The 66967-nt window shown below is 52.3% G+C and overlaps 2 protein-coding genes and 1 pseudogene across 4 annotated transcripts; 1 reads left to right on the plus strand and 2 right to left on the minus strand.

The window, feature by feature from the left end:
- Window positions 1-3030, plus strand: part of LOC128835295 (glycine N-acyltransferase-like protein 3) — a 3365-nt pseudogene extending 335 nt beyond the window's left edge.
- Window positions 3031-10329: 7299 nt separating this feature from the next.
- Window positions 10330-14665, minus strand: LOC128836090 (glycine N-acyltransferase-like protein 3). The gene is given in 5 exon segments (XM_054026111.1): window positions 10330-10867; window positions 10963-10974; window positions 11818-11929; window positions 13223-13343; window positions 14651-14665. Coding segments are annotated over 5 exon segments (798 nt in total).
- Window positions 14666-17978: 3313 nt separating this feature from the next.
- On the minus strand, window positions 17979-55426 carry CLCF1 (cardiotrophin like cytokine factor 1). 3 transcript variants are annotated; one of them, XM_054027290.1, is made up of 3 exons: window positions 55190-55426; window positions 26058-26224; window positions 17979-20044 (listed from the first exon to the last, which is right to left on the minus strand). In XM_054027290.1, the coding sequence occupies exons 1-3, from the start codon at window positions 55215-55217 to the stop codon at window positions 19541-19543; spliced, it is 699 nt and encodes a 232-aa protein (XP_053883265.1). In that variant the 5' UTR covers window positions 55218-55426; the 3' UTR covers window positions 17979-19540. The 3 variants fall into 3 exon arrangements, with proteins under 3 accessions (XP_053883265.1, XP_053883266.1, XP_053883267.1); XM_054027291.1 differs by lacking the exon at window positions 55190-55426 and adding an exon at window positions 52845-52949; XM_054027292.1 differs by lacking the exon at window positions 55190-55426 and adding an exon at window positions 26684-26826 and having other exon boundaries at window positions 26098-26224.
- Window positions 55427-66967: the final 11541 nt, after the last annotated feature.

Raw genomic sequence — 66967 nt, forward strand, 5'->3', positions numbered from 1 at the left:
CAGCGTAGCCGGTGGGACCTTCCCAGCCAATCACAGGGAAAGTTGGCTTCATATCAGCCAATCACACCACGGGCGGGCACCGTGCCAGCCAATCACTCCGTGGGCAGACTCCGTGACAGCAAATCAGAGAGCTAGATAGCTCTGGCTCCCTCCATGGCTCCATGCCCACCACATGGCTCAAGTGTGTGTGTGTGGGGGGGTCACCAGCCTCTTTGACCCCTGTCCCCCACACTCAGGAACTCCCCTGTGAAACCAGCTCAGGGGCCACAAAACAACTCAGGGGTCAGACCCCAAAATTAGGACAATAAACCGGGGAGGGGGGGGAGAGACAAGCCCCCCAGCCCTCACGCCCCATAGGCCCTGCCCCATATTGCCTCCCAACACTCATGCCCTCCACATCCCAACTCCCTCCCTCTCACCCCCAACCCTAGTGTCACCCCACATCCCCCAATCTCTTCTCCTTGCTGCTCCCCAGAGCCTGGGGCAGCCATCTTCCTGGCCTAGGCCCATGAAATCATTGTGAGGTGGTGGCCATCTTGGCTAAGGGCAGCTTGTGGTGTCAGCCACATTGGCAGGGCCAGGAGAGGGCAGACATTTTGGAGAAGGGCAAAAAACACCCTAAGAAGGCGCTGAAAACCACGAGATGCTGAAACCACACAATAAACATGTGGAGGCTCCTGACATAGTTGTGCGAGTAGGAATTGCTGTCCCTCCTCCAGTTCTGATCCCTAACACCCTTGTATCTCTGGCAGGTTCACGGCATTGTGATGAACATAAACCGCGGGAACCCGGCTGGACATGAGGTGCTGGTGGATACATGGCCCAAGTTCAAAGCTGTCCTCACCTGGCCACGCAGAGAGGTGCCGTCCCTTAGCCATTGCGTTGCACCTGGGGGACTGGCTGGCTCGGGGGGGGAGGGGGAGATTGGGATTTGGGGCCTTTCCAGGCTGGCTTGGGGGTGGGGGGGTGGGAAGGCAGATCGGTCATTCCATTGGGAGTTCCCCACTCTGCTTCATGTCTCCCCTGGCAGGTGGCATCGGACGACTCTGATTTCTACACCAACAAGTACACAGCGTTCTACCGGGACCCGGGCGCCTACCAGGCCCTGCTGGGCAGCACCATCAACTGGGGCCAGGCCTTCTCTATCCACAGTAACATGGGAGTCCAGCTGGAAGCGTCCCGCTACTTCACTTACCTCCACCCAGATCCCAGCACCATGCCCGAGGTCCGGTCAGTGTCTGCCTGCGTCACAGGGCCCAACAGGGGGTGTGGTAGGGAAGGGGACAGCCTGAGAGGCTGGGGTATTGGCCAGCATGGCACTGGGATACCCACACTCTGGCTGGCTATTCCCCATGGAGGGCCTGGGGCACTGGGGTCCTGTTTCCACCAACAGAAACCCAGTGAAATTGGCACTGTGCCCAACCTCCCTCAGGGACCCTGCCAGCACTGGGGAGCGTAGCCATTGGGTGGAGCCAGCCATGGAGAGGGCCCTGTTCAGTTGCTGCAAAGGGCCCCAGCCTCTGCCAGAAAACCCTGATGCAAATGGTTTCTGTGCCACCAATGCAGCCCCATCCACAGTGCCTGGGGAAGGGCACTCCTGCAAATAGCTATCAGCCCTGGCAGGGCTTTGGCAGTGAGCGACTCTGCTCATCCTGTCCCTTCACCACATCTCTCCTGGCCCAGGATGGAGAGGAACCTTCCCCATCCACAGCCTGTTCACACTTCAGCTCCTCACCCAGAACCCTGGAAGGGGCAGATAACCCGGGGGCGCTTTGTAGAAGGGGCATCTCTACCGGGAAGGGAAATGAGACATTAGGCAAAGCTGCCACTGTGTGGGTTAGTGTCCCATTCCCCACCCCGAGCAAGCCAACTCCCCACTCCACTTGGCTACAGCATCCCCTTTTCCTGAGTCCCATGAGTTTGGCTGGGTCTCACAATGACCTTCATGGGAATTTCCCTCTGCCGGTGGGAGCAGCCCCCTCTGATTGGCTGCCTCTCAGAGCTGCTGCAGTAAGAGTTCCCTGCCCCTGCCCCTCCCTGCAGTAATGTGACACCCATGTCTTGGGGCGGGGATGGGGAAGGGAGAGGCAGCAGGAATTGCTCAGCATCTCAGGGTGACATCGCTTCCACTCCCCATCCCTTGCTGTGAGCAATGGGGACAGGACAGTGCCTGGGCTTCCTCCTTCCCTGGGACACCTGGCCTGGGAGAGGGGAGCTCGCTGCAGCCCCCACAGGTCTGGGAGGGGTGGAACAACACCACAAGGTGCGGGGGGGGCTGCGTGGGCTGGGGACAGAGTTGATGGGTGACTGGAGGACAGAACTGATGGGGCAGAATGAGTTGCTGTAAGGGAGATGGAGAGATGTGGGGCTAGGAGCTTCTACAGTGGGGCCCATATCACCATAATAAATCTGGGAGTGCTGGCAACACCCCGGGGTGGGAGGAGTTCAACTATCAAGGGACACCAGCAATCACAGTGTAATCTTTTAAAAAGCCTCATGATCTTAGAGCTAACCTCATGATTCTGGGTTCTGACTCCTAATCACTGACCCTTGGAGCTTGGCCCTGCTGCTCTCTGCCCGGCCAGACTGGACCCGGCTATGAGGCTATCATCCCTGGATGTCTCCCACGCCGTCCTGCTGAATGAGACGTGGACCTTTGTGGGGGAACGAGAAGAGCAGGAGGTACCTGGCCAACCTGATCTGCCACTTCCCCAATATCTGCCACCTGGACGCTGCTGGACGCCCCATCAGTTGGGCCATTTCAGACCCGTTTGGCCTTGTGAGGCATGGCTACACCCTGCCCCAGCACCGGTGCTACATATAGGTGCTGATGAATGTCATGGCCAAGCAGATGCATGCACGGGGCTATCCCAGCTACAGCTACGTGGCCGTGGAGAACTACCCCATGCAGAGGCTGCAGGAGAGGCAGGGCTTCCAGCGCCAGCCCAGCTGTGCCACTTCATCCTCCACAACACAGCACTGCATAGAACCCCCACCCCCAGAGCAGCACCGAGCACGACCCCCGCATGAGACCCCAGCCCAGTCACCCGGGGGGACCTGTCAGGCTGGAACTAAGGGAAGCCAAGGGAAGGGGGTGTAGGAGTCTGGGGATTAGTGTTACACCCAGTGGAACCAGTAACATCTCCCAGCACCAGCCTCACATGGGGCCTGCTATGCCCAGCCCCATACCCAGGAAGCCAGTCTGTCCTACTCTCCTGAGCACCATAACCTGCCCTCCTTGGTGGACTCTATGCCACCAGACCCATACACACAGCACCCCCGTCCCACTTCCCCTACACTACCCCATTCCAATTCCTCTTCCAGACACTCCATCAACGGCTCAATGATCTTCCACCCAATCAAGTTACATGCTCACTGGTCTCCTGCATCTACTCTGCTCTGTCTCCCCTATTTTCCCTGGGAGATCCTGCTCAGCATATTGCATCTCTAACTTCTCCATAGTCAGTGTGTCACCCAGGGGTGAAACTAACTTAAAGGACTTACCCGTATGCCGGAGTCCTCAGCGGGGGCGTGGCCTCAACCAGAAGAGGTGTGGCCTTTCAAAATTTAAAGGCCCTGGGGCTCCAGTTGTGGCTGGGAGCCCCAGGGCCTTTAAATCACCCCGGAGCTACCAGCTGCAGGAAGGCCCGGGGCTCAGGGGCTAATTAAAAGACCTGGGGTTCCAGCCGCCATGGAGCTCCAGGCTCTTTAAATCACCGCGGGAGCCCTGCTGCCGCTACTCTGGGGCAGCAGGGGTCCAGCGGGGATTTAAAGGGCCCGGTGCTCCTGCCACTGCGAGGTAGCGGCGGCAGGGCTCCAGAGGCAATTTAAAGGGTCCGGGGCTCCCCACAGTGGCAGGAGCACCAGGCCCTTTAAATCCGGTAGCCGGGCTGAGTTGCAGGAGACCCGGGGCTCCGGCAGTGATTTAAAAGTCCAGAGGCTCTGGCCACTGCAGGGAGCATGGGCCCTTTAAAGTGCCGCTGGAGCTCCGGCAGAGGGGCTTGGGCGGCACTTTAAAGGGCCCGGGCTCCCCGCAGTGGCTGGAGCCCTGGGCCCTTTAAATCACCGCTGGAGAAGCCGGTCCAGTCCGGCACGGCGTACCGGCTCTTGCCAGTACACCGTACCGTACCGGCGTACTTTCACTTCTGGTGTCATCCTCCCCATACCCTGCCAGAGACATCTCCCCCGGATCTCCCTCTCCCCCACTTCCCTGGGGCTTGTCACGTTTCTCACCATTGCAGTCTGCGCTCATCAGCTCTTTTCCTCTCTCCTGGACAATACAAACCACAGCAGCTGTAAATGGGGCAGGAGGGGCTGTGCCATAGATCCCCATTCAGCAACATCTCCTTGAGCACAAAGTGCCGGGCATGATGTTTCTAACACACAATGCATCTGGCTGTTCCACGTTGATACTAACCAGCCCGAAGGTGTTCCCATGCCAAGGGCTCCCTCAAGAGCCAGTCTGTCTCAGTAACTCAAGGGTTAAATACCTCCCGGGGATGTTGATTATCCTCAAACCAAACTTCACTATCCCCAAAGATTCCCAGCCTGAGGTCACACTCAAAAGCAATCCAGATGTGTTAAATTGAGCACTACACAGCCACGACACCCAAATCCCCTTAACTCTGCCCACCAACATGGACCAATATCAGGAAGCGTTTTGGGCTTTGTGATCCCAGATGCGATTAAACTGATTGTTGAAGACACCTTTGAGTATTTCCCCTTTGCGGTGCCACTCCCTGGCACGGCTGGGACCATGCAGGTGAGGGGAATGGCAGAATTACAGCTAGGGCCACACAGCAGTTTCCCATTTTTCAACCAGATTTTCAAATGAAATTTTCCTAAAAAAGCTTCTGCTTGTTCCCAGAAAATGTTGGCTTTGTGTCAAAATACCGAGGGTCTGAAAACCAGCATTCTGGGTGCATAACCCAGTCTGCAGGGTGGTGTCTGCAACAATTACAGTCAGGGTCAAATATCAAGGACTTCCTTTTGAAAAGTAACCAATACCATCGGTTGGAGCCACCCCACAACTTTCTGAGACCACTAAATATCTTCCCTGGGGGAACTTTAAGAGCAAACACTTCCTCGCTTACAAGTGCGGAATGTGTGTGAAACAAGAAGAGATTTGTTAGTGGGGATGGGGAAACCAGCACCCAACTGGGGAGAGTACAGCAATAACAACTCACCTCTTTGTAGTTGTTAATAATAAGTAAACACCCAGTCCTGCCCCTTAGTGTCTCCTCTTTGGCAAAAGGCCACTTTGGTGCAGCCTCCCAATGAAGAGTTTTCTGACTTTGCAAAATCTTTATCAGACTCACTCCGCGCTGCGGCAGACAAACCCAGAGCACACCCCTGCTGGAAAAGACAAATTCCCCCTTCTCTCTTCCATGCTCCACTACCTACTGGCTGCAGCTTTGCTTAGGGTGACCCCTCGTCCAGGGCACAGTCAGTACAGTTGGTGTGCTCCACTGCCACACAAGGCAGCTAACAACATTTCACTGCTCCAACAGCCAAAACTGACATGAACTTTAACTACAACAACCCAACGTTGATGGTGAGGGGTCCCAGAGCTTCCCCTGCCTCCATCCAGAGCCCAGCATCATGCCAGAGATCAGGTCAGCGTCTGCCCACACCACACAGCTCCTGTAGGGTGGGAGCCCAGGGCAGCCTGAGGGTCACTCAAGATCTAGCCAGCTGTCTCTGTCCTTCACCCCATGCCAGGGCCTACGCACAGAGGTCTTTATGGCATCAACAGAATCCCAGCAGGATTAGCACTTAGCCCTGCCTCCTTCAGGGAGCATAACCATGGGGCAGAATCATGGGGTGCAAGATCCCTGCTTCAGCACCTGCACAGGAGCCCCCCATCCTCAGCCAGGAAAAAGCTGATTCAAATGGATTCAGTGCCACTGAAGGGGCCCCACCCACAGCCCCTGGTGGACCGGGCACTCCTGCCATCAGCCATGGTAGGTCTTAGGCAGGGAGTGGCCATATTCTCCCCATCCCTGCACCACGTCTCACCTGGCCCAGGATGGAGAGGAACCTTCCGTCTAGACCCCATGGAGAACAGGTGGGCACATGGAGAGGGGGCAGATGTGGGGGTAGGAGCTCTAACAGTGGGAGCCCAAATCACCGTAATACATTTTGGAGTGTTGGGAGCCCTAGAAATCTCACCCACACTTGTGGGGGCTGGGCAGCTGGGGATTTGACACTCCTCAGACAGACTGGAGCACACAGTGTCATCGGCTTTGTAAAGAATCTCAAGATTTTGAGGCCTGACAGCCAACTGCTGACCATGGGAACAGGGCCCTGCTTCCTGAGGCTGTACCCAGCCGTGAGGTTCTTGTCCCTGGACATCTCCCATGCCGACCTGCTGAACGAGATGTGGGCCTATAGGCATAATGAGCAGAGTTAGTGGTTCCTCTCTGTCCTGATCCACCACTTTCCCTGCTCCTTCCTCCTGGATGGTGCCAGCTCATCAGCTAGAACCTCACGGACCTATTCCTGTCCCAGAACAGGGGCCAAGGGAGAGAGTTCACATAGTCCTGAGGTCAGCGTTGGGCCCAGTGGGATGCATAATATCTTCCAGCTTCATCACCATGGGGCCTGCCCTTCCCCTAACCCCATAACCGGCGTTACAGGGTCTGTCCTACTCTCCCAAAGAGTTCTGGGTGTGTCATTCCTTCTGAAGGTGTTGTCTGTGGCAATAAGGGCAGGTTCAACTATCTAGCCCTTCCTTTAGAAAATTAGTGAATACCACAGGCTCGAGCCCCAACCCAGAATTTTTGGGGTCACTAATTATCTTCCCTGGGAGCCTTTAAGAGGCAAATATTTCTCCACTCCCAAGCCCTGAATCTACGTATGAAACAAGGAGGGCTTCCATGGTGGGAAAGGGAACCCAGCATCATCTTGGGAAAGCACAGCAACAGTATGTATCCATGCTGTGAATAATAAGTAAACACCCGCTCCCACCGTATGGTATCTTCAGCTGTGTCCCCCAACTCATTCCTCCCCCACTAGTGTGAATGACCAAATACAAGCATCCCTTCAAAAGTTCCTTTCCCTCTCCCTCCTCTGCTATACCCCACTCACAGTTTGGGATAGCTAGTAGTATTACCCCAAAGTTTTTGAGCGCACTCTATAAGTTCCACCTCCAAAACCACCTATGGTGATTCTAGCTTGTTAGCACTGGTATTAGGGCATCATTAGACTTCACTCTGCCCTGGTGTTACTTCCTGCAACTACAGCAAACAATCACCACCTTGTCATTGCCTCACAACAAAGAAGTAGCCCACCTCTTCGCAAAATCTCCCAGAAAAAAAAGATCCACAGTACACCATGCATTTGAGCAAAGTCCTTACCACAAAGCATGTGGCCATAACAAAAAAAGCACCTTTCTTTTTCTCCTTAGATTAAATACTCCTGCTCCCCACAACGCCAAAACCAGTGATGCATGATTGTGTTTCTCGTTAGGGTGACCCCCTCCCCCAGGGTATACTCAGCACAGCTCTGTTAACCAGCTGTCGCACAATAAGGAAAATAACAGTTTATCGAGCCCAAACCTAAAACTTAAAAGAATTTTAAGCAAAATGACCCAAACGTTCATGCTGGTACAATGGATAATAAAATGCAAATAAGTTTAGGCTCACTCTATCTCTTCCCCCAGACACCAAAAGACAGCAGCAGAGAGCCCCATGGAGCACCTGTCCCTCTGGTGTTCTCAAGCAGCTCTGGGCTGCTCTTCCCCATGCTCACCAACAGGTGGCAGTGGTGAGCTCCCCCTTTAGAGCATCAGGCCACAGGCCTAACAGGTTGATTGGCCAAACACTGTAAAAGATTGAGTCAAAATGATGCCACAATGCATCATGGAAGTTGTAGTTGGGTTGCCTTATGCTCCCATTCTCTTCTATGGGCTCTCTGGCTAGACTACATTTCCCATGAAGCACCATGGCCAGGGATATTTATTATAGGTTGTTCACACCAGTGGGTGGCAAACTGAGTCAGAGCTGCCTATAGCATGAGATGGGGTAGTGGGTGTTTACTTAGCATGTGTATGGCTATATAAAGTCGAGTTGGTATTCCCATGCCTTCCCATTCTGATACTGGAATCCCCGTCTCTCTACAAAGCTCTCCTTGTTTCATACACAGACTCAGTGCTCATGGGGGGTGCCTATTAAGGATGCCTAAGAGATGTTTAGTGATCCCAGAAATTCTGGGTGGGGGGCTCGAGCTGGGAGTATATGTTACTTTTCAGAAGAAGTCTCTAGATCAGGGATCTGCAACCTTTGGCACGCGGCTCACCAGGGTAAGCCCCCTGGCTGGCTGGGCCTGTTTGTTTACCTGCCGCATCTGCAGGTTCAGCCGATCGCGGCTCCCACTGGCCAATGGGGGCTGCAGGAAGCGGCATGGGCTGAGGGATGTGCTGGCTGCCCTTCCCGCAGCCCCCATTGGCCTGGAACGGTGAACCGCAGCCAGTGGGAGCCGCGATCGGCCGAACTTGCAGAAGCGGCAGGTAATCAAACCAGCCCGGCCCGCCAGGGTGCTTACCCTGGCGAGCTGCGTGCCAAAGGTTGCCAATCCCTGCTCTAGATAATTGAATTTCCACTAATTGCTTCAGCTAACACCCAGGAGCTGGGGTTATAAACTCTGGTTTTTCAGGGCTCCGGTATTCTGATCAAATTTCGACGCAGACCCTTTATGCGGCAAAATTCATATGTAACCCCAATTTTCTTGCCAAAACCAGAGCACTTCTGAGCAGCCCTGATTGGACAGCTGCCATCCCCCTCACCCATGTGGTCCCAGCCATGCCAGGAGCGATGCCACAAAGGAAGAAAACTCGAAGGTGTCCTCAACAATTAGTTTAATCACAGATGGGATCACAAACCCCAAAATGCTTCCAGCAATCTGCTGATGACGGCAAGCACAGTTAAGGAGATATGAGTGCTTTAGCAACACGTCTGGGTTGCTTTTGATTCTAACCTCAGTTTGGGATTCCCTGTGGCTCCCACAGCAAAGAAAACTAAGTGAAAAGACTTAATGAAGGCAGGATGCAGTGAGGAGAGAAGTGTAAGTCCCAGGGCAGCAGTGGGGTAACAGGGAGTGTGATAAATGAAAAGGGGGGTAAGCTCCCTTTTATGGACCCAGCCAGTTAGCTATAAAATCCCCCTTAGTAGCTGTTCCCTACGTGCTTCACCTGTAAATGGTTAAATTGTGTCCCTGCATAGGTAAAAGGAAGGAAGTGGGCACCTGACCAAAAGAGCCAATGGGAAGGCTAGAACTTTTTAAAATTGGGAAAAAACTTCCCTTTTGTCTGTCTGTGTTGTTCTTGAGGTGAAGCAAATACAGGGCTGGAACTATGCTGTAAGAAGCTTGGGGCCAGGTATGAAAAATCACCTGAATCATACCTAGAAACTACTCATTTGAAACCCCCAGGTATGTAAGTAGATCAGGAAATGTCTAGAAAGACACGGTTAGGTTTATTTCTTTTTATTTCTTTATGGCTTATGGACTCTTCTGTGCTAACCCCAAATGCTTTTGTTTTGCTTGTAACTTTTAAGCTGGACCTCAAGAAGGCTATTCTTGATGCTGAATTTTTGTAAGTGGGTTTTTTAAATCTAGCAATAGCCCAAGTTTTCAAATGTATTTCTTTCTTTTTATTTTTAATAAAATTTACCTTTTTAAGAACAGGATTGGATTTTGTGTCTTAAGAGATTTGCACACATGTTGTTTAATTAGCTGGTGGCAACCGCTGATTTCCTTTGTTTTCTTTCTCAGCTTTTCCCTGGAGGGGGGTGAAAGGGCTTGAGGGTGTCCCACAGGAAGGAATTCCCAAGTGCACCTTCCTGGGTTCTCAAAGGGGTTTTTGCACTTGGGTGGTGGCAGCATCTACCCATCCAAGGTCAGAGAAAAGCTGTAACCTTGGGAGTTTAATACAAGCCTGGAGAGGCCAGTTTTAATTTTTAGAATCCTTGCAGGCCTCCACCCTCTGCACTTGAAGTGCCAGAATGGGGAATCAGCTTTCTCAGGGAGTGTATGGGGGTGCTTCTCTATGGGGGAAGCCGAGAACATGGCAATTGTGAAGGACTTGGACACAACACACTGAGTTGGCTATTCCAGAGGAAAGGGGCAGAGGAGGAGCAGAACAAATGCAAGAGGCAGGTGTGTGTAGCTTTACTGGGTGGAAGATCATTGAACTGTTGCTGGGGTGTCTGGAAGCCAGGGGCAGCGAAGGGGAGCTGGGATGAGGAATGTGCTACAAAACCAAGGGGTAGGGTCCACTCAGGAAGGCAGGTTATGGGTTTCAGGAGAGTAGGACAGACCCAATCAGGCTGGCTATGGGTCTGGGAGAAGGGCAGACCCTGTGGGACGGGAACTGGGGGATGTTATTGGTCCAACTGGGCCCAACACTGATCCCTGGAGAAGCCCAACACTCTCCCTTGGGCTGGGGGCTCCAGCAGGGGCCATGCCCAGGGCTGGGTTGTGGAGGATGAAGTGGCACAGGCTGGGCTGGCGCTGGAAGCCCTGCCTCTCCTGCAGCCTCTTTGTGGGGTGGTAGTCCAGGGCCACATGGCAGTAGCTGGGATAGCTCCGTGCATGCATCTGCTTGACCATGACATTCATCAGCACCTGCATGTAGCCGTGCCCACAGTGCTGGGGCAGGGTGTAGCTATGCACCATGGTACCAAAGGGGTCCATGAGGCGCCAGCTGATGGGGTGGCCGATGGCATCCAGGAGGCAGAAACTGGGGAAGTGTTGGATCAGGTTGGCCAAGTACCACCAGCTCTACTCAGTCCCCTGATAGGGTCACATCTCGTTCAGCAGGGCAGAGTGGGAGATGTCCAGGGATGAGAGCCGCATGGCAGAGTCCAGCCTCGAGGAGCAGAGAGCAGCAGGAACCAGGTCCCAAGGTCCGTGATCTGGAGTCAGACCCCAGAATCCTGATATTCTTTACAAAATAGATGACACTGACACTCTGGTCTGTCGCGGGTGTGTTGAACTCCCCCTGCCCTGTGTGTGTGACAAGCATTGTGGCCAACACGTCCAAACGTAAGACTGTGATTTTGGTTCCCACTGGAGGGGCACAGGGCTTTTCCCTCTAGGGTGTGCCAGCTCAGATCCAGCCTCAGGGCAGGGGACTGGCTAGCTTGGAGGCGGGGAAGGGAGGGAATGGGACATGGGGCCTTTCCCCACTAACCCACATGGTAGCAGCGCTGCCTAATGTCCTTTCTCATTACAACTGAGTGTCTTATTTCCCTTCCTGATAGAGACCCCCCATCCCCAAAATGCCCCAGGGTATCTGCCCCTCCCTGAGTCCTCCATGAGGAGCTGAGGTCTGAACAGACTGTGGACAGGGAAGGTTCCTCTCCATCCTGGGTCAGGTGTGACATGGTGCAGAGATGGGGGGAGCAGGGCCTCTCACTGCCCAAGCCCTGCCAGGGCTGATGGCTGATTGAAGGAGTGCCTGGTCCTGGGGGGGCGCAGGTGGGGCCCCATTGGTGGCACAGAAGCCATTTGCATCTGGGTTTCCTGGCAGAGGCTGGGGGCCCTGTGCTGGGAGCTGAAGAAGGATCTCCCTCCCGATGGCTGGCCCCACCCGATGGCTATGCTCCCCAGTCCCTGCAGGATCCCTGAGGAGGTTGGGCTTAGCGCCAATCCCACTGAGATTCTGCTGGTGGCAACAGGACCCCACTGCCCCAGGCCCTGCTTGGGGAATAGCCGGCCAAACCTTGGGCATCCCAATGCCATGCTGGCCAATGTCCCCACCTCTCAGGCTGGCCCTTTCCCTGCCACACCCCCCATGGGGCCACTTGGCACAGGCACACACTGACCAGATCTCGGGGATGGAGGTAGGTGAAGTAGCGGGATGCTTCCAGCTGGACCTCCTTAGCCTCCATGATGTTCCTAGAGGCCTCATACACCCCATTCTGGAGCCCTGGAGGGGGCAGCGACGGGCCGTGAGCAGTGGGGAAAGGAACTGAACGGTGATGAGAAAAGGGCATATATATGTAGGAGTCCAGCCGGGCACAGGGGATGGGAGGGGCAAGAGTCTGAGCTTCCAACCCCCGCATCCCCAGCCCTCAGGGAAGAGAGGGTTGTCAATTTTCTAAGCGCACAAAACCAAAACACTCTAGCCCGCCCCTTCCCAGAGGCCCCACCTATGCTCTGCCCCTTCCCAAAGACCCTGCCCCCAAAGAATCACTACATTCCCACTCCCTCGGTGGCTCACTTTCACTGGGCTGGGGCAGCAGGTTGGAGTGCGGGAGGAGGTGAGGGCTCTAACTGGGGGTGTGGGCTCCAGTAGGAGGGGTTTGGGGTGCAGGAGGGGGCTCCAGGCTTGGGCTGAGAGATTTGGAGCGTGGAAGGGGGCTGTGGGTGAGGCAGGGGGTTGGGGTGCAGGACAGGGTGAGTGCTCTGGGGTGGGACCAGGGATGAGGGGTTCAGGAGGTGGGAGGAGGCTCTGGCCTGGGGCAGGGAGTTTTGGTGCAGGGGTGTGAGGTCTCTGGGCTGGGGGTGCAAGCTCTGGGGTGGGGCCAGAGATGAGGGGTTTGGGGTGCAGGAGGTGGCTCCAGGTTTGGGGGGGCTCAGGGTTGGGGCACTGGCTTACCTCTGGCAGCTCCTGGTCAGCAGCGCAGCAGGGCTAAGGCAGGCTCTCTGCCTGTCCTGGCTCTGTGCTGTGCCCCGGAAGCGACCAGCAGGTCTGGGTCCTAGGCGAGGAGGCCAGGAGGCTCTGCGCGCTGCTCTTGCCCACAGGCACTGACCCCATGCTCCCAGTGGGCGGTTCCAAGCCAATGGGAGTGTGGAGCTAGTGGTCGGGGCAGGGGCAGTGCGTGGAGCCCCGTGGCCCACCACCTAGGACCCAGACATGCTGGCCACTTCTGGGGTACAGAGCGGTGCCAGGACAGGTAGGCACTAGCCTGCCTTCACTCCACAGCACCTGGTCAGCGGTGCTGACCGGAGCCGCCAGAGTCCCTTTTTGACCAGGTGTTCGAAAACTGGACACCTGGTCACCCTAAGGGAAGAGGATGTGGTCAGGTGAGCTGACTCCAGCCCAGCCCTGGTAAGGGTCTACCCCATATGTTCCTGTTCCCCATAGAGCTGGCAGCCTGAGGGGAGATGAGGGCTTTGGGGCTGGCACTGTAGGGTGGAATCCTAGGGTTGGGCCCAGACAGGACATATATGCTCAGTCACTGTGGGGGTCTCCCCAGTGCTGTGGGGCCCATGTTACCGTAAATGCAGAAGGCTTGGCCCCAGTTGACAGCAGTGCTCTGCAGGGCCCGGTAGGCGCCCAGATCCCAGTAGAACGATGCGTATGTGGTGGTATAGAAATCAGAGTCGTCGATGCCTCGCTCCCCACAGCACAACACCCCCTACTGAGCCCCTGCCCCGCTCCCCGCAGCACAGCATCCCCCACTGAGCCCCTGCCCCACTCCCCACAGCACAGTGCCACCTATTGAGCCCCTGCCCCACTCCCCGCAGCACAACACCCCCTACTGAGACCCCTGCCCCGCTCCCCACAGCACAGCGCCCCCCACTGAGCCCCTGCTCCGGTCCCCGCAGCACAGTGCCCCCTCACTGAGCCCCCTGCCCCCCACAGCACAGCACCCCCCACTGAGCCTTTCCAACCCACCCCCTGCAGAGTGAAGTGTGTGTGAAGTGGACAGTTTAGCATCAGTTCTTTACAGTGCCGTCTACTGACCTGGTGCTGCTTCTCCTTCTGCCCCAGAGGGCGCCCCTTGCATCCCACCCCTGCAGTGGGGCAGGGGCTCAGCTACACACCCGAGACTGTAAAGTCAGTGCTGGAATGAAGGAGCAACATGGTTCCCACTGCCCCTGGGCAGGTGAGTGGGGGGAAGGGTCAGAGCAGGTGCTACTGGATGGGGGGCACACGGCAGGGCCTGGGGACAGCCTGGGAGTGTGCTGGGCTCCCACTGTGCTGGGGAATACCCTCCCCAGAGAATGGGGCACGGGCAGAGCTGTGGGGGGGGGGGAACCCAGGGCTGGGTTAGCGGGGGACGGAGGGAGGGGCTGCAGGGCCGGATTGAGGGGCACGGGCAGAGCTGGGGTGGGGGGAACCCAGGGCTGGGTTAGCGGGGGACGGAGGGAGGGGCTGCAGGGCCGGATTGAGGGGCACGGGCAGAGCTGTGGGCAGAGCCCACGGCTGGGCTAGCGGGGGACGGAGGGAGGGGCTGCAGCAGGGCGGGACTGAGGGGCATCGGTAGAGTTTGGGGATAGCCCAGGGCTGGGCTAGCAGGAGTCTGCAGGTCGGGGACACAGAGCTGGGGGTTTCCTGGGGATATCTGCTCTGGCGAGGCGCGTTATCCCGTCTGGCCACTGGGTGTCACTGTTACTTCCAGGATTCGTAGCTCCTTGGCTGGGAGGAAGCGGAGGGCTCAGAGTTAACCCCCTCCCCGCCGAGGGCCTTTCTGCCGCCTTCATACTGGGCCCCCCGGGGTGAGGTGGGCGGGGCGCTAGTGGCTGATTAGCTGGACTGGGTTCTGGGGCGCTGCTTTCTGCGACTCCTTGCCGGCACGTCATTCCAAGGCCTGCTGCAAATACATGTCCACACAAGAGCCCCTCACCCCCATAGCACAGGGGAAACTGAGGCACGGGGCTGGCAGTGATGCCCCAGGATCACATGGGGGCCGTCCCAAACCTGGTCACCAGTCATGGGTTCCCCCCTTGGCCCATGTAGTCTTCCCCCCTTCTCCATATCATTAGTCAAGTACCAGGGGGTAGCCGTGTTAGTTGGTATCTGCATCTGAAGAAGTGGGTTTTTACCCACAAAAGCTTATGCCCATATCGTCAGAGTTATTCTGGCTCCATGCCCCATTCTTTCACAGCTCTAGACTTTGCTGCATTGTTAACTCCGAAGCCTAGTGATTCCAGATTAAATACCTGTATTGTTAACACTTTCATGGCTGATCACTTACAAATCTAGCTGATGTGCTCCACATCCTCCCCTCCATCACCAAACTGCCCCCCATCTTGGGTGCTGAGATCCCCAACTTCCCCCACCCCAATTTCTGCAAAGTCCTGTGCTCATTACAAAGCTCTTTTACATGAGCAGTTTAGGGATTTCAATATAAAGAGGATGGCATATTAGGGCATCCCCCAGAGTCCCCAGTCAGGAGCAGGGCCCAGCACTGCACAAACACACACACAGAGGCCCTGCCCTGAAAAACCAGATTTCACTGTGTGGAACTATCCCAGTTCTAATCTCTCTGCTGCTCCCACCCAGTGCTGAGATGCAGCCCCCTCTGGGGAAGAGGTGCAAGAACTGTTTATACAGGGATCTTTTGCCAACCACTATGGTGCAGTCCTCTGTGGGTTGGGGCACAGAGGCTGTTTATATAGGTATCCCTCACCCAGTGCTGAGATGCAGCTACCTCTGGGGAGGGGCCCAGCATCTGTTCTACACCTGCAGATTATTTTAGGACCAGAAGCGATGGTGAATAAGCGCAGCCAATTGAGGAAAGCAGGGTCACTGAAGGAGGCAGAATGGATGAACCAGAAGGGGTAGGGGAATGGAGCCCTGGGTCTGATACCACAGAAGCTGGGTGGTCTCCCTTCCTAGGGTTAACCTATCCTGAGCCTGCTTAGCTTCAGGACTGTGCAGAGCTCATGGTCTGGGGGGTAGAGAGTGACTCACTTTGGATCTCCCCCACATCCCTGACCCAGGGCAGCCTCAGCTTTGTCCCCTGCCAGGAACGGGGAGGGAATCAGGGCTGAGTCAGTCAGATTCCGGGAGCCCTGGCTCCAGGGAGACAAAGGGAGGCAGCAGGGGCCACCGACCTCAGCCCCAGCCTGCCTCTGTTGGGGGTGAGGCATCCAACATGGCACTGAGTCACCACTAGCCCCCAGGGACTCCTCGCCCCCCCCCCCCCCATCGGCTCTGCTGGTGCCCCTCAATCCCAACCTGCAGCCCCCTGCCCCGCATCCGACATGGGGTGGGGAGGGGCTGGGACAGAGAGACAGAAACTCCCAGGGGGAGCCATGTGCAGGTCACCCAGCTCAGCCAGGACTCCCCACTCTCCCCAGCCTTCACAGGGGTCTGAGAACCCAGTGCCCCTCCCCCTTCTCCCCTTTCAGGGGCATGCCCAGAGCGCCAGGCTGGAGGCCCCACTCTGAGCCCATTGCTGACCAAGAGATGTATGTCAGACACAGACAAGGGGGCAGTAGGCATAAACAGCAAACATACACACACCCAGCTGTGCCGGCCCCTCAACCCTGACCCACAGGCCCTGCTAGCCCAGCCCTGGACTCCCTGCACCAGGTGTGGATTATGCCAGGCTGCAGTGTGTGTATGTGCTGCATTCCCCCCCTCCCCAGCTATATTTAGGGGCTTCCCCTCCCCATTGATTAGCTGCAGTTGCTGGGTGAATTTACAAGGCATGAAGGCAGTTCTGGGGTTCCACATACAGAGCGAACCCAGCCAGCAAGAAGGGGAGAGGCTGGGGACCTGCCCCAGACACTAACTAAAGTGAAAATGAGCAAGAGCCACGATTCTGTACGTCAACCTCATGGGACGTGTCGGGGGTGTGTGTGGATGGATGGGTGTATTGGGGATAGGTGGATGGAGAGGTGTATTAGTGGATGGATGGAGGGAGTGTGTATGGGGATGGGTGGCAGAGTGTATTGGGGGATGGATGGATGGAGGGATGTATTGGGGGATGGATGGGTGGAGGGGTGTGTATGGGGATGGATGGAGGGGTGTATATGGGGATGGATGGAGAGGTGTATTGGGGGATGGATGGTGGAGGGGTGTGTATAGGGATGGATGGAGGGGTATATTGAGGGATGGATGGAGGGATGTATTGGAGGATGGATGGATGGAGGGGTGTGTATGGGGATGGATGGAGAGGTGTATTGGGCGATGGATGGCTGGAGGGATGTGTATGGGGACAGGTGGCGGGATGTGTACATGGGTGGGTAGATGGGTAGATGGATGGATGTGTAGGGGCTGGGTAGATTAGGTCCAGAAGCAGGTGGTTAGGGGGCTAGCAGGTGTTTTGTCCCCATAATGCCTGCCATATTGAACTCTTTGGTGAGCTCTACACTGATAGGAGAGGCCCGATGGGCCTGAACCTCCCATTTAGTCTCAGAGCAGGTGCAGCAGTGTTGGCTCCCCCAACCATGACATTTTAATTATGAAGCAGAGGAGTGGGGTCTAGTGGGTAGAGCCGCAAAGAGGGTGGGGTGGGAGCCAACATGCCTGGGTTCCATTCTCAGCTTTGCTTTTAACTGGCTGTGACAGAGCCCTATGCCCTCCCTGTTCCTCAGTTTCCCCCTTGGACATAAGGAGCCTGCTGTCAGACACAAGTGGGGAGGGCTCGTTCCCTATCAGATATGTCATGTTGTACAGGTAGGAGCTGCCAGGATGGGCAAAGGGGCCTGGGACTCGCCTCCTCATCCAGCCCCGCCCCTGCATCCATCTCAGGGCCACTTCCCACATTACTGTTCCATGCTGATGAGCCGTCTCCCCACCCCCACCCTCTCACATTCTCTTTCCCAACCCCTAGTGCTCCAGCTATGTTGTTGCTCTTCCCCCCCCCACACACACATGTTCTCCTTCCTGCCTAATTCTCCGTGACCCTACAGATAAAACCCCTCAGGTCCCTATTTCTTTCCCTTCCTGCCAGGAAACCCCCGTCTTAACCCCAAAGCCTCAGGATGGCCAACCTTCCAGGAGAACATGTGTGACATAGCACATGGTGCCGGTGTGGGGGGCAGATCAGGCTCTGGATCAGGGGCAGGGACCTGGGGGACAGATGGGTGGGGGTGGATTGGGGTTGTATTAAATGGGTTAGGGATCTGGGGTGGCTGCTCAGTTTGTGGTAGAATCTGGGGCAGCTGATTGGGGTGTGGTGAACTCTAGCAGCCCAGTGAGCTCTCAGCCAGTCCCAACCCAAGATGCCAGTGAGCCAAGCTCATGGAGGAAGCCTTTTATTTGTTAATACAAGAATAGAAATTCTGCAATAAATACCATCTAATAAATAACATTTCCAAATAAATAAATATTAATATAGACAAACCAAGAAAAACACAACCCGATAGGGGGAATGTGGGGGGGGGGAAGAAGGGTGGGGTCACAGGCCCTTAACCCTGATCCCACACCTGAAGCATGGGGCTGGGCAGCAGGGCCTATGCCAGGTAAAGAGCCCCCACAACTGCCCAAATGCTACGTTGGCAACAATGTAAACTTTAAGGAAATTCTCCATGTGTCATGGCACGAAAGGGCGGAGGGATATTGCCCCACCCCTTCCTGGTTTAGCTCCCCTGCTTTCCTGGCCCTCATGGGTGTTTTGTCAGGAGGTGGGGCCAAAAGATGCAGCAGCATTGTAATTGGAGAAATGCTGGAGGTCTGCTTTCAAGCCCTGCCCCTATTTTGGACCCCAACCTTTCCTCTTCCAAATCCCGCCCCTTCCTGGTTTGGACCCCAACCTTTCCTCCTCCAAACCCCGCCCCTTCCTGGTTTGGACCCCAACCTTTCCTCTTCCAAACCCTGCCCCTTCCTGGTTTGGACCCCAACCTTTTCCATTCCAAATCCTACCCCTTTCTGTTTTGGACCCCAATTTTTTCTGTTTCATTCCCCCTCCCCCTTTCTGTTTTGGATCTCCAGACTTTCCTGTTTCACACCCTGATCCTTCCTATTTCTAGTCCCTCTTGCCCTATGATGCTGCAGTGTCATGGGGTGAGATTGCCTCATTCATAGGTGGGACCGGAGGGCTGGCGCTGATGGCATTGCTCACCTCAGCCATGAGGGAAGTGATGCATGGAGGGCAGAACTGGAAGCACCCAAGGAGACATGGAGGCCAGGCTGCAAGACAGTGTCAGGGGCTCTGAACCGGAGGAAAGGCTAGATGAGTCCAGGTCTCTGTGCATGAGAGGAGGGGTGGGGGATTGCAGCAGGGGAGGGGGATGCAGAGGAAGAATTGGATCAAACCAGAGGTACAGAGTATGATGCAGCAAGAGACAAAGCCAGACAAGGCTTAGGGCTGCCCATGGTAAATAGACAGTGCTGGCTGCTGCCAAGAGCACATGGTGGTGGGGCTTATTGTTGCTCTGGGTGAAAGGGAAGGAGCTTATTGCTGTCCAGATCTGGGGATGGGGCTTATTGCAGCTCTGGATGAAATGGGAGGGGCTTATTGCTGTCAAGATCTGGAGGTGGGGCTTAGTGCTGCTCTGGGCTGTATTGGGAGAATGAGGGTCATTTCCCTGTTTTGGAAAACAAATAGGTCCCTTGCTGGAGAATAAAGAAAAAGCGGGGGCAGGGAGGGCGCAGAGAGGGAGGGAGAAGGATGGGGACGTGCTGCATGGCATCACGGATGGGGAGGAGGCTGGAAACCATGGAAGGGAGGGAGAGGGGTAAGGGGTGGGAGGTACAGTGGAGCCTGGGTTTGAGGGTGTGGAAGATCTGGTGGGAGGTGGAAGTCAGAAGCCCCTTATCTCGAGGCACAGCATGACGAGTAGGGTGGGAGTGGGCAGATGGCCTGCACCTTGAGGCACAGCATGGTGATGGGATGTGAGGTGGGGGGGTCAGGGGTCAGAAACCCCGCGCCTCGAGGCGCAGCATGAGGGCAGCAGGCGGCACCTTCTTCTTCAGGCGGTTGAAGTCCTTGGTGGAGCGCCACAGCCAGGTCTGCAGCTCCTTGAGCAACCAGAAGTCGTCCATCTTCTTGAGGAAGTCATTGTGGGTGCTAGTGGCACCCGGCCCCTGGGCCCAGGTGGGGTTGGCACTGCCCAGCGGGCTGGGCAGCGGGTAGCCCAGCGAGGACATGACGCTGGCAATGCTCACCACAAGGCCCTGCAGGCTGGTGCAGAAGCGGCCCAGGTTCTTGCGCAGCTCGGCCTTGGCCACCTGCCCGTCCATGCTGCGCAGGTAGCATAGCAGGTGCGTGTAGGCCCGGTAATTGGCTGCCAGCCGGGCATTGTCATTCAGGTTACGCCACAACTCAAAGTCCACAGTGGCACTGGGCACCATCTCGGCCCTTGTCATCCGGGGAGGGTTGAAGTCTGGCTCATTGAAAGGGGGGCCAAGGTAATTCAGCTGCAGTGGGCGAGAGAGGGGAGAGAAGGCATTAGATTCACCCCAGACAGAACCCAGAACCCTCAGACACTCCTGCCAGGGTCAGGCCTGACCCAAGGATGGCCGGAGACTCTGAGGAGATCAACATGCGGACACCCCAGCTGCCACTCGGCCCTCCTAAGTAGCCCCAAGGAGATGTCCAGCAGAGGAAGCTCAGGAACAAGTCCCTCCTGGGAGAGCCTGGGGGTTAAGGGGAGGCACTGGAAAGGGCCAGTGCTACTCAAGAGCCCTGTCCACTGCTGGAAGGAGACCCTCAGTCATGGGGCACAGTGCAGCTGGGTGAGGCTGGGAGTGACCGGGGGCATGTGTGGCCCTTAGCCCTGGCCCTGCAGCTTCGGGACAGAGTGCTGCCTGGGGGAGCACATGGTGAGTAGGTCTGAATCGGTTTCTCTCCCAGGGCCACAGGCTCCCTAAACCCCTCAACTGGTGACTTCTAGCCCAGGAGGGCATGACTCCTTCTCCCAGTGTAACTGGCTGCCAAGTGGGTGGGACCTGGTGAGGATGGGAACAGGGGGCCTGTCCCTGGCCAGGGGACAGGAGGCCAGGGTCTCAGTAGGCTATGGCTCTGGAGTGAATGCCATGAGGATCACAGGCTTTGGCCCATGCACCAAAGGGCCCAGTGCCAGTCCATGCATCAAAGAGGATGTGGGGAGGATAAAGGCCTGTGGGTTTAGAGCCCCTCAGCCCCACAGCCAGAGGGTATTGCCAACCAAGGCAGGGGCATGGAGCCGGGGAACCCCTGTCGGGGGCAGGAGAGGAGATAATTGGGGCTGGGGATGGGAACACTGGCACCAAAATGCCATGAGGCGGGGGAAGCACTGCTGGGCCTTGGGGGTAGTAAGTCTCAGGGACTGTGCCCCCTGGGAAGGGCTGCCCCTCCCCGTCATGAGCTGTGGAATTTCCTGTGCCCCCTGGCGCGGGCGAGGACACTTCAGAGCACGGCAGGCGGCTCTCAGGAATTCCTCCAGGGATGATGGAGGGAGGGGGGCCCTGTCTCGCAGGTGAGGCCCTAATGATGGGGCTGGGAAGCGGCAGGAGGAACCAGCTGTCGGCCCCAGGGATGAGGTAATTTACGGGCTGCTGAGTGGGGAAGTGGAGGTGAACCAAGGCCATCGGAGTGCAGTGTTGCTGGAGTTGGGGGTCCAGGTGTGCCCCCCACAGACAGTGAAAGTGGGGGGGCAAGGGCTGTGTTCTCCGCCTAGGCCTATGCACAGGATGGAGAATAATGCCGGACTGGGGAAACTAGTCAGCCCCAGCACCCTCCCTCATCGCATGCAGACACATGCTGACCCCCCTTGCCCCATGCAGACACACGCTGACCCCCCTTGCCCCACAGACATATGCTAACCCCCCATCCCAGGCAGGCACATGCTGACCCCCCACCCCACGCAGACACACACTGACCTCCACGTACACGTTCTCACATGTACATTTCACATGTGTGCACATTCTCACTCCCAGGTACTCCCACACTCCATACACACATGCAGTGACACACACTCCCACGTGCATGCCCACTGTCTCACACACACACACCACACATACCCATTTTCACACCCATGCACATCCTGCATACCTGCGTATTATCACCCCCCACATCTGAACAGTGACACACACGCATGCTCCCACTCACCCCTATACACAGACACACCCCACACACACACACCCACACACACACACCCCACACACAGACTGACACGCACACCAACACATACCCACATGCACACCACACACACACACACACAGTCACACGTGCAGCCCCAGACGCGCGCACACACCCCACACACATACTGACACATGCCCATTTTCACCCTCAACACATGCTTGCTAACATGCCTCCACACATGCAAATTCCCATACCCATCCTCCAAACTGCTACTCCCTGCCTCCCCACACCCAGGGATTCCCCGTCCCTCAGGACGGCATGGGGAGCAGCCCCCACAGCAGGGGAGCCCTAGCAGGCGTTCAGGTGGACAGGGAGAATCAGGGAGGTGTGTCAATGCCGCGGGTGGGGCGGCGCGGGCACCTGAACAATCTGACAAGCTTGGGAGATGAATTAATTTCCTCAGTATTGCCTGGAGGCGAATGGAGACGTCTCTCCCCATCCGTTGCGCAAGCCTAAGCGGAAGCTGGTGGGGGCACAGGGACAAGGTGAGCACCCTAGGATGGGGGAGGGGATAGGAGCAAAGGGGGAAGAGGGGGAAACATACATAGAGGTGTGGGAGGCAGACACAAAGTGAGCTGGAGTGAAAGCGGAGAGACTGAAGAGCACTAACATGCACTGACATGTGAACATGGGAGCAGGGAGCATGCCTCACACATGTGACCAGAGGGAGAGAGGTGAAACAGAGCCACAAGCCGGGTTTCCCCCTGCTTAGTGCCCTCCAACCCTACCCCATGACCCTAGAAGAAAGGGGAGGTCTAGCAAAGGCCAAGGACATCTCCAGGTTGCAGGCAGCTGACAAGGGATGTCATGGGGTCAGGTCCTACACTGTGGCTGCCAAGATGGATTAACCACTGGAGAACTCAGACAGCCCTAGACTTTAAGGCCAGAAGGGACCACTGAGATCATCTAGTCCAAAGATGGGCAAACTACAGCCATATCCAGCCCATGGGACCCTCCTGCCCGGCCCCTGAGTTCCTGGCCCGGGAGGTAGCCCCCGGCCCCTCTCCTGGTGTTCCCCCTCCCCCGCAGCCTCAGCTCACTGTGCCGCCAGTGCAATGCTCTGGTGGCAGGGCTATGAGCTTCTGGGGCAGTGCAGCTGCAGAGCCCAGCCTGATCCAGTGCTCTGTGCTGCGCGGTGGCGTGGCTGGCTCCAGCCGGGCGACGCGGCTGTAGCGCCGCCAGCCACCAGTGCTCCAGGCAGCGCGGTAAGGGGGCAGGGTGGATAGAGGGCAGGGAAGTTTGGGGGAGGTGGTCAGGGGCGGGGGTGTGGATAGGGGTCGGGGCGGTCAGAGGGCAGGGAATAGGGAGGTTGAATGGGGGTAGGGGTCCTGGGGGGCAGTCAGGAATGAGAGGAGGGGTTGGATGCGGCGGTGGGGGGCAGTCAGGGGTGGGGTTTCCAGGGGCGGTCAGGGGACAGGGAACGTGGGTGGGGGGTGGATGGGGCAGGGGTCCTGGGGGAGAGCCTGTCAGGGAACAGGGGGGTTGGATGGGGAAGGAGTCCCAGGGGGACCGTCAGGGGGCAAGAAGCAGGGGGAGTCGGATAGGGGTCGGGGGCTGGGCCACGCCTGGCTGTTTCGGGAGGCAGAGCCTCCCCTAACCGGTCCTCCATACATACAATTTTGGAAACCTGATGCGACCCTCAGCCCAAAAAGTTTGCCTGCCCCTGATCTAGTCGGATTTCCTGCATAACCCAGGCCAGAGAGCCATCCCTGGGGATTCCTGCCTCCAGCCCAGAACTGCTGCACTAGAGCAGATCCTTAGAAAGAGCCCCACTGCGAGAAGAAAGAATCCAGGGAGAGGAACCTGCTCGCCATGCCCTGTGGGAAGCTGCCCCAAAGGATGGCACATTGCTTAGAGTCTGGCGACCTACTGAACAATTGTATCAGTGTCGAAAAATGGTCTTTCGTCCCAAATATGGATATTTTCACCCCCTAATGTTCATTTTTTCAAAATTTTCCATTTTTCATCCCTCTCCCCATGAACATCTGAGGTTGGGTTTTTAAAGGTTTTCCTCTCACCTGCGTTTTCCGTGTCAAAATGGAAACACGATGAAAGGAGGAGGAGGGAATCTAACATTTTCCAACCCAAACATTTTTGAGAAAAATGTGTGAAGAATTTGGAATCAAAAATGAAAGTGCTGCTGAGTGACAGTTACTGTGAAATTGTCAATAGTATTCACAGAACCTCTGAAAAGGTTGTGCCCCATTCCCAGTTTGAGCTTTGCTGACTTCATCCGTCGGATCTCATTCTGCCTTTGCTAGTTTAAAGAGCCCTCCCGCATCAGAACCATCTTCCCATCTAGGTACTTACTGACCAGGGTCAATCACCCCTTAACCTTCTCTTCAACAACCCCAGTAGATACATACTATCACACAGACTTTCCCAGAGTTCGCCTCATTCTTGTCGCTCTTTCCTGAACCCTGACCAGTTTTTCTGATATGGTCACCAGAACCAGACACGCTGTTCCTGTAATGGCCTCACCAATGCCATATACAGAGGTAACACCACTTCCCTCCTCCTACTGGACATTCCCCTGCTTGTGCATCCAAGGATCACATGAGCTATAGCACTGCACTGGGAGCTCATGTTTGTTTGGTTATCTAGCATGACCCCCTAGTCCTTTTTCATTCCAAGATACAGTCCCTCCTCCAGTATGCATGACCTACACCTAGGAACAAAGAATGTATGTTCTTGTACCTTGTTCACTTGGGCCCAGCTTACCAAGCAATCCAGATCAGTCTGTCTAACTAACCTGTCCCCATCAGTATTTACCACTGCCAATTTTGGTATTATGTGCTAACTTTACCACCAGTCATTTTGTATATTCTTCCAGATCAATGATAAAAATATCGAACGGCTTTGGGCCAAGAGGGGATCCCTGCAGGGCCCCAACAGAAACACCCCTATTGGATGAGAATTCCCCAATTATAATTAATTTTTCAGCTCTATCAGTTAGCCAGTTTCTAATCCATTTAATATGGGCTAGGCTGATTTTGCACCGTACTGTTTAATCAGATTATCCTGCGGGACTAAGTCAAATGCCTCACAGATATCATCTTTACTATCAAAGATGTGATTGCACCAAAAAACAGGATATCAGGTTTGTCTGACAAGCCCTATTTTCCAAAACACGGCTCCCTGGCATTCATCATGGTACCATCCTTTAATTCTTTGTTGTATCCCATTTAAGCCTTTCCATGATTTTGCCTGGGATAGGTGTCAGGGTAACTGGCCTATAGTTACCCAGGGCTCCTTATAACCCATTGGCACAAAACTCTGGAGGAAAGTGGAATCTACAGGCCAGGCTGGACAATATCCATGGGAAGTTTGGGCATTGCCAGGCAGATGAGGCTAGAAGGACTCATTAGTTTGATCCAGTGTGGTGGGGATACAAGGCTAGATGGGCCCAAGGGTGTGATCTGGCCCAGCATGGAGGAGGAGGATACAGATTGGATGGGCTTGTGGGTCTGGTCTGGCAGAGGGGGGAGAGGGATACCAGGCTGGATAGGCCCGTGGGTCTGATGCGGGCGGTGTTCCCCGTTGCCATGGTTGGGTGCCTGTTCTGTGCGTGGTGGAGCATGGGGCGTCTCCCAGGCGAGTTCTGACACACGAGCCTCACCTCACCCCATGGAGAGACAGCACAACAGAGTGTAAACAGTGGGAGACTCCCCCGGTGCCCGAGGACAGGGAGGGGGCATGATGCAGGGCATCCTGCCAGGGCTAGAGCCATGCGGCGGGAAGGGTGTGAGCTGGGAGATATGCATGACAGAGCAGGGGCAGGTGGGTGCAGACAGGGAGAGTGGGAGCCCCAGCTCCCCAGAAGGGGATGTTGGTGGGGTGGGGGCGGAGAACTGGGCCCAGAATAGAGAGGGGGCTGGGGATAAGAGACAGAGACCCCCAGTCAGGGAGAGGCAGAGGATATGCAGCTTCTCCCTCCACTCCGAGAGCTGCCTCCCGACTCAGCCCCCAGACCACATCAGCATGATGCAGAGCCGGATCCTATAACAGAACATGCCTCAGCCATTTGTCATCCCTGCTGCCTCATGTGCTGGGGCGGGAGGGGGCGGGGGAAGGGTTTGAGTTACAATCACTTTTGGGAGCCTGTCATTTACCAAGACCCCCCCCAAGGAGGACAGAAAGGAATCAACCCCCCACCCCTCTGGGGAGACATCTAAGTTGGGGGAGGGGAGGAGAGAGAAAGGGGCAGGAGAGATGAGGGGGAGAGCTGAGGACAGGCAGGGATGGGCGAGGAAAGGGGAGATGGGGTCACAGGGCTATGCCCTGCTCCATAGCTCTCCCTGTACTCACATAGGTGCCGGCGAGCGTGCGCAGCTGGTGTTCCAGATACCTGGTGAGGTCGTAGGTCTTCTGGATGGACTGGCCGGCACCCACCTCGTCTGTGCTGTTCAGGGCAGGGATCGTGGGCAGGTTCCAGAGTGCGGCGCAAAGGAAGGCAAAGATCCCCCAAGAATCTCCTGAAGGGAACACAATGACCAGCTCAGGGGGCTGCAGGGGGCACTTTGACACAGGCAAGGGCAGAGCCTACCTCCCTACCCACCCTAGCAAGGGGTGCTGGGACATTGGGGAGGAGGAGCCTGTGACTGCCCAGACCTGCCCTCCCCAGCAGGGGGCACTGTGACACCAGAGAGAGGGTGGCACTTCCTCTGCCCAGTTCCATCCTCCCCAGCAGGGGTTGTTGTGACATTGGGTAGGAGGAGGAACCTGTGGCTGCCTAGCCCCGTCCTCTCCAGCAGGGGGTGCTGTGACATGAATTTGTCTCTGGAGTTGTCACCCCATTGTTCTGCCCCAGAGCTGTGTTCAGGCTGGGTCTGAATGTGCTCTGGCTGGCGGTTGAGGAGAGGCAGATGGGGTGCACTCTCCGGGGCCACCCAGGCCAGTTCCCCAGCCCAGCGCCCCAGGGAGGCAGGATGTACCTCTCGCACATCTTGTCTCACATTCTCCTCCACACCGCCCTGAACAGCCTCCAGCCCCAGCTGCTCAGCCAGGTATTTTTATGGGTGTCTCAAACACCTGTTTCGAATGAGCTATAAAGCCTGTAAAGCACTCAGGAAAAAGCTGGGAGCAAGAGGCAGATGCTGTGGATGTCGGGGAGTCAAGGCCCAACTGGTCTAAAAGGCTTTTTAAGGTGTGCCTGGCCATCTCCACTCCTCCCCACCTGCCCAGTCCAGGGCTAAGTATCTCTTCTGGGTCCCAAGCCCCAAGGGAAAGGCGGGTCAGAGGGTTCAGAGCTGGAGGTAAAGGCCTCTCTTACTACTTCAGAATGCATGATTTGGTTTGATGCTCAACTAAACGTGGGGTCAGGGCCCACTGGAGGCATGGAGTGGTGGGTGCTGCAGGGCCCATTGGGAGCTCAGCAGCTGTCAGGGATTCAGGGTGGTTGGAGCTCTTGGGGCTTTAGGGTGTAGGGAGCTGTCAAGGTTTGTAGGCTTAGAAGGGCATGGTGGTTTCAGGCTCCAGAACCATGCAGCGTTCCAGTGTCTCACTGCAGCTCCGCTGGGCTTGGCAGGAAGGAACTGTAAAGGGAGACACGCCTGCGTAGGCTGCTGGCTCTTGGCCATGAAGGGGACGTGCCCATTACTCGTGCTGGTGCGTGAATCCTGTTCAGGAAGGTGATTCTCACCTGCGATGAATCACCCATGAGACACAAAGCCCAGGCCCTGGCCACTTGCACGCTTCATTAAAGAGCATCCTGCAGCACTTTGCCTCAGTCAGGTGTTCACACCGTGCCCTGGACCAATCCCAACCTGGGCAATTCCATTCTGCCTCCCTATACCTCTTGCACTTCTGGAGATGGCCTCTCCTAGACAGCATCACAGTTGATAAACAGCTCCATGCCCCACTCTAGAGGAGGTTGCATCTCAGCACTGCATGAGTAATCCCTGTTTATACAGCTGCTGGGCCCCAACCCAGAGGTGGCTACATCTTGGCACCAGACCAGGGATCCTTGTATAAACAGCTACTGCATGCCCCCAGAGGCAGCTGCATCTCAGCTATTTTAACTAAGCCAGGACTAGCCAGCACTCCATGGACAATATGGCTACTCTCAACATCACAGCATCACTGGGTATAGCACTTGGATCCTCCTACTGAGGAAGCTCAAGTGTGGGCCACTGAGCTAATGGAGAATCCCCATTTGCTATCAGAAGTACAGAACATATGACACACAGCTGAACAGTTCCAATTCAGCTCAGCAGATGGCAACTGTCTCTCTCATACACCCCCGGCTCATGACAGCACTGACATGCAATTTGCCCTTGTACTTTTAAACAGGGAGCAACAGGAACAGAGTCAAATGAATTGGAGATGACATCAGGCTGTGACTTCATAGCATGAGATCTCTCCTTGCCCCAGTGCCCCTGCAAAACAATCAATAGGCTGGCAGCTTGCTAGTGAGTTATGGTAAACTCCATGATGACTGGCTGAGGCCTCTCTGATGTCACAGCCTCCCCAAACGTTAACAACAGAAACATCCCGGACATGTTGTAAAACAGTGAATGGAATTTAACTAATCGGAGGGAGTGAAGGGTGAGGGCAGGGAGGCCTGGGGGTGGCAGGCAGCAAGCAGGCCCCTTCCCTCCTGCCCCACTGCCTCACCTCCCTTTCATCCCCTCTGCACCCTGCCAGCAGTTTGAGGGCCGGAATGCATTCCTGCCAACTCTTAATCGAAAAAGTGTGTCACACTCACAGAGCTATTTTCCAGAGCTGGGGTTGGCAGAGCCCACAGATTTCTAACCCAGTGTGGGGAAGGGCTAGACAGCAGGTCCAGGCCAAGAGCCAGGTCAAGGAGTCACCTGCCAGGGGTTGTGTTTCCACAGCCCCCCTTCGTCTCTGGTCCACCTCTCCCCTCACCCTCTTCTCCCTGCACCATTCCTCTCCTGCCTCCTTCCCTGGTTTCCTCTCCCGCTTGCCCCCTCCCCTGTCCCCCATCACCCTCCTCCCCCCATCCATCCCTCCCCCCCCCCCCCCCGATCCCCTGCAGTGAACCTTCTGGCAGCCCCTCCCTGCCTGTTTGGCAGGGCAGAGCGAGCGCTGGAACATGGGCCCAGAGTGGAGCTGGCCCCAGTTCAGGGGAGGAAACAGGCAGCCCATTAAAGTGAGGTGTCACATGTTCCTTCACCTGGGTCACTTGGCCTGTGCAGTCGCTGCGCTTTCCCTTTAAGAGCCCAGCCTGCTTAGCTGCCTGGGAGGCACAGACCCAAAGGCTGCAGCCAGCAGCTTCCCCAGTGTTGTGCATGTGCGTATTGGGGGTTGGGGGACATACGCTCCTACCTTGGTGCTGACCAGCTAGGGAACCGCCAGGAGAGTCGACCAAAGGGGCCAGCTAGCCTGATGTTGCCCCACCCCGATACACTGTGAGAGACCAATGTGCCCATCTACTCTGCTGTCCCTCAACCCCCTGCTGCACCTAATCACACCAGGGCTGATCTAGTCCCCATCCCTCTCTCTGCCATGCTGGATCAGAGCAATAAGCCCCCTAGCCCAGTACCCCATGCCCATTCCCTGTTACACTAAATCGGACAACGGGCTTGTAGTTCAGTATCCCCTTTCCTACCAAGCCCAGATCAGACCAACCAGCCCACCCAGCATGATATTTCCTCTCTCCCTCCAGCCCAGCTACTACCTGTCAGACCAAAGGGCCCATCTAAGCTGGTATCTCTCCCCACAGACACCAGGTTGGATCAGACCAATGGGCCCCTGTAGCCCAGTACCATTTCCCATCCTGCTGTGCTGGATCAGACCAATGGGCCCTAGACTGATATTCTGCCTCATCTGTTTCTTACACATGGTGCAAACTGCCCAATGCACCTCATTGCAGTGTCCTGTGCCATGGTGCCTAATTCTTTCCTGTTCCCCAGCTGGGAATCAGCTCAGGCCCAGAAGCCTGAGAATGCAGCGTCCACCTAGCTCCCCTCCCTGCAATCACTCCCTATTCCCATGAGCCTATACCCTCTCTTCTAGGAGTGCAGTGAGCTCTCTGCCTCAGGACCAACCTGCAGCAGTGAGTCCCGCAGGTGGAGGCTCAATTAGGAACACTTGACTGAGTGCTCCTTGATCATGGGTGAGAGCTCCATCCCAGCCCCTTGCTCACATCTCCACACACCAGCCTGCGTCTCTCTTCTCTCCTGGCACATCCCCATGCTGGGGAGCAGGCCCTGTCTGTCTCTCCCTCCCAATTGCAGCCAAGCACTTTTGGGCCTCCCCACAGACCCCATTGCTGATGGGGGACCATGATGCCTGGCTCTTTTCCAAGCTGACTCAGGGCCTGTCAGTGCCTACAGGTAACTTCTTTGCAGCATGGAGTTCTGGCTGCCAGAGAGTCTCCCCTGCGCTTGCCCTGCAGCAGCTGAATTTGAGGGAAGGGCTGGAGGGAATATGCCTCAGATTGTCCCCATGTCCTAATTAAACTGACATCACTGGCTGGTGTTAACACATGTTCCCCAAACCTCGGATGACCAGGTGCCCCCTTCAGGCAAATACAACTAATACCATCCGTCTTGTGGTTAAAGGCCTGCCCGTATAATCTTACGCCTGAAAAATATGCCCTCCTCCAACTCTTTCTGACATGCTCTGACCAGCAGTGAAAGAGTTAACAATGTTGACACTTAAAGTGGCATCTTGGGCATGTTAGTGAGTGCCCAGTGAAACCAGCAGGGCAGTTCACACCTCAGAACCTTTCTCTCAGGCTCTCTGCAAACTCAGGCTGCATCAGTTACACTTGGTTCATATTTACAAGGTTTTCTTCCCAGCCAGAACAGCTGGAGTCTTACTCTTTTAAAATGAAAGCTGGCACCCTTGGGAATAATTGGGAGGCCTGCCTATCTGCCCATAGCCCCGTTATCCCAGTCCTTGGCTTTCTCCCCTCCCCACATCTGCTGATGCCCCTCAATCTGGACCAGCGGCCCCCTGTTATCGCAGTCCTGGGCTCCAGTTGTGCCAGGGCCCATCAATCCAGACCCACAGCTCCTCTATTATCCCAGTCCTAGGCTCCCCTTTCCACAGCTCAGCTGATGCCCCTTGATTCCAAACTAGTTTTTCAGCCCCCCCCCCCCCCCCTCAGTACATTGGGAAACACTGTGTTAAGATCTGGCCAAACCTCAGCATTTACTGCACCTTCCTCCTCCTTTCTATGTTGCTTCTATCTGTAATACTATGATGATAGCAGCACCAACCAAGATCAGGCCCCCATTGTGCTGGGCGCTGTGCAGATACATAGCGGGTGACAGTCCCTGCCCCAAAGAACTGAGTCTTAAAAGACCAGACACACAAAAAAGGACCATTATCTTCATTTTACTGGTAACTGAGAGGTGAAGAGCCTTGCCCATGCACCCACAGGAAGTCTGTGGCAGAGTGAGGAATTGAATGCACCTCTTGTGGGTTTCAGCTTATGGGTGCAATCACAAACCCAACCTTCCTCCTTAAAACACAGAACCAAATCCAACTCTCTCAGGCAGTCTACTCTTGCCAGCCGGGGGAGAAGGAATAGCTCAGTGGTTTGAGCATTGGCCTGCTAAACCCAGAGTTGTGAGCTCAATCCTTGAGGGGGCCATTTAGGGAACAGGACAAAAATCTGTCTGGGGATTGGCCCTGCTTTGAACAGGGGGTTGGACTAGATGACCTCCTGAGGTCCCTTCCAACCCTGATATTCTATGATTCTATACCCTTCCTTCCTATTCCCTGATCCTCTTCTCTTAGCAACTTTTGAACAGAGGGAACAGCTTTTCACACCACACACACTTAGCCTGTGGAACTCACTGCCACGAGGTGTTACTGGAACTAAGAGCTCAGCAGAATAGCCAAGAGCTTTGGGAGGGACCAAACCCCTCCTTCCGAGGGCGAAGCCAACCCCCAGCTGATGGGAGCTAGAGACTACACCGGTGGCATGTTATCCTGTAACTCCTCACCCCAGGATTTCCTGCAGCTCCCTTAGAAGCAGGTAGTATGGGGCACTGTCAAAGATGGGATACCAAGCTAGATGTGCCCCTGCTCTGATAACTGCTGTCTTTACCCATCTCGGAGGCACCCCAGGATTCCACACAAGACACAGAGAGGGAGCTTTATTGTTAAGCCTTTCCAAGGACTCAGTGAGGCTAGAGAGGGCCCCATTATCCTGCCCACCCCTATCAACCAGGCTGCTGTGTCCCTCTCCTACTCCCACTCTTCTCTTTCCCATGGTAGTATTAAGAGGGTCCCTGCTCTGTCAATCCCGGAGTCTGGGGTGATGCAGACCCCCCACACTGACACTGTTTTGTGAGTGGTTCAGCCTTATTAGTCTTGGTGAGGTCATCAGCTCCCAGGGATTTATTGCCCTCAACAACTCCAGCTGTTCTACTGCCTGCTGTCTCCGGAGCAGGGCCCCTCCCTTGCTCCCCGGACTCCACATTTAACAACACTTTGCCTTTCAACAGCACCATCCAGACTGCAAGAGCCCCATGGGCAGGGATGGAGGCTGTGAGAGGCCTCTTTAGAAAGGAATGTAGCTTCACAAATCCCATGAGTCAGCCAGTCAGGATCATTTATGCCCCCCCTTACAAACAGGGAAACTGAGGCACACAGAGGAGAAGGGACTTGCCCCAGGTCACACAGTGGCAGAACTCGGAGAGAATCCAGGAGTCCTGCTGCTTAGTTTGGTGCCCTACCCTTTCTCTCCTTCTGCCTACGTAGTAACATCCTACGGTAGGTAGATTGCCTTCAACTGTCCTCTATCCCGAGTGGGATCTCATGGTCTTGATTCTGCCTTTATGTCTCTTTACATTCCTGTTTTAGAAGACTGGGGACCCATATTGAACATAGAGTGTCCATCTACACTGCATTTAAAAACACGGGGCAGCAAGTCTCAGAGCCCAGGTCTATAGACTTGGGCTTGCACTATAGTGCTAAAAAGTGCAGTGTAGACACTGTGGCTCGGGCTCTGAAGCACAGGAAGGGGGGTGGGCCTCAGAACCTGAGCTCTGTAAGGACGGCCCCTCAGCTTTGTTAGGACAAGACTGAGCTCCCATAAAGGTGGGGGCTCCTCATGGGGGGGAAAAATGCATTTACCATGCCCTTAAGGAACATGGAGACTGTTCAAGGAGAGAAGATGGGTTTGTCTTTAACAGAATAGTGATGAGTAGATACTGTGCCATAGGGAGGTGAAGTCCTGGGAATTAGGGGATAGAAGATGCTTTAGGACTGCAAGGACCCCAGCTTGTGATGGAGTGAGCCCTTTACCTGCAGCCAGATGGCAATAGTTTTCATTTGAGGATGGAGCCCTTCCCGGATTGTAAGAGAGTCGAAACAGTCCACATTGGTCAGCAGGTCATCTACCCTTCACACTGCTAGGTGAGTGTGGGTTGGGATGCAGACTCCTCCCTTGCAGTTGACTCAGGAGGCCTGAGAACAGAGGCAAGTAGATAAGGGTACTCCTTTGTCAGCTGCAATGAGATCTGGACAACAGTGTTGATGAGGCCACAAAAAGGCTCTTAGTATAAAATTGGCTCTTTCCAGTCTGCTCTTCCTTATGACTCTGGGGATCAGAGGAGGAGGAGCCAAGATGTGGAGAAGATGGAGGCTTCAGTCCAGCAGAAACACCATGTGAGAGAGAGATGTTGTTCCTGTGTGCTCTTGAGCAGTATGCTTGGCATTTGGTGTATTGCTGGGATGTGAAGAGGTCTATTACCAGGTGGTCCCATCTGTGAAATAATGCTCTGGCCATTGCTGGTTTCAAGGACTGCTTCTGTTGATCCTGAGAGCTCCTGCTGAGCAGGTCCTCCTCCATGTTCCCCTTGCCAGAAAGAAGAGCTGCATACCAATCCCTGAGGGGTAAGGGTGGGATGATGTCCCCTGCTGTGAAAATCCTGAACTTGAATGTCCTTATGTACCTCTTGAGGTTTCGGAGGTCTAGGATGGGACCTGGGATTATTTAGTCTGCAGATAGGGATAGGGAACTGGGATTATTTAGTCTGCAGAAGAGAAGGGGGATTTGATAGCTGCTTTCAACTACCTGAAAGGGGGTTCCAAAAAGGATGGATCTAGACTGTTCTCAGTGGTACCAGATGATAGAACAAGGAGTAATGGTCTCCTGGGGTCCCTTCCAACCCTGATATTCTATGATGGGTCTCAGATCGTTGGTCTTCTTGGAGATCAGAATGTCCCTTGGTGAACTGTGGGACCTCTATGCCTCCCTTCCTGAGAAGGGAATCCAGCTCTTCCAACGGGACTCTCTGGTGAGACGAGTGCCTGAAGAGGTAGGGAAGAGGGGGAGGTGGCCTGGTGCAGAACTGGGTGGAATATCTGTTGTAGATGATGTCTAGTACCCAGAGAGTAGAAGTAATCATGCACCAGGCACTGTGGAAGGAGGAGAGACAAGATCAGAAGAGAGGGAATGGGGGACTAAGGACTGGTGATGTGATGTATGCAGCTCTTGACTGCACCATCAGAGCTGCTGTTTAGAGGCTGATGCTGGGGGCTGAGGATGTGTGGTGACAAATTCTGCTCCAGTGCTGCTGAGGTTGTTGGCCAGAGCAGGTTTTGGAGGCAGGTGATATCACCTGTGGGACCGTGTCCCGTGGTGTTGTGAGGGAGCCTGTCTTTGGAAGAGGCCAGGGTCTTGTCAGTTCTGTCACTCAAGAGGTCCATGCCTTCAAAGGCGGGTCTTTGATTTTCCCTGGGGATGCAGGTGTTAGGCCATTGTACTTCAGCAAGGAGTTCCTCCTGAGAACCATTCCTGTGGCCATTGTTCTTGCTTTGGTGTCTGAGATATCATGTCCTCTCCAAGTGAAAAAGGAGCAACTATGTGACCCTTGGGGTGAGTTTGCTGTTAGTTTGTTGTGTCAGATGCTACGTCTGGGGTCGACAACAAGAGTAATGGTGCCCGGTGTGGAGTAGGTGTTGAGGCTGGAGCCTTCCGCATTAGTGCCAAGGCTACGGAGGCCTTAGTAGGCAGTGCCAAGTTTGTCACTTTAGAGTGAACTGCCCCCAGTGACACTGAGTGAGGGATCCACACCACGCAGCGGGCTGAGGAGATTCCCATCTTCAGCCTGTGATTCAAGGCAGTGCTGAAGCTGAAGTGGTAGTGTGTGTATTGGGGGTTCCCATGTCAAAAGAGTGCAGCACAGAGGCTGGTCTCGATACTCCAAGGGGTCCATCAAGGGTATCAGGCTGCAGGCACTGAAAAGCCAGAGGAGCCTCCAGTATCTCTGCTGTCTGTTATGGGGTGTGAAGACATGACAGACTGTACATGAAGTTACCCAATGGGTTTCACCATGGCATAGGAGGTACCAGATGTGGGTGTTTGTCTCTGGTATAATTGCTGGACAAGAGGCACGTCTCTTGAAGTTGTTGTGGGGCCCGACGTAGCCCCAGTGAGGGACAAGGGAAGGGCTATCACCAAAGGAATCACCTATATACCCTAAAAGCTAGCTAATTAGGAGGAAAGATCAAGCTAGGGTTAGACAGCCTCTAGCCTGAGTTCCTTTAGCTATTTGCCTCAGTCCTTCGCTGCCACCACAGAAAAGGGTATCTGCCTTTACACAGAGTAAATGACATCACATGAGATATCGCATGCACCCTCCTGTAGGCACGGCTTTTCTGGGCAGTTGCACAGTTGGACACCAAGGGCACTAGGCCCCACAAATGGGAAACACAGAGGCCCTCAAAGAACCTGCCCAAGGAGAAGTTTAGGTTTGGTTATGTCTACATTTATAAAGGAAATGGAGCAGGGTTAGCTGGAAGTAGCTCACTAGTCCTGACCTAACCATGACCCTTTCCCCCTGATCTAGACAAATCCTTAGTGGTTTGCAGGTGGGCTTAGGCCCCTTAAACACATTCAGCCAGCCTAAGATAGCAGCAGAAGCTCTTACAACCCCAGAGATATCTGATCCTTTGGTGTGAGCTCTCGGCCTCGCTGCCATCCAGTTCCATAGGCTAACTGCATTGTTAAATAGAGTCATCACTCTGTAGAGATGCAAGGGTAGGAAATGGCCTCTGGAAACGACTCCTCAGGCCCCGCTGCCCTCCCCTTGATCTCCTGATCCCTAAGGACGGGGTTGGGCCTTGCTGTGTTCTCATGCCTGCCCACTGGCTGCTGCGGTTGCTCCTGCTTCTCCTTCGGGGCAGCAACTCTAGCAGTGGAGCCCTCAGCAGCCTCCGTGCTGCTTCCAAGGATTCGTTACCTTCTGCTCCCCTTTGGGCTGCTTCTTGCAAACATTGGCAGTTTGTTCTGCTCCCCTCCTAGCCACTTGCTTTCACCAGGCCACCAAGGGCAACACTATTCCTGCCAGCACATCAGACTCAATTACACAGCAGCGCAGTCGCTGTGAACCAGTGACTCCCTGACCTGACCGAGCTGGGTTACTCAGAACTCAGTCCAGAGCACCCTCTCCTCCCAGCTGCTCCACAACGAGAGACACAGAAACAATCCTTTATATGGTCTTGAGAAAGCATTTCTCCAAGGCCATTCCCGACGGGACGCCTGGGCGGGTTATATTTGGGTACTCCGAGTCACCTACTATTAACGCTGCGGCAGACTTTGTTGCCTTCCTAATCTCAACATCCCTGCATTCCTCATCTGTGGTGAGGAAGGCTCCAGGTTCTTTCATTAGCACCCAAGGCTCTGCAGATGTGTAAGTCTCAGCACACCACCCCCGGCTACCCCAGCGCTGGGCTCCGCCCCTCCCCACAGCTTTGCCAGTGACCCTCAACCCTGACATGCAGCCTCCTGCTGTCCTAGTCCTGGGCTCCCCTCAACCCTGATGCAGCCCTCTCTTTTCCTATAAGCAAACAATGTTACCTTTCATTAAAAGGCAAAGGCCCCTCTGTAGGAAGTTCTTGGGGGCAAGGTGGGGGAAAACAGCCTTGGTTATGGAGCTGCCATCTTAGGCCACAGTCAGACAAAGGAAACAAGATCTGAGCAGAGGGAGGCACCAACGCTCCGTCCCTGTGACCAGCCAGTGTAGGTAGTGGCCTGAAGTCCTGTTCTAAAGTGTGTGTGGGGGGGATGGGGGGGCTGAGAGCTGTATAGAGGGGAATCTCTGGGGGATGCACACTGGGGCTGGGGGATTCCCCCACTACAGGGTTTCGCTGGACGGGGAGGAGGGATAGCTCAGTGGTTTGAGCATTGGCCTGCTAAACCCAGGGTTGTGAGCTCAATCCTTGAGGGGGCCATTTAGGAATCTGGGGCTAAACTCTGTCTGGGGATTGGTCCTGCTTTGAGCAGGGGGTTGGACTAGATGACCTCCTGAGGTCCCTTCCAACCCTGATATTCTATGAGGGTGACACTGGTCAGCTCCAGAAAGGGGAGGCTCTGGGGAATACTGGCTGGAGGTTCAGAGGCAGAGCCCCCTTGGGCTGACATGCAGAGGGCAGGCACCAAGGGTAGGGCTAGGTGTGCGGGATGTGGATGGTAGAGGGGGTGATGGACGGGGGAGGCCAGGGCCTGGCTGGGCCCATGGATGGATTGATCCCGACAGATGTTTACAGAGGCACAGAAAGAGCAGCCCAGCTCGAGGTGATTAGGGAGCCACAGACTAAACTGACCTCACTAATGTGACGGGGGGGAATCTCCTGTAATGCCCTTGAACCTGATCCTATAGTGTGCAGGGAGGGAGGGTCTCTCTGGGGCACAGTGGGTGGTTTCATGGGGGAGGGGGATCTCTCTAGGTCTGGGTCCAACAGGGGGAATAATGTGTGCGGAGGTGGGGGGCTCTAGGGCAGGGTGGGGGTTCCCATGAAGGGAGCAGTGTTTGAGGAGGTGGGGTCTCTCTGAGGCAGGTTGTGGGGATGGTGGAGGGCCTTGGCTGGGCAGACAGGTGTCAGTAGGGTCAGGTGAATTCTATGCATCCCAGCCCTGGCCTCAGCACCCTGCTACTCCCTTCAAGGAGAGGCATCCAGGCCAGGCTGAAATGAGCCCCAGTGGAGCATGATGGGCTGGGGTGACACATGGAATGCTCACAGGAGTCTGAGATGGGTAGGAGGCAGGGAAAGGTCCCCTGGTAAGCAATGTGGACACCATGTGAGGACCTGTCAGCTAGGATATCAATGCTAGCAGGGGTAAGAAGTGGTACTGGATAGCCAGGGGCCGGGCCTGACTTGGAGAGGAGCCAGAAGTCATATTGGGGTGTGAAATGGGGAGCCCCAGCTCAGCTCTGAGCCATATTGGGAATGATGGGGGAGCCCAACTTGGGAGGGAGGAGTCATGCTGAGGCACAAGGAGAGACCCTGACTTGGGGGAAGAGCTGTGAGTTGTAGTGGGAGGTAAGAGGGAATCCCAACATGGAGAGAACCCAGGAGGAATAGTGAGAAGTAAGGGGGGAGATTCCAACAACTCGAGGCAGGTCTGGGAGCTATACCAGACTGCTAGGGGGGATCCCCTATTCGGGGATGGCCAGAGAGCCCTGCCAGGGAATGAGGGGGAATCCTGACTTGGAGGGCTTGGGAGGCTTACCAGGGTGTGAGGCGGAAGACCCCAACTCAGGGATGGGCTGAGAGTTATCCCAGGGATGAGGGGGGACCCTGACTTGGGGAGGGACTAGGAGATGTCCTGAAGTCAAGGGGGACACCCAGACTCAGGAAGAGGCTGGGAGCCACTCCAGAAGTGAGGGGGACCCCTACTTGAAAAGGAGTTGGGAGCTGTCCCCAGGAGTTATGGGGGAAGACCCCACTTTGGGAAGGAGCTGAGAGCTGTTCTGGGCGAGGGGGGAGACCCTAATATAGGGAGGGCCCGGGAGTAGCCCACAATGATCTTTGCAGAGGCCTGCAGGAAACCGCAGCCTGGGATCCCGTCATCTTCTCTGACGTCAGGGGCAGGTTATGAAAGACAAACCAATTAGCCTGTTATTTTATAAAGGTCACGTCTCGTTTCCAAGACTTTTCCCGTCCAACTGGCACCTCGCTCCGTAGCCGAGGGAGCTGCCTTCCCCAGACTCCACTTCCCATCACAGCTCCAGGAATCTCCCCGTCATATCTCCCGTGGTGGGGGTGACAATGCTGATACCCCTCAACCCTCACAGCCTGCCGTTGCTCCCCTCCCCCACAGCTCTGCTGATGCCCCTTAATTATGACTCACAGCCACCCAACTATTCCAGGCCCGGACTCCCCCCTGCCCTCTGCTCCACTAATACCTCTAAATCCTGCTTCACAGCCCCTCAGCTATCCCAGACCTAGACTACCCCCCCCCCGCCACCAACAGCTCTGCCAATGCCCCTCAATCCTGACCCACAGGCCCACAGCCATAACAGCTCTAGGCTCCCCCCCCCCCACATAGCTCAATAGATGCCCCATAATCCTGACTCACAGCCCCCCTGCTACTGTGATTCTTCTGTATCCCAGCAGCTGGGAGTATTTGGCTGCCTGCTGGCGGAAGTACCGGGATGGTTATTACAGATGGAAGCTACGTGATGCCCTTTCACGTCAGATTTCACAGTCAAAGACGCAAAGAGATTAAGAAACAAACTACTAGTCAAGCTCCAATGACGTGGGCATCTGGGAAGGAACTCTCCCTGCTGGCACCAGTCCATCTGACTGTGCCTGCTCTGTAATGGGACCCCTTCACACTGCTCCCCCTGTGGGACCCCACCCCAAAGAGACCCCTCACTCTGCCCCTCACATTGCTCCCCCCCGTGGGACCCTGCCCTCAAATGTGGGAGGCAGGATCCTGAACTGGAAGCTACAAGGAAAGTAAAGCTCCCTCTACACTAAGCACATTGGGCCAGGAGTGAGCACTTCCATGTAGCCAGATTCGATGGCTGGGCTCTTCTCTGGTGCTGACAGGTTAAGGTGCTTTATGCAAGGACTGCTCCCCGAGGTGAGTGGAAGAGCTCCTCTGAGTATGTGTGGGCCTGGGAGCGCACAGGTGGGTTGTGTATGTGTGTACCCCTACCTGTGCAAGTGTGTGCAGGGGAGCTGTTCACTGGTGTGGGGCGGGGGTTGCAGGGAGGGAAGTGCTAATGTATAACTCCCCCTCCCTCCTGTGTTTGTTTTGGCCCAGTCCATGGTGGCGTGAGCCCTAGCACAGAACTTTATGGCCCATTTTGACGTTTTCCTGCTCCCTGCATGAGGGAGGGCTGCGCAGACAGGGCTGGGACAAGACCCTGCGCCCACTGCAGGGTCAGGTTTCTAAAGTTTGCCTTGCACGGTGAGAGATACATTTACGCCTGCTGCCTTCCAACCCAAATACAAACACAGTGAGATGGAAGGAGACAGAGCTGCTGAGGAGGATGGAGAGAGAGGGAACGGGAGAGAAAGAGCCAAGGCAGTAAAACAGAAGAGTGAGAAAGAGGGGCTGGGGAGAAGCTCCTGCACTGGGGACCACAGCTCCCACCCAAAGCACTTCTAGGGTATGTCTACAGTGCAATTAAACCCCTGCAGCTGGCCCATGCTGACTTCAGATTGGGCTAAGGGGCTATTTAATTGCAGTGTAGATGTTCTGGTTCAGGCTGCAGCACGAGCTCTGGGACCCTCCCATCTTGCAGGGTTCTAGAGGCCAGACTCCAACCCAAGCCTTAAACAGCCCCTTAGCCTAAGCCCCACAAGCCCGAGTCAGCTGGCACGGGACAAGCACAGGTTTTAACTGCAATGTAGACGTACCCCTCCAGACCTCCCGGGGCCACGCTGCAGGTCTAAGCCGAAGGGGAAAGGGGTAGGCTTAGGGGTAGTGGGAGGGATGGCATTATGCTTGGGGCTGGGCCTGGTGCTGGCATTAAGAATAGGTTTGGGGTTAGAAATGGAATTGAGGGGGAATGTGGTTAGGGATGGGGTCAGAGGAGGGTTGAGGTGAGAGCAAGGAGGAAAATAATAGGATGGGACAATCATTGGGAATAGGGTGGAGATGACATTGTGCTTAGGGTTTGATTATAGGTGAGTCTTAGGGTGCAGATGAAGCTGTTGCTTGGGTTTAGGGAAGCATTGGGGAAGGGTCAGGGTGATTAGGGTTGGGTTTTGGTGAAAGTGCTGGTTGGATTTCTTGTCTAGTTCAGGGATATGATGTCGGCTGGGGCAAGAGTTAATATGTTGGTGGTGGGAGGGAGTTGGAGGTGAGCTTAAGGGAATGTGAGGGTTAGATGATGTGTGGGATTGGCTGCAGGTTAGGGTATTGGTTGGGGTGGGATTGAGGTTGGAGTTAGGGTGAGATTAGGGTTGTGTTCGCATTTGAGGTGAGGGTTAGGACACTGGTTGCAGTTAGGATGTGGGCTGGACAGAATCAGGGTGAGGCTTAGGGTTAGGCTTCAGGCGAGGGTTTGAACGACATCAAGGCATGAGCTTGGCTCAGGAGTAGGTTAGCATTAGGCTGTGGGTTGGGGTTGGCTGAGAGTTAAGTGTGAGCTGGGGTGTTGTGGTTACGGATTTAGGTATTGATAAGCATCAAGGGACATTAGGGCAGTGGCTGGGGTTAGGATGGGGGGGGAGTTAAGTTAGGTTGTAGGCAGGGGCTGGACTGTCAGTTGAGTTTAGGATGAAGGTCCGTGATCAGGTGGGGTTGGAGTTAGGGAGTTACCTGGGGTTAGGTTTACATATCATGGTTGTCTCTGCATCTGCTTGTTACCCCTAAGCATGTTTCAGGCTGAGAGAGCAGGAAAGGCTGGAAGTGACCATGTGTGTGTGAGGGCCCCTGGAGTCTCTTGCTCTTAGAAATGGGAGGCTCATTTGTATAAATAATAAAGGCTTCCCGGCTGTGCAGAAAACGGCTTGTGAAATTAACCAGACAATGGCTGTGTTTTCCAGGGATTTTTCAGTTCTGAGGTAAGCTGTGCCACGGAAGGCGAGAGGGAGAGAGATGTAGGGTCAGACAGAGGGATGGGGAACAGAGAGAGGAATGACAGAAGAGGAATGGACATACAGAGGGGAGAAAGAATGAGAGCTAGGCCTTGTCTAAACAGGAAAGTCACACCAGAGTAACTTTCCATAGATCAGGGAGAGAGACTCAACATACAGCTGGAGGACAAAACCATGATCACAAGAACATAAGAATGGCCATACTGGCCATTGGCCCATCTAGCCCAGTATAATGTCTGCAGACAATGGCCAGTGCCAGGTGCTTCAGAGGGAAAGAACAAAGCAGGGCAATTATCAAGTGAGCGATCCCCTGTTATCCAGTGCCAGCTTCAGGCAGTCAGAGGTTTGGGGACACCCAGAGCATGGGGCTGCATCCCTGACCATCTTGGCTAATAGTCATTGATATACCTATCTTCCATTAGCTTTAGTGGCATAGCTAGGTGTAGCGAAGCGGGGGAGCGATCACAAAAAAAGAAGCCACCCGCTGTGGCGCTTTTACTGATGGGGCGGCGCTCCAGCTCTTTGGTGGCAGTTCGGTGGCGGGTCCTTCACTCGCTCCGCGGGTCTTCGGCGGCGGGTCCTTTGGTGCCGCCGAACACACCTGGAGCGAGTGAAGAACCTGCCGCTGAAGACCCGGCGTGCCACCCCGTCAGTAAAAGCGCCACCGGGTGAGTAAAAGTTAAAAAGGCAACAAGAAATTGAAAAGACACCGCTTGTGCTCAGCGGGAGAGCGGCCGCTGCCTCACTCCCCCCCAGCTACGCTACTGATTAGCTGATCTAATTCTTTTTTGAATCCTGTTATAATTTTGGCCTTCACAACATCCCATGGCAACAAGTTCCACACATTGACTGTGAGTTGTGTGAACAAATGTTTCCTTATGTTTGTTTTAAACCTGCTGCCAATTAATTTCATTGGGTCACTTGGTTCTTGTGTTATGTGAAGAGGTTGGTAACACTTCCTTATTCACTTTCTCCACACCATTCATGATTTTATAGATCTCTATCATATCCCTCCTTAGTAATCTCTTTTCTAAACTGAACAGTCCCAATCTTTTTAATCTCTCTTTGTATGGAAGCTGTTCCAGCCCCCTAATAATTTTTTTTTCCCCTTGTCTGTACCTTTTCCATTTCTAATATATCATCTTTTTTTAGGTGGGACAACTAGACCTACACCCTGTATTCAGGGTTGGGGGTACCATGGATTTATAGCGTGGCATTATGATATTTTCTACCTTATTATCTATCCCTTTCCTACTGGTTCCTAATATTATGTTGGGTTTTTTGACTGCTGCTGCACATCGAGCAGATGTTTTCACAGAACTATCCACGATGACTTCAAGGTATCTTTCTTGAGTGGTAACAGGTAATTTAGACCCCATCATTTTGTATGTATATAGTTGGGATTATGTTTTCCAATGTGCGTTACTTTGCAGTTATTAACATTTAATTTCTTCAGCCCTTTTGTTGCCCAGTCAGCCAGTTTTGTGAGATCCTTTTGTAACTCTTCACAGTCTGCTTTGGACTTAACTATCTTGAGTAATGTTGTATTGTCTGCACACTTTGTCTCTTCACTGTTTACCCTTTTTCCCCCCAGATCATTTGTGAATATGTTGAACAGCACTGGTCCCAGTAGATCCATGGGAGTCCCAGCTATTTACCTCTCTCCACTGTGAAAACTGACAATTTATTCCTACCCTTTGGTTCTTCTCTTTTAACCAGTTACTGAACTATGAGAGGACCTTTCCACTTGTTGCATGACTGCTTACTTTGCTTAAGAGCCTTTGGTGAGGGACCTTGTCAAAGGCTTTCCAAAAGTCCAAGTACACTATATCCAGTGGATCACCCTTGTCCACATGTTTGTTTACACCCTGAAAGAATTCTAATAGATTGGTGAGGCATGATTTCCCTCTACAAAAACCCATATTGACTCTCCCCAACATATAGTGTTCATCTATGTGTCTGATAATTCTGTTCTTTACTATAGTTTCAACCAATTTGCCTGGTAGAGAAATTAGGCTTACCAGCCTGTAATTGCCAGGATTGCCTCTGGAGCCCTTTTATAAAATTGCCATTACATTAGTTAAGTGATAGCTTACATACTACAGTTAGTCCTTGTGCAATTTCATATTTGAGTTCCTTCCGAACTCTTGGGTGAATACCATCTGGTCCTGGTGACTTATTACTGTTTAATTTATCAGCTTGACTATTTGATGATATAGTAGCAAGAGTTTTTGTTGAGTCTCTTAATATATTTACAAAGCAAGGTTCTACAGCAGATTGCCCTGCAACATTAGAAATACAGGAACAAGTGAATTTCAAAATTGACCCTGGAGCGGAGCCAAGATAATCACAGATCACATATGAAAAATGATTAGTGACTACCCAATGTTAATATAGAAAATACAACTTAATAAAGCAGGAACAAAATGAAGCCATGTGGCAAAGCCCACTAGCATTGTTAAGAACAGATACCACTCAGAAATAATGGGACAGGAAGCCTCGTGTGTGCTTAGGTTAAGGAGATGGCTGCAAATACAGATGATCAAACAGGTGTATAACTTGTCTACAGAACAGGATGCAAAAGATATTAAAGAGTTTCATGAGCTGTTTAATGGACTGGGATGCATTTAAGGATATTATACATCATGCTGATATAGATCCCAGTCTACCACCAAAAATACGTGCACCAAGTCAAGTCCCATTAGCACTGAGAGATAACATAAAAACTGAACTTGGCCAGATGGTTAAGTTAGTCCCTATTAGGCTAACAGTGTGGTCGCCCTGTTACATTCTACATTTAAATACATTCAGGATTTCTACAGATCCAAAAGTTTTGGATAAGGCCACCAAACATGAATGCTTCCCCAGGAGGACAGTTGAGGAGCTCATGTCTAGACTTCAAAAATGTAATAATAATTCACCTTTGGAAGCAAGCCAAGCATTTTGGCAGGTCCAACTCGGCAGTGAAACTGCCAAACTCTGAACGTCCGACTTCCATTTTGGTAGACATATGTTCAAACAATGTCCTTTCAGCCTTGCCTTGTATCCTGGATCTTGGGGGAACTGGATAGAGTGGAAGTATTAATCAATGATCTGCTAAGTTAGGTTGAAAATGATCAACAAAATGTCAGGATGGGACTCATTCTGCAGTGGGCCACAATATTGGAGAGGAGAAATGCCAGATTGGGCTGAATGAGTTGTTATAATAATAAATTTGTTAGTCTCTAAGGTGCCACAAGTACTCCTGTTCTTTTTGCGGATACAGACTAACACGGCTGCTACTCTGAAACCATATGAGATTCCTGAACTCCCTTGTCCAAAGTTGGTGCAGTTCTAGTTGAACTTAACAGGGAAAGATTACCTCTTATTAATTGACTCCTACTTAATTTTTTTAAATTGAACTGTTGCACAACACATCAATCATTGTAAATTGCACACCACAGGTTTCTAGATGAGTTAACAACAGAGGATGGTCCACAATTCAAGAGTGACCTCTTTCAGCAATTGTCTTGGAGTCTCAGTTCAAGCCCTTACCTTAGTCAAAGGGGTTAGCTGAAGAGTCAATACAATAGCAAAGGATGTGATTTCAGAAATCTCCTGACAGATCTAAGGGATCTATACTTAGCACTGTTAGGATACCCCAACACACCTCTCAAAGTTTCATTAGAATAACTAGGTCAGAGACTCATGGGCAGAAGGACGGATGCTTCAGTGGCAACACCTAAGGAGCTTTGTGAGCCAAAGATAGAAAACACTATGACAGGCTTCCCAACAGTGACCCCTATTGCAAGTGGGAGTGAACATTAGACTCCAAACAGAAAGCAGCCAGTAACATACCAAAGCAACAGTTGCACCATCCACACCAACGTCATAACCACCCTAAGGGCCAATCTGACAGGAGGCATTTAAACAAAACCAAGGAGACACTGGCTCGCTGTTGATGTCCTTCCTTCAACACATCCAGAATGCTGTCAGCTCTTGAGAGCTGACAGAAGTAATGCATGCCCACTCAGTCACTGACAATGAAAAACATCAGGAGTAGCAAACACAGCTTTCCGGGGCAGATCTCCAGAGGGCTGGCTAAACAGGCCACCATAGTACAAGCCGTTCGGAGAAGAACACACACAAAAAAATCAAAGGAAAAACTAGTTCCCAACCATCCATCCTCTATCACATTCTCCTTCCTCTTTCCCACTCTCAGCCCCAGAGACCTCATTCCATCCAGTCTCCTGACCCCCCTCAAAACTACTCTCATGCCTGCCCTCAATCTCTCACTCTCCCCAGCTCCTTCTCCTCACAATACAAACTGCATTGGTCTCCCCTACTATAAAAGCCCCAGCCTTGACCCCACCTCTCCCTTCTCCCCTTATATCCAAATACATTGGGCATGCAGATTACACCCACAGTTTCAAGCTCTTTCCTTCTCCATTTTAGACCCCCTCCTACTGAAATAGCTCTCATCAAGATCTCTAACAACCTCTTTATCACCAAATTTCAGGACCTCCACTCCAGCTTCCTCTTTCTAGATCTATCAGCTGCCTTTGATATTGTCAACTATTCTCGTTTTCTTATCTTATCATCCCTGGGCTTTTCTGACTCTGTCCTCTCCTGGTTCTCCTCCAATATTCAGATCACCCTGTCAGTGTCTCATCCAGTGGCTCCTCCCCCTCCTCGCTCCCTCTTGCAGTGGCTCCTGGTTTTGTCCTTGATTCCCTCCTCTTCTCCCTTACCCCCTATCTCTGGATGATCTTAGCTACAAACAAGGCTTTACAACCATCTTGATGATGATGACTCACAATCTCTCTCTCTCTAACCCCGACCTGTCTCCATCCATCCTATCTTTCTGACATCTCCTTGTGGATGACCAGCCAGCAACTCAAACTTAACATGGCCTAATCAGGGCTCCTGATCTCCTTTCCTCACCCCTCCTTCTTTTTCTATCATGGTGAACAACACAGCCATCCTCTCTGTCATTCATATTCATAACTCCAGATTCTTCCAGGACTCAGGTTTCACCCTAGACCCACTTGTCCAGGCCATGTCTTAATCTTGCCACTTCTTCCCCTACAACATCTCAAAGGTCCAGCCTTTTCTCTCTGTACAGGCTGCCAAAGTTCTTGTTCAGACTTTTGTCCTCCTATACCTTGATTACTGTAATATCCTCTTGGACTCAATGCTTCCTGCTTTGCTCACCATCACATTAATCCAGAATGTTGCCAGTAGGCTCATCTTCCTGCCCACTTCTGTGTCCATCACTGGCTCCCCTTTCTGCAAACACTAGGTTCTTGTCCTTACTGTTGTCCTTCACTCAGTCTCACTCCACCTCTCCTATTGAATTTCTTATCAAAAGGCTTATTCCTGCCTTTGCTCTGCCAATGATACCAATCTTGATAGTCTGAAAATCCATCCAACTCAAGTACATACTGTGACAAAGTTCCTCCTCTATCTTGGGGGGTCCTGCGCTTATTGGTGGATTTTCTTGCCTCAGAGATTCACCATGTGGGTTGGGGAACAGCCCAGAGACCTTCCCTACTGGAAGAACCCACAGTCCAGGTCAATTGGGAGGTTTGGGGGGAACCCGGGCCCACCCTCTACTCCGGGTTCCAGCCCAGGGCCCTGTGGACTGCAGCTGTCTATAGTGCCTCCTGTAACAGCTACATGACAGCTACAACTCCCTGGGCTACTTCCCCATGGCCTCCTCCAAACACCTTCCTTATTCTCACCACAGGACCTTCCCCCTTGTGTCTGATAACACTTGTGCTCCTCAGCACACCCTCTCCGCTCCTTGCACCTCTTGCTCCCAGCTCCTCACACTCACACCACAAACTGAAGTGAGCTCCTTTAAAAACCCAGGTGTCCTAATTAGCCTGCCTGCCTTAACTGATTCTAGCAGGTTCCTGATTACTCTAGTGCAGCCCCTTCTCTGGTCACTCAGGGAACAGAAAACTACTCATCCAGTGACCAGTGTATTTGCCCTCTACCAGACTCCTGTACCCCACTGGTCTGGGTCTGTCACAATACCTAGGACCTGGGATAGGGCTGTACTTGGGCAGCTATGTGGACATACCTTTTGTGTTACTTCTCTGTACAGCACCTAGCACAATGGGGCCCTGAAAGCTGACTGGAGTCCTGACTGGTGGTACTGCAACACAAATAATAAAGAGATGGCCATGTAAGAACATCAGAACGGCCCTACTGAGTCAGGCCAAAGGTCCATCTAGCCCAGTATCCTGTCTTCCAACAGTGGCCAGTGCCAGGTGCCCCAGAGGGAACAGGTAATCATTAAGTGATCCATCCCTTGTCCTTCATTCCCAGCTTCTGGTAAAGAGAGGCTAGGGACACCATTCCTGCCCATCCTGGCTAATAGCCATTGATGGATCTATCCTCCATGAATTTATCTAGTTCTTTTTTGAACCCTGCTATGGTCTTGGCCTTCACAACATCCTCTGGTAAGGAGTTCCACAGGTTGACTGTGCGTTGTGTGAGGAAATGTGTGAAGTGTAGTAAACAACACTTCCTTATCTACTTTCTCTACACCAGTCATGATTTTATAGACCTCAATCATATCTCCCCTTAGCCATCTCTTTTCCAAGCTGAAAAGTCCCAGTCTTATTAATCTCTCCTCATATGGGAGCCGTTCCCTTTTTGTTGCCCTTTTCTGAACCTTTTCCAATTCCAATATATCTTTTTTGAGATGGGGCGACCACATCTGCACACAGTATTCAAGATGCGGGTGTACCATGGATTTATACAGTGGCAACATGATATTTTTTGTCCTATTATCTATCCCTTTCTTAATTATTCCCAGCATTCTGTTCCTTTTTTGTCTGCCGCTGCAGAACTATCCGCAATGACTCCAAGAACTCCTTCTTGAGTGGTAAAAGCAAATTTAGACCCCATCATTTTATATGTATAGTTGGGATTATGCTTTCCAGTGTGCGTTACTTTGCATTTATCAACATTAAATTTCATCTGTCATTTTGTTGCCCAGTCACCCAGTTTTGAGAAATCCTTTTGTAGCTCTTCACAGTCTGCCTGGGTCTTAACTATCTTTAGTAATTTTGTATCATCTGCAAATTTTGTCACCTCACTGTTGACCCCTTTTTCCAGATCATTTATGAATATGTTGAATAGGACTGGTCCCAGAACAGACCCCTGGGGGACACCACTATTTACCTCCATCCATTCTGAAAACTGACCATTTATATCTACCCTTTGTTTCCTATCTTTTAACCAGTTACCAATCCATGAGAGCACCTTCCCTCTTATCCCGTGGCAGCTTACTTTGTGTAAGAGCCTTTGGTGAGGGACCTTGTCAAAGGCTTTCTGAAAAATCTAAGTACACTATATCCACTGGATCTCCTTGGTCCACATGCTTGACGACTCCCTCAAAGAATTCTAGTAGATTGGTGAGGCATGATTTCCCTTTACTAAAACAATGTTGACTCTTCCTCAACAAATTATGTTCATCTATATGTATTGTTCTTTATTATAGTTTCAACCAGTTTGCCCAGTACTGAAGTCAGGCTTACAGGCTTGTAATTAGAAGCCATGTAGGCTCAGAGAACGCATAGACTGACAGAAGGCTGAGTAGTCCTCTCATCTGTCTGGGATTGAGCTATCTCCGCTGACCTCCAGGCCAGGTGTTTCTATGTGGAATGTTATAAATGGGCTAAATGTCTCTGTGATTGTTATTTTTGGCTGACATTTTATTTAATTTTCAACAAACAAAACATGGACTCACAGCCAGATGCAACAGCCACCACTGCAGTAACTGGCTACTGACCTGTCATGTGACAGGAGAATTAACTCTTTGGAACCTTCACACAGGTCACACCACTCCACTGTCCACCAACACCACACACACACACACACACACGGGAATCCCCACAGATATCCCTCTGCCTCCTGTAGCTATGACACTCTTTGTAGGGAATTCCCTGTCCACCCCCCTGGCCATGAGGCCTCCCTGGGGGAATCCCTGCAAATATCACAATAGCTCTTAATTTCCTGGCTGTATGCTGGGATTGAGGAGTATTGGCAGAGCTGTGTGTATGGAGAGCCCAAGACTAGATTAGCTGGGGGCTATGGTTTTGGAACTGATGGGCACCAACACAGCTGGGGGGAGGTCATTAGAAGTCCAGGGATAGGATAGCATAGCCAGGGGGTGATAGTTGAAATACACAGGCATCGGCAGAGTTGTGTGTGTGTGTAGGGAGCCCAGGGCTGGGATAGCAGAGGGTTCCTCAGATCAGGACTGAAGGCAGTGGCACAGTTAGAATCATAGAATATCAGGGTTAGAAGGGACCTCAGGAAGTCATCTAGTCCAACCCCCTTGGCTCAAAGCAGGACCAATCCCCAGACAGATTTTTGCCCCAGATCCCTAAATGGCCCCCTCAAGGATTGAACTCACAACCCTGGGTTTAGCAGGCCAATGCTCAAACCATTGAGCTATCCCTCCCCCAACATGTTCTGGTTGGAATTGCCCAGTATTGCACGATCATTCAGGGAGAGATTCTGGTAGAATCTGTACATCTGCAGGGGCCAAATTCATCTCTCATATGTCTGGCCTTTGTAGGTTCAGATTGGGTGTAGCGAGGGTTGGGTTGGTTTTTTTGGTTTGGTTTGGGGTTTTTTGCATTTTCTAGTTCCTATCATCATATACAGTACATTCCTCTGTGCATGTGTGAGCGAGTGTGCGAGACCGAGTGAATGAATGTGTGGGTGTGAATTAGTGTCTGAGTGTGAGGTTACTCCATGCCCCTCCTTTCCCTCTTCCCCCTTGTGCCTCATGTCCCCCCCTCTGTCTCGCACACACGCCCGTCGATACATTTGGAGCCCGCTCGCACTGATTGTTTACATCCTGTCTCCTCTATATGTTTATAAATATATCAGAGCACGGGAGACTCCAGCGAGGCCTGTAATTAGCTGGGCCTGGATTTCCCATCACCGGCTCCAGCCAGGAGCATGATGGAAACAAACTTGTTTAACATGGGTGCGCAGGCCCCTAATTCCATCCAGACCCGTGAGCCTGGGGAAAGGCACTTCCCAGCTCTCGCTCCCTCTCCCCCCACTCCCCACACACACACTGAGAGACACAGACACAAACACACACAAACTGTGATTGAGACACATACAAGTGGCAGAGAGACACACACACAAACTGATTGAGACACACACCGAGTCACAGATGCACATGCACACATTCATATGCCTTGCCTACACTACAATAATAAAGCATTGCTGGCAATATTTCTCTTCCTCTGCAGCCTGCACCCCAACATTCAGTGACTTTGCCCTCATTCCTTTCCTCAGCATGGCCCATGCTCAATCCAAGCTGCTCATGTTTAACCTGCCCCTTGGGCAGATCCCAGGCCAGTGCCTGCAGCATCCCTTGATGGCCCTGAAACATATGGGCCAGGCCTGAACCCAGACAGCGCTGCGGTAGATTCCCTGCAAAGGTCAGAGTGGAGGGGAAAAGACAGTGATGATGCCAAGGGAAAGGGAGCCGAGCAACCAGGCCAGCTCAGTTCATGCCCCCATGCCATGAATCAATGGGATTCTCCTGAGAAAGGCTACCAGACTTCCCCAGCTAAGACTCACCAACTCTCTACCCATACCTAGCACCTGAGGAACTCAAATTGCTCACACACAGGGCCAAAGCCTCCCAGCTGCCCTGTGCCAAGTTCACTATCTTCACAGGGTGACACTGAGACCCAGAGAGGGGAAGAGACCTGCTCTAGGGCACAGTGAATAAATAGAACACAACCCAGCTGTTCTGACTCAAACATTAGGGCATATTCCCTACTTCATATGCCAGCCTGAGGATGAGAAAGGAGGGGAGAAAACCATGCAGAGGAATTTAGCAAACAAGCCAACCACAGAAACCATTGTGTCCCCCATACCTCCTCTGCCAGCAGTAAACTAACCTGGCTATGTCTTCACTGCAGAATTAACCACAGTTATCTCCTCTGGAGTGAACTCCTCTTGAGTTAGCCTAGTTCAAGTGAGAACAGCTAGGTTGCAAAATAACATCCCAGTTGCACAGAGTGGTCATGTTAGCAGCTGACAAGTTGGACTAACTCGAGTGTAACCTATACTCCCTGACTGGTCAGGCCACTTAAGCTGAAAGCACCACCAAACTCAGTGAAGCGGTTTTGTGTGTGGATGGGACTTGAGTTAACTCTGCAGTGAAGACAGGATCCTCCTATATGTGAAGAGTAGCTCACAATACACCACAAACCAATTCCTAAAGTGGCTTGAGTTAATGAGGCACAAAGAACCCTGTGATATATCCCGGAAATCCTAGTGCCAAACATGTGTAACTGCTGTGCCAATGTGGACATGGCTACCCAGGAATGGGGCGAGTGCAGCTCTGCAGTGTAGACATAACCCTAGTATTCCCTAAGCTCCATGATGCTAGTGGCAAAGTTAAGCCAAGTGTTTCAGACAGTAAGTACAGGAAATATGTGCCTCTGTGTGTGTGTGCATAAACATGTGAGTGTATGTCAATGTGTGCTTGTGTTAGCATGCGAGTATGCACATGTGAAGAGGTACATCCATGAGCAGGGGAGTGTGTCTGGACATTCAGGTGTGTGCGCGTGCTTATGTGTGAATGCATGCAAGCATCTGCACTCATGTGAGTACATGTGCACATGCATGAGCATGCAAATGTGGCAGTGTGTGCTCATGTTAGTGTGTGCACATGCATGAGTGGGGAGACGTCAGCCCGTGTGGTCATGTGAGTATGTGTGTACATACATAAGTGTATGAGTGGGAACATGCCAGCGTGTGTGCATGGATAAGAATGCAAGGGGGAGCATGTCAGCATGTATGCACATGCATGAGTGTATGAGTGGGAGTATGTCAGCATGTGTGCATGAATGAGCATGCAAATGTGAGCATGTGAGCACAAGCATGTGCATTGTGAGTTGGGACCATGTGCGTATTGCAAGCAGGTATATGTGGGCATGGACATGTCAGCATGTGTGCTTATGCGAATGTGTGTGCAGGCCTGAGCTTGCAAGTGGCAGCATGTCAGTGTGTATGCTCATGTGAGTGTGTTGTACGTGCATGAGCGTGCGAGTGAGAGCATGTCAGCATGTGTGCTCAGGCAAGCATGTTGTGCAGACATATAAGATGTGCCTGTCTGGATTAGCCCACCTGCCCATGCAGCTGGAACCCAGACTCTAACAATGGTCAGGACCTGCACTCTCTAAGCCATTTCTCAAGCATTTCCCCTAGTTAGACCCTTCACACAATGTCCTTTGTCTCTCTGATGGTTCATTGGGCTGGCTCTGTCCCTGCTGTGTGCCTCTACTCACTCACCCATGGCCAGTTTGCAGACCAGTCTTGCTGTTGATTTCAGTGGGGCCAGGTCAGGCCTGGGATGGATAGGTTCCTCCTTGAGCAAACTTAGTGTCTGGTTGTCAACCTCAGTGCAGCTGCCCAGGGGATAGCAAGGGAGCAAGCACTAGTGTGGTCAGGGCTCCAGCTTCTCCAGGTCAGTGTCCTGAAGCCATGCACCTGCATGCGTGCGCACAGCATGCACACACACAGACCTTGGTGACATAGTGCTAAAATGTCAGAGCCCTGCCTACACTAGCACTTGCATGGGTGCTGAATAACTGCAGATGCAAACTGTAGTTTCTGTTTGTGCTGTTGCACATCCCGCCTCGCATGCGGATTGGAGTTGGTGTGTTTCCATCTGTTTGCCTGTGTTTATGTTGGCATAGGTGTGAGTGAGAGAGTTTGCCAGTGCGTGCACCTCTGTGTGTGTGCATGTATACATAAATAAATGGAGATATCCTATCTCCTAGAACTGGAAGGGACCTTGAAAGGTCATCGAGTCCAGCCCCATGCCTTCACTAGCAGGACCAAAGAGTATGTCAAAGAGTTTTCCTGTGTGTGTATACAGAGGATGTTGTTAGGGGAGTTTGCATGTGTGTGTGTGTGTATGCCGGTGTATGTACATGTGTGCGCCAGTGTGTGTGTCTGCAGCTCTCTCTGTGTGTGCATGTGTGTATGAGAGAAAAATTGCCTTGTGAGTGTAGGTGCAGGTACAGTGGGGAAGGGTTTTAATTTATGGAAAAATGTGCCACTTAGCAGGGAATAAATCCTCCCCAAAGCCAGTCCCACAAGGAGAGCCCTTTGCATTTCCCTTTGGAGGCTTTTTTTGGTTTGTGGCTAATGCAGCCCAGATGTGCGCAGGGGCTGTGCCCTCGCAGTGCCTGCCAAATAGGAGCTGGGTATATCGGTTCCTGTCAGGATCCAAGTGTTTCTGATGAGTGACAAAGCCGAGGGGCTTTGAATCTCTGAGCTTCACAGCTCATTCTAGGACTCATTCCCTTCTCTTCTCCCCAAAGACAGAAAATCCAACTTCCCCCAGCATCATGTACTTGGGGAGACAGAATGGGATGGGGACCAGGTTGGATTTTGCTAGACACTTGCCCTTCTCCATCTCCCCTTCCTCTGTACATTGTTCTTCTTCCATTTCTCAGCTTGTCTGTCCCTCCTTAATCCGCTCAGAGATTTTCGTTGTTCCGCACTCTTGGCCAAGAAACAGCCCTTGCCAGCTCCAGACCAGACAGACAGACAGCATGTTTCTGGGGATTGTGCATGGAGAATTCAGATTTCTAGTTCTCAGAGATCTGAAGGGCAAATCCTCCCCTGGGGTTTCATTCTGTCTCTGTCTGTCCATACAGAGATAGGTTCGGTAAGTCTTTCTGTCCTCACACTTTCTGGCCCTTCTCCCTCACTTTCCCCACTATGCCCTTCCTGACTCACTCCAGCACCTCCAGTCTGGAACAAAAAATGAACACAATTTTTTTTGTTTTTCAAATAACTGACTATCCAAAGGAGGAGAATCTCACCTCATCCTGTGCACCAAACCTAACAGCATAATTGTCAAAAGAGCGAGTCCAGGAAAGTCAAGATTTTGACCTTTTAAGGGTTGTTTTTACAATTTTATTTTATTTTAATGGCAACCTCTTTCCCAGAAAGCTTGCAGTGTAGTCTGCAAAACACAAAACCCCTACTGCTTATACAAATTACACCCTCCATGCTCTGGGACCGTTCCTTTCCTTGAAAAGATTTTTTGCTCCCCCACAAAGGGACTTTTCTAACTAGGTTTCAAATGTTAAAACTCCAAAGATTAACAAACAAAAAAAAAAGTCATTCACAACCAAGAAAAGCTCTGGAGAATTTTGAAGGGGGAGTGCATACCTTCCAAAGAAGGGTATTTCCTCAGTGTCCCTGAAACCTAGCTTCAATATCCATTAAAAAATGCAGTCTATTTTAGCAACCAAACCCTTTCTCTTTTTTTGGTGTAAGTGCTTAAATCAAGCCATAGGAAGAAAAAAAATCTTTCTGCTCCAAGTCCTGGTGACTTTCATTTTCCTCTTCTCTCTGTCAGTCCTGGATTTTAATTCTCCGTGCTAAGCGGCATTTCCCCCACAGTAATCACAAACATGCATGGAAAAGAGAGAACGAGAGAAAGCAAAGAAAAAAAAGGGGGGAAAGTCTTAAATCAATCACAAAGCCAGACAGACGTTTTAATCAAATCAAATTAGAATCAGCAGCGGTTCAGAAAAGAAAAACACGACACGCACAGCAAGACCCCCGCCCCTACACCCCCATCCCCTGCCAAAATAGTAGAGACGCTTCGGTCTTACCTGAAATCTCCCCAGAAACATATAGCATAGTAGACTCAGATTGTGGGGTTGGGGTGGGGGAAGGAAGGCTGCAGAATTTGTTCAATAGAAAACAAACTTTTTGATTAGTTATTACTCTAAACCCAAAGCCCCAAGCGAATGGCGAAGCCTCACTTTCTCCCTGATCGTTCTGCCCTGTCTCTCTCTCTCTCTCCCCCTCTCTTTTTCCTCTTCCCTATTTGTTTTGGTTTGTGTTTGCTTGGGTGTTAGGTGGAAAAAGCTGTCTAGGATATTTTTTTTGGTGTGTGTGTGTGTGTGTGTGTGTGTGCACAAAGTTTTAAACATGCTCTCTCGCTCTCTCCCCCTTTCCACCTCCCTTGATTTGCTCTTTTGATTGGTGTCCAGGAATGCAAGAATAAAAAAAATTGCATACACCCTCTCTCCAAGCTGCTTGCTTTTTTTTTTTTTTTAAATTCAAGTGTTAAGCAGAACCAGGTTGCTTTCAAGAATGTATTTGATGCAATTGTACACAAGAGCAGGCTCCATTCATTTTTCTCTTTTTCCCCTCCTCCCCCCCTTGGCTCTTCAGCTTTGGGCAAAGGTAGGGAGCTATGGAACTAAAGGGCGACATGCTTTTCTGAAAGCAAGAGGAGGAGGAAAAAAAGAGACATTTTAAAAATATATCTTAGAGGATAGGGGGGAATGCCACCCCTTTCACACACACCCCAGATCTTTGGATGTTGCAAAGCTTTTGTTAATGGCATTGAGTGGAAAGAGATTGCGAAAAATTTAAGAGTGTTTCCCAAAGAGTTGTGGGTGGAGGGCGCGCTGGGTGGGGAGGGGAGATGGGACGCAGCAGGCAAGGAGGAGGGGGAGGGCTGGCTTCCCTTTGGAGAAGGGGAGGTTGGGAAAGGTGTAGAGGTTTCCCTACCTGCTCTGAAATCCATTTGGTAAAGCCAAAGCTACACTCAGGACTTGCAGCCCTTCAAGGTAGGTTTGTGATTTAGTGCTTCCTTTCTCCAAGGGGGCTGCACAGAGTCTGCGGTCCTTTATTTTTGGCCAGGATTAATAATCCCATTTGCCAATCCCACTCATTTAGGGTTTGGTTTGGGTTGGTGTGTGGTTTTCTTTCTTTCTTTTTTTTTTTTTATGAGGATATTCTTTAGCCCTCTTTTTTTTTCCTGACGTGTAAAGCTTTAACCACAAGCTGAAACACCAGTCCCTGGGGGAGGGGGGGGGGTGTGCAAAGGGGGGAGAGGAGGAGAGGTAGAGGCAGATTGGTTATTCTCTTTTCTACAAAAGAAAGTTTTAGTAGGAGGGGGTGAGGTAAGCATGCGGTGCCACCCTGTGTCAGAAACGTCCGAGTGTCAGAGAGATGGGGGGGGGGCAGTGAGTGAGAGAGAAGGGCACAGTCAGAGAAAGATGGAGAGAGAGAGAAAGAAGGAAAGATACAGACAGATGGAAAAAAAGAAGAAGGAAAGAGAGAGAGAAATATACATAGACAACAGAAAGAAGGGAAAAAGGAAGGAGATAGATAGATAGATAGATAGATAGATGACAGAATCTGTCTCAGTCTCTCCTCTCCTTTCTATAATGTTCAGCCCCTCGCTCCTCTTTCTCTCTCTTCCTCACATTCCAGAATTTTTTTTTAAAGTTTTGCCCATAAGAAAAAACCCTACAAGCCCAAAGGCAGCCCTCTGCCCTTGCCCCAGCCCAAATGCCAGATGCGGGACTTGGAAAAGTTATACTGGTTCATTCATTTTTTTCTCCCCTTTCTGCTGACCTTTCATGGGAAACCAAATACAGTTGATTGTTGATTTTTTGTTTATTGTTTTCTCTAAACAAGGGAGAAAGGAAGCCGCGTGCAGTGGTTTAGTCATCAGCAGGTGACTAACCCTGCTAAGCATTTCACCAGGCGACAGACACCAGAATGGGATGGATGGGGGTGAGTGCAAATATTTTGATGAAAGGAGAGTTGTGGGGTTTCTGGGGGGTTGAATTCTGAGTTTCTCCCCTCCCCCCTCACTAAAGTTCACACATTTTCTATTTTTCATTCATTCTTTCTTCCTCCCTTTGTGTGTGTGTGTGGGGGGGGGGGGGGTTAGATTTGTGATTCATTAATCAGCAAAAGGCATCATAGCCCCATTTCAACACAAGACCTTTCAACTGCATATTGTGACTCAGCACTAGGCTCCAACTTTTTACAAAGTTAGATGCAGAGGCAGCTTTCCCATCTGCTTGGTGTTATTTTTCAAAATAAATGTGTCGGCTTTCAAAATTTGAAATATTTAATAATTTAAAATATTTTGCTAAATCTAAATGCAGCAGAATAAATATTTCCTCCCTAAAACAGGTGACCAATGTCCAAAAAGACATCATCCCTTCCTCCAGGAATATTTTATGTACAATAAATACTTAACACACACCTTATATATATACACACACCATGTAAATTTAAATGCATTTAAAAGTCTAATAGGTTCTGCAGGCATTTATAGTCATCATTCTGTTTCTCCCTTGTTTTGCATCTACACATATATTTGTGTGTGCACAAGAACTACATAATGGTATGGGCCCAATCCTGCAGTCCTTCCTCTGGCAAAATTCCCATTCACCAGTTTGCAAAATACATACAAAACTCATTGCAGTATTGTGTAGCACTGGTGTCCAAATTCAGTGAGTTTTCCCTCTCTGAACAACTGCTCTAGTGAATGACATAAAAAATTTCAAGATCTGTGTAAAAACTCAAGTTTTGTTTGGTTTTAGAAGTCTGGTTTAATATAGATGCGTGACTTTTTTTCTTAAAAGATTTACAAACAAGAATATTTCTTTTTTGCATAGTGCAACAGCTGAAAAAGAGTTTCTTTTTAATTAGCCTCATTTATGGGACAAGCTTTGCTCTTGGTGTCTCTCTAAACTAGATGAGAACTTTGGAAATAAACTTTGCATTTAAAATAAACTATCAAATTTTATTAAACTTGGTTTGTTGGGGATATGGGAAAAGCAAAAAAAGCAAAAATAAAAAACAGACAAAAAATCCCAAACCCTGTTTATTCACATTAGTAAATATTTACATTTTTTTTCAAACAAGAAAAGCAGGGAGAGCTTTTTGTTCTGTAGAACAAAATACAATCAATGGATTCAAAATTATTTTCATTTGTGAACCATACTTGTTGCTGTTGTTGTTAAAACTTTACTGGTATTTATACTTTGTGGAAAAGAAAAAAACTATTACAATCCTTTTAACTGTGGGGAGGGGGGAGAGAAAGAGAGAAATGCATTCATTTTTGCAAGTTTTCTCTAAATGCTTTGTGTAAAACAAAGGCACTTACAGACACAACTTGTCTTAGATTTTTAAACAGTGCCTGAAGCTCCTAAAAATTAGTTTAAAATACAACCAGGGTTTTAAAAGCACCCAATATCGCAACATTTTTGTTTGAAAGTTCTTCAACTATTTTTTTCTCTTTGGTGGTACTCACCATAAGAGTGTGAATAACTCAAGTTTTCTGCCATTTCTTAAACAGCAGCTCTGCTGTCATTTACAACTTGTTATGTATAATCATTTATATATGTGTGTGTATATTGATTTATGTAACAAATACACAAACAGATTTAAGTGAGCCTATATGGCAATGATATGAATATCTACAACACAAATACTGACATATTTATGTACACTTCTGTATTTCTTTTTAGATAAACACAATTCTAAGTGTGTAATATGTACACATACACCCCCAATATCCTTATTCCATCCCATGTTTTTATTAGATACACAATATCTGACTGTAGGGAAATGTAGGTTACAGGCTGGTTAAAATGGGGGATTGTTTCCTTTGCAACATTAACAGGCAAAATGTGAGCCCAGAATGCACGTCTGAAATTGTGTTTGTTTCGTTCTCAATCCAAGGGAATGCTTTTTTTTTTAAAAAAAAAACTGCTCAGAGCTGGCAGGCGGGAATGGGGCAGTGCGATATGCCACCAGGAAAGCTTTGGAGACCCACTGATATTGCTGAGCAATTAGAGACAAGGAAATTCTTTTCTTGGCTTCGGAAAACTGGGGGTTTACCCTTCCGCAGAGGGACATTGCACAACACTAGCTTTCAGCATTCATGCCTGCCAGCCACAGGTAACAAGAGACAGAGGGAGGGGAGTGGGAAGAAAAAGAAAAGAAAAGAAAAGAAAAGAAAAGAAAAGAAAAGAAAAGAAAAGAAAAGGAGTAGGTGCCTCTTTGTAAGGTTCCCCAATTCCACGCTTTTCTTCAGGACTGAGTCACACTCTATACCCCTGTAATACCGGGGGAGGTGGTGGAATCCCCAATAACCTAGAACAAGATCTCTGAATGTGGGACAGACTCGGGGGGGGGGGGGAATCCCTTTATTTCTCATTTTCTGTCATTCAGATGAAGCGACAGAGGGACAAACAGAGCAAGGGCTGAAGAACAAACGTTGAAAGCTAGAAGCAATCCCTTCCTCAGGCACAGACTGACTGAATTGGGGTCTTTTTGCTTTTACGAAAAGGAACTGCTTCCCAGTTCCAGTCAAACAGACCCTGCCACGATTGCAGCCCTGAGACAGAGCAAGAGAAGCTCACTGGATTAGCTTAATAAAATATCTTCTCATCCCAATAAAGCTACTGATACTGATAATAACTTTGTCCTTCCTAGAGCCTCTTCCCCTCCTTCACTCAACATAGGGAAAAGTCCCTCCCTGGGAGATGTGGTATCACAGTACCAGAGCTTGGGAAGTGGGGTTACCCTCAGCCCCTCTCACTTTGCTCTGGCTAGTATAACCTGCTGTAAGGATGTCCCAGTTTATATTCAAGTGGGGGGGAACGGGGAAGAGGTTCAGTCCCAAGTCTCTAGGTGAGGGGCAGCACTGTGGGGAAAGCTCTCTCAACCCCTACCCCTGCCTGGCTATTTCCTTTATACCCCAACCTTCACTGCATCAGGGACCCCATCCCACCCCAGACATTCCCCCCACCTTGGGGACCATCTCTTCTGGATGCTCCCATCTTCATTATTTAAGCACCATGGATGCTCAACCAGTCCAGTGTAGTTCCTTGTGCATGTCAATATGGGACAGTCCCCCCAACAGTATATTTCTGCCTGGCCTTCTTAGTGGTGCTGCAGAATATTTGGCCTCCCCTTCCAGCAGGTTGATAGGGAAGCCCCCTACAGCTAACAGCTGGGGAAAGAAGCACTTAAGTCTCCTGTGTCCAGAGGTCACCATGGTGTAGTCGTAATCTTAGGGAGCTGAAACACCTGAGCCAAAGGTCAGGTAGCTGACTGCAGTCTTGGTGCCTGGGGTGCAAGAGCTAGGCAGGAGACTAAGGGTATAGATACTCTGCAACTGGGAGTGTGCTTGCCAGTGCGGGCAGATAGATGTTCTAGCTCTGCTCGAGCTAGTCCGCTGAAAATACTAGCGTGGCCATGGCAGCACAGGCGGCTGCTCAGGCTAGCCACCCCTAACAATGTACCCAGGGGGTCGGGCAGGTTTGTACTCAGGTGGCTAGCCCGAGCTACCACCCATGAATCTGTGGCCACACTACTATATTTAGTGTAATAGCTTGAGCAGAGCTAATGCGTGACTGTCTACCCGCGCTGGAAAGCACGCTCCCAGTTACAGTGTAGCTGTACCCTAAAAGGGGTCCTCCCCAGGCTTCCTCAGCACCACATAGGGCTGATGCTGCTGTGTTTTGCAGGGAAAGGGTTCTGGGCTGGAGAAGCTGAGGCTCACAATAAACTGCCTCCCCTTGGCTGGGTGGGAAGTGGTGGCTGATGGGGCAGCCATGGGGGTGGGGGCTTGGTTCCCTGAGACCAATCAAGTGTCATCCTGACCCTTGTCTGTGTGGCTGCCTGGAGCAGTGGTGGGGCTGTTAGAGAGGAGGAGAGAGGAAAGCCCTTCCTCACCCAGGGAGAGAGCTTCCCACTCCTCCCCAAGCAGTCCCAGGCGCTGTCTGGATCCTCCCCATTTTGGGGGTGTTAACAAGGAAAGCTGGGTTTGGGCAGGTTCCAGCCAGGACATGGCTATTGGCACTGAGGCTTTGCTTGGCAGAGTCTGGGATGAGCAACAGGTTTGAGATGGGGGCCAGCTGGCCCCATCTGTCATACTAGGCCTCTCAGCAGCCTTGGAGCTGGTGGGCTGGAGCTGCCCTGCAGACAAGAGCTGATGGGAGGGTCACCCCTCCAAAGCCCCGCCCATCTTCTGGGCTCTTTGTGTATCCCAGAGGGCTCTTGGGCAGATTGTATCTAAGAATAGGGTACAGCGTCCCTGGTATGTGGCTCACGTGGGTGATACTTGGTTGCCCCATGGCCCTGGCTGCTTCAGACTCTGTCTGGGAGAGACTGTTGGGTAGCACTGCTGGTGGCAGGTTTCAAGGCTGCTCCCTTCCCTTCCACCAGATCAGAGGCAGGAAGCTGGGCTTAGAACCTTCGTGTCACTTCTCACTGGGTTTTCTCCACAGAGAGTCCTTGGAGCTGCTCGGCTAACTTGGAGTCTGTTGTTCCCTCCCACCTGGCAGACAGCACTCCCCTCATACCGGTGCAGCAGCAGGTTCCCCCTGCTGCCCTGGGCTCCCTACAATTCCCCCTCAGGAGGCATTACAATGGAACTTGTGTAGAAGCCTCCCTTGATCACTCTTCCTAACTCTCTCCTCACTTGGGAACATCACAGGTAGATTCTTTAATTGTGAAGCACTTTGGGAAACAATTTGTACCCAAAACACTATACAGTAAGTTCAATGGCTCAGGGATGGCCTCAGGCCCTGCCCATGAGTTCCAGACAAGCCATGAAGATGGAGCTTATATGCCATGCTGATGGTTGTTTTAGAGAGAGACAGCACAAGAACCAGGAGTGCAATGGCTATATCAGGCCCTGCCTGTGGGTTCTAGGCCAGCCATGAGCTGCTCTTAATGCAGATGGAATGTCTACAGGCCCTCCATGGAGTGGCTCAGTCCAGCCATGGTGATGGGGCTCACAGAATCAGGGATGAGAGCCATGTGACAACAGGCAGTCCCCAGAGGATGTGTGTCTGAGCAGCCTGCTCCCAGTCTAGCCTGCCTCCTCTGCTTGGCGGCCGCATTGTTTAGGACATTGGTCGTCTCCATAGCACTGGGCTGGGACGTCCTCTGCGTGGGAGGGGATACTCACAGAGCCAAGGGCTCCACCTGGCCAGCTTGGCTCAGTGGGTAACGCACGCCCTGGCAGACTGCCAAGCTCTCCTATCCCCTTGGCAGGCGAGCTGAGCTCCTCTTGCCCACCCCCCAGGCACCCCGCTCCTGGGCGACGTCACAGGAAGCATCGTGGGAGGCTGACCTCACTTTCTGCAGAGCGTGAGTTGCACATTCGCCCTCCAGCGGCGCCACCAGCCAGCCAAGCCTCCCACTTGCTGACCTTTCCATTGGACTCGCTCCCATCCCTGCTTACTCCACCTTCCCTCCCCTTCCCACTGACCCCCCCCCACTCTCCTGTCTAGACTGTGCCCATCTCTCCTTCCTTCTCATCAATTCCCCATGCCACCTACCCATCTCTTCTGCCTTCTCATCAGCCCCTCTTTCCTCTCTGCTTTGGATGATAGTTGAATACTCCAGAGCTCCCTCCATGGCGTTATCCCACCCCTGCAGGAATGAAAGTTGAGTCCAGAGGTCCCCTTAGAGATGGGAATTAGAGAAAGAAGAACAGCCTCACAGTGAGACACGTAGGGATATGTGGGACAGCAGTCTACAGATCCCCTACCCCTAAGACCAGAGAGCAGAACACTGAAACCTGTGCAGGGGGGAGATTTGGAACTCTGGTGACCCTTCAATTTCCTACTTTAAATCCTCCCCAAGCCTCTAAAATGCGCCCCCCCCCCCCAAGTGAGAACCTGGGGCTGGGATCTCAGGGGCCCAGCCTGCAGCTCTGTCCCCTCCCACTTCCAAGGGGATTCCAGGTGACTCTGCTGGGAGCCAGCCAGGGGATTTCTCCACACACAGAGCAGACACTTGGCTTCCCCATTTCTCAGTGCAGTGATAAGCACCTGTCACCCCCTGCTGGGCAAAACATGAAATGCAATAGTTTGCCAGAACCAAAAGACCAGCTGTGTCTGTCTGTCTCTCAAAACAAAGCCCACAGCAAATAAGTAAAGATCTACATGAACCGGCTGCTGTGTTGGTCAGGACAGTCTCTGCAGGGAGCCAGTGGTTCTGGAGTGTATGTGACTTGACCCTGAGTGAGTGTGTATGGGGGGTGGGCAGTGATGGCTGAGTCTGTGAGAGGGTGGGGTGGGGAAGCAGTACTGGAGAGTGAGGGGTGACCTTGTTTGAGTGTGGAGACGCAGTACTGGGGAGCAGTAGTACAGGGGCTGTCCTGTGAGAGTATGGTCAATGGTGCTTGGGGGGAGCTGAATGCAGGGGGATCAGTGCTGTGGAGCAGCAGGAGCTGACCCTGTGTGAGAAGTGGAGGAGAAGTCCTGGGGAGCAGGGGGTGCTGACCCTGTGTAATTGCAGGGCGGGAGAGGGCTGTGCTGCGGAATAGGCAGGACTGACCCTGTGTGAATGAGGAGTGGGGGAGCAGTTGATGGTGGCGCTTGGGAGAGCTGACCCTGCGTGAGTGGGTTGGTTGGTTGGTTGGGAGGGCCATACTATGATGAGATTGACCTTGTGTGGGTGTGGGAGTCTCCCCCAGAGGGGGTTATAGACTCTCCCTGACCTAACTTAAGGGCTCCACAGACTCAAGCCCTCCCCCCCCCACTCCTCCCCTGTGTCTAGTCAGTGCAGGATCTGGGAGGTCAGGAGAGAAGAGGGGGGGGGGTACACATGGCTTTGGACACTGCGGAGGTGTGTGCATCACGATCCCAGCCAGCTGTGTCCTATCCACAGCTCCATAAAACTCTGAGCCCCGAGGCCAGAGATCCTCATGGGGATGCTCGCTCCATAGGAGCCCGGTTGCTGTTCAAGCGCTGGAACGGACATTCTAAACACCAAATCTGGTTCTTCTCCTCCTCTTGGGAGGAAAAGAGGCTGTGCCAAGAGCCTCTTCCAGGGGCCACTAATGTCCAGTTCCAGTTCTTCTCCTCCTTCTGAAGGCTAAACCCAGATCCCATTGCAGGGGCACAGGGATGCAGTTCTGGTTCTTCACCTCTCTGCAGGACTGCACCCAGAGCCCATTCTATGGTGGGCACGGAAATCCCATATGTAACATGTTTGGTAGGTCTGAACCCAGTCCCCAACATCCACAATCCTAATGGGCACCACCTAATGGGCTCCCAGCAGAGAAGCCAAGGAGTTACTGTGCCAGAGAGTTATTGAGCTAATTCAGGGACGGTGGGGACTTGGCCCTCCAGCTTCCCTGGCTGTACCTGTTCTAGGAGATTCAGAGAGGGCTCTGGACTTCGGGGTTCTCACCTCAACCTGTCATCCCCTCCATTCCCCGCCCCCTCCACCCCAAACTAAGCAACACACCCTAAACATATTAACCAGAGAGAGATGGGGAAAAGAAAGGAAAGGAGATGGGAGAGAAAGGAGGGGCAATGCCTCAGACACATGTTTATGCCTCAAGGGGCTGTGGGATTTATTGCAAGCGAAGTAGTATTAAGCATAAGGCCGCTAGGTTGTCTTAAATTAAGATAATCTCAGCATCTCTCCTCTGGCTCTGGAGAGGGTTAACCCTGTAGTTCTCTTGCTTAAATTAGGATCAGGGCTCCATTTCACGAGAATGCACAGACATCACAAACACAGAATAAAGGATGGTCCCTACTCCAAAGAGCTCCAATCATTATTAAAAGCCAACACAACAAGTGAACATGATGGATGCTAGGAGGGTAGTAATGAGGGACTGTTGCAGTTACCAAGCCTGACAACAGGCAGGTCCCACATCAGGTATTTTTTTGTTAGAATTCCCTATCAAACTAGATCCCTTGGACTCCCTCAAGGCTCCCTCCCAGGAACACGTGATCCTGGGCTTGCTGCCCATTATTTTTAGAGCATTTTATTTATTTTTCCTTTCTGTACAGACTCCCTACACCATGGCCCTTTACCCAACATCATTAGTTCCCATCTCTTTAGCCCCCTCAAACAGTGGGCCAGTCCCTCAAGGTGTGTAATTCCCATATCTTTGCTGCTACACAGGGGGCCAGGATGGGTTCCAGAAGCATAGGGAATCCACTGATCTGTTATGGAATGCCTGCTTTGATGTCCCCACCTGTGAGGGTACCAATGGGGCCTGCCCGCTACCTAACTCCCTACTTAGGCTACCTATCACTGGGGACTTCCTTATTGCTATTGATCTTTTGTGTGAAAGGTGCTCAGATACGATGACAGTGATGGACAGCAAGGCAAAACTCTAATATAGCAAATTAGACATCTCCCCCATCTCCCAACCCTACAGAAGCACTCCCAGAGTCTGGAAACGCTGAAACCTGAGGGGCTGCTCAGCTAAAAGGAACCTTCATGTAGAGCTGCTGAGAGGGGGTATGGGACTACCAGGGCCCCAGAAGCCTGGCATCACAGAAAGGAGGGGACAGAGGTCAGCTCCATTACCAGCTGCAGTTAGAAGCAAGAAGTACCTCTGGCATAGCAGTCTCTTTGTGCTGCAGAGAATGCCCGTTGGAGGTAACAGTCAGAGCTCCCGTTTCTCAGGGAAACAAAACTTCCTGTTAGCCCCATAGACTCAACCCAGTGACAGGAGAAGGAACCAGAGGCTAGTCTGGCTCATACATCACCAGTAGGACGGTTAGATGAGCCAAGTGCTCTTGGTTACACTTGGGCAATCTAATTAAGGCAATGGGGTTAGGGCTGTGTGGGCAGGACCCAAAGGTGAGGAGGGGGAGGGGAATGTGGCTGTACATTGCTCACCTGAGGGTGTGACCCAAAGGTCACAGGACAGTTTGGGTGGGGACTGCACAGAAGTCAGGATATAGCCTGCAGAATCATTCTTGCTGATGATGCTACAAGGCAGGGAAGACCTTAGCATGGCTCCCAGCTCCTGGGGAGTTTGAGGCATTTGTATCATTGAGATGATGAGTACAGGGCCCCACAAGGTGGGTTTGACAGTCACTCACCAGAACAGAGCTGCGCAGTGAGTCATCGTTCCCCTGTGCTGTGATTGGGAGGCTGTGAGGTCCTACTCAGCTGGGGCACAAGGATGGAGCTTCAGCCCCTGACAGAAGATTCCAAGCTGGGTAGAGGCTAGGAAAGCCCTTGCAAAGGCTCCTCCTGGCCCCTTTGCTTCTTGTCCTCATCCTCTGCATGAGCAGCTTGTGCCCAGATGAGCTGCCACCTGGATCATGTGCCACAAAGAGGCAGACTGCGGTTGCCCATGAAGACCACAGCTTCCAGCAAACCTGGGGTAGCAAGTTTGGGACCTGGGGAGGGAACCTGAGCCAAAAGTCTCCAAGAGGACAATGATGAAAGCCCAGGGGGAGGGAAAGAGTTGGGGCTCAGGGGAGGAGACTCTGGGGATGGAGGGAAGGTGTGTGTTTGAGTGGAGACCAGAGAGACAGCCTAGGCCTCAGGGGGTGGGCTATCTCTGAGATGGGGCAGGGAAAGGAGCCTGAGCTTAGTGGGGTGTGTTTCCAGGCTTTGGAGTGGGAGGGGCAGGACTGGACCTGAGCTGGGGAGGGGCCAGGAGCCTGCGCAGGGGAGGGGGTTCTGAGGGGCACTCTGGGAAGTAGGCAAGGGAGCCTAGGTTGGGGATTGGTCCTGCTTTAAGGAGGGGTTGGACTAGATGACCTCCTGAGGGCCCTTCCAACCCTGATAGTCTATGATTCTATGAGGCTCTCGGCAAACCCCCGCACTCTACCGCCTACATTCGAGGCCCC

The sequence above is a fragment of the Malaclemys terrapin genome, chromosome 4 (assembly GCF_027887155.1).
Source record: "Malaclemys terrapin pileata isolate rMalTer1 chromosome 4, rMalTer1.hap1, whole genome shotgun sequence".
In the NCBI taxonomy this organism is placed as follows: domain Eukaryota; kingdom Metazoa; phylum Chordata; order Testudines; family Emydidae; genus Malaclemys; species Malaclemys terrapin.

Coding starts and splice junctions, on each gene's coding strand:
- CLCF1 (XM_054027290.1), bottom strand. CDS start 55,217: ATGCTATATGTTTCTGGGGAGATTTCAG. Junction 26,225..55,189: donor TGTTTCTGGGGAGATTTCAG/GTAAGACCGAAG, acceptor TGTTCCCTTCAG/GAGATTCTTGGGGGATCTTT. Junction 20,045..26,057: donor GCACGCTCGCCGGCACCTAT/GTGAGTACAGGG, acceptor CGCCCACTGCAG/CTGAATTACCTTGGCCCCCC.